A 72,089-nucleotide genomic window follows, 5' to 3' on the forward strand; every position below is an offset into this window, starting at 1 on the left:
TCCACAAAGTTCTCTCTCTCTCTCTCTCTCTCTCTCTCTCTCTCTCTCTCGCTCGCTCTCTCTCTCTCCTCTCTCTCTCTCTCTCTCTCTCTCTCTCTCTCTCTCTCTCTCTCTCTCTCTCTCTCTCTCTCTCTCTCTCTCTCTCTCTAATGGTGTCATGAATAGTGGTCAAACCATTGATGACAATTTGCAGTACAAATAAAGTAATAAAACAATTACTTCAAGCAAAAAGTTATTATCTCTAACTCCACTCTCTCTCGCTTCCTCTTCCCTTCTCTCTTTTTAAGCTCCAGGGAAACCCGATCATGAGACCTAGGATCAGACAAGGCAGTGTGGGGGGGGGGGGGGGGGGGGGGGGACTGAAGCATTTCCAGTATAGTGGCCTCTGTCCACAATGACCTACTTTTTCAAGTTAATTCATTGTAGGGCGAGACGGACATTTAGAAACAAGCCGAAGAATTGGTGATGTAACAGGGATGTAAAATCCAGCGCTTCTCCATAGACAATGAATGTGTCAGTCACGGCGAGAGCCTTCTTCACTCCACCTCCTCCCCCACATTCACGGCGGAAGCCTCACTCACCCCTTATCCTCTCACACCCTTATATGGGCAGCATCCGTTCCCCTGATTCACACGCTGCCAGCTCGTCAATCAACACAGCTGTCACTCATCCCCTCATCAGCGAGATGGTACTTCAACATGCTGCTCCTGTCCTACCCTCGTCGGAGTGTTAAACTAGCTTCCTAGGTACGACGACGAAACCTAAGCCTTGCAAACCTGTTCTTGTTGATATTCCTTGTCCTAACCCTTGTTCTCTATGTGCCCAGGACCTCCGCTCCAGTACACCTCCTACCTGGACATCCCGTGCTGCACAAGGAGTGCTCCTGCTCTCGCCCACGACACAGTCCTGTGTCTACTGCCCCGTGCTGCACAAGGAGTGCACCTGTCCTAACCCCAAGAACATTCTTGTACCTGTCTGTCGCCCCGTGCTGCACAAGGAGTGCACCTGTCCTAACCCCAAGAACATTCTTGTACCTGTCTGTCGCACATTCCATTTGTTAAACTGTCTGCTTGGGGAAACAACAATAAAACACCCTAAAACGCTCCATTCTCTCTCCTCCTGTGTTCTGCTATTGGGCTCCGCCAAACCCCATCCTCACAGAACACTCCGACCACGATGACGACTCCAGCATCACAGGAGACCAGAGAATGGGGCAACAACATCCAGGATGCCATCAATGGACACGCCGTTCTGGTAAACCAACACTCACAATTACTAGACGAAACCATTGCCCAACTCGGCGCTCTCTCGCTCCGCTTCGTGGAACGAGACAGACAATGTGAGCGTTTTGATGCATACATCACTGCCCAGCTAGACGCCCCACCTGTTGTTTCCCCGCACAGGGAGCCCCATGTCCCCGCACCAGAACGTTATGATGGAAACGTCAAGCCTTTATTTTCCAATGTTCATTAGTATTCGGGCAACAGCCACAGACCTTCCGAAGTGATAAATCTAAAGTCTCCTACCTGTCAGGTCTGCTCACGGGTCCCGCGCTAGAATGGGCAACCACCCTCCACTTCAGTCATTCCCCCCTCTGCGATTCGTACTCTGCATATATCGGCGACATGCGAAAGGTCTTCGACCATCCTCCTGGGGGCTCGGATAGTACTGCCGGCTTGTTCACAATCCGCCAAGGTAATCGCAGCGTGAGCGAATATGCAATTGAATTCCGTATCCTAGCAGCAGGTTCCGAGTGGAATGACACGCCATTACGAGGGGCTTTTCGCCAAGGCCTCAGCGACATCCTAAAGGATGAATTGGCGTCTAAGGAGAAGCCGTCTTCCCTTGACAAGCTAATTAATTTAGCCAGAGAACTGGACACGCGTCTTCGCGAGCGCCGTCGTGAAAAGGCTAGCGCTGCTCGTCCTCCATTGCCCAGCTCATCTCGCTCTCCTCCCTCGGGGCGCGCCGTCCGTGCCGAAAACAGCCCCTCTGAGCCTAAGGAGCTTGACCGCTCTCGCCTCCCTCTCAGCGAACGGCGTCACAGACTCAAGACGGGGGCATGTTTGTACTGCGGTCAACTCGGCCACTCCATCGCTTCATGCTCGATTCACCCAAACGACGGGGCTCGACAGTGACGCTGGGCGTATGTACAAGCCTTAATTATGCTCCAAGCTCCGGAACAAATATGCAATTCAGTGCCACACTTTGTCACAATGGTCAATCGCTCCCTCTGTCCGCGCTGGTCGATTCAGGCGCTGACGAAAATCTCATTGACGCTGGGGTAGTGTCCCGCTGACTTCGTCACTGATCTGCCTCCCTCACACGGTAACACAGTCATTCTCACCATTGTTGACCGGTTTTCGAAGGCAGCGCACTTTGTTGCTCTCCCCAAACTCCCCTCTGCTTCAGAGACCGCAGACCTGATGGTGCTCCACGTCTTCCGCCTCCACGGGATCCCGGTGGACATCGTCTCCGACAGGGGCCCTCAATTCATCTCCCAAGTCTGGAGGGCCTTCTGCCGGGCCCTGGGGGCCACGGTCAGCCTCTCCTCCGGATACCACCCGCAGACCAACGGCCAGTCGGAGTGGGCCAATCAGGACCTGGGGTCCGCCCTCTGCTGCGTGACAACCCGGGACCCCTCCAGCTGGAGTGCTTTCCTGCCGTGGATCGAGTACGCCCACAACTCCTTGTCCTCCGCAGCCACAGGTCAGTCCCCCTTCGAGTCATCTCTGGGCTACCAACCCCCACTGTTCCCTGCACAGGAGGAGGAGATCTCTGTTCCCTCGGTGCAGGAGCACCTTCGTCGCTGTAGGAGGGTATGGGAGGACACCAGGGCCACGCTGCTCCACTCCGCTGACCAGAACCGCCGCTTCGCCGACCGCCACCGGACCCCGGCTCCCGACTATCAACCAGGTCAGATGGTTTGGCTCTCATCCCGGGACCTGCCACTCAAGTCAGTTTCCCATAAACTCACCCCCCATTTTGTTGGTCCCTATAAAATACTATCCATCATTAACCCCTCAGTCATCAGACTCCAGCTTCCCTCCATCATGCGCATTCACCCCTCATTTCATGTTTCCCAGCTGAAGCCGGTGGTCTCCAGCCCCCTGTCTCCCCCAGCTCCGGAGCCTCCCCCTCCGCTGGTCATCGACGACCACCCGGCCTACATCGTCCGGCAGCTGATGGACGTGCGTCGCCGCGGCTTCCAATACCTGGTAGATTGGGAGGGCTACGGCCCGGAGGAGCGCAGCTGGATCTCCCGCGGGATGGTTCTGGACCCTGACCTCATCCGGGACTTCCATCAGGCCAACCCTGGCAAGCCTGGAGGGCCGCCAGGAGGCGCCCGTAGAGGGGGGGGGGGGGTGCTGTCATAGTCACGGCGAGAGCCTTCTTCACTCCTCCTCCTCCCCCACATTCACGGCGGAAGCCTCACTCACCCCTTATCCTCTCACACCCTTATATGGGCAGCATCCGTTCCCCTGATTCACACGCTGCCAGCTCGTCAATCAACATGGCTGTCACTCATCCCCTCATCAACAAGATGGTACTTCAACCTGCTGCTCCTGTCCTACCCTCGTCGGAGTGTTAAACTAGCTTCCTAGGTACGACGATGAAACCTAAGCCTTGCAAACCTGTTCTTGTTGATATTCCTTGTCCTAACCCTTGTTCTCTATGTGCCCAGGACCTCCGCTCCAGTACACTTCCTACCTGGACATCCCGTGCTGCACAAGGAGTGTTCCTGCTCTCGCCCACGACACAGTCCTGTCTACTGACCCGTGCTGCACAAGGAGTGCACCTGTCCTAACCCCAAGAACATTCTTGTACCTGTCTGTCGCCCCGTGCTGCACAAGGAGTGCACCTGTCCTAACCCCAAGAACATTCTTGTACCTGTCTGTCGCACATTCCATTTGTTAAACTGTCTGCTTGGGGAAACAACATTAAAACACCCTAAAACGCGCCATTCTCTCTCCTCCTGTGTTCTGCTATTGGGCTCCGCCAAACCCCATCCTCACAGAATGGGGCTTTGCCGAATGTAATACTGTATTTTAGGGATACTATTAATATATATTGTGGCAGATATCACCCCCTCTCATGGATATGTGAAGGATGGGAGATATTTCTGCCACGGAAGGACTAGAAACAATTAGGTAGCTGATTAGTACTGATAGAACACACCTGTGCATCATTAGTTCACCCACATCTCACGTGCACACAGGCCAGACACACACACTACAAATACACTAAGTTAGTGAGAGATGGGTTGAGTGGAGGTGAGGTTGGAGTTGTGACATAGAGAGAGAGATTGAGATATTAAGAGTTTTGTGAGGTGAGAGGTAGTGAGAGGAGGTGAAAGCGAGAAGGTGTTCATTGTGTACTGGACCCTAGACTGGCTGAGAAACCCCCTTGTGTACTGACCCTGGACCGGACGACTACTCTGAGTATTGAACAATCCCTTTTTTTTGTACGAGAGCCTGTTTTGTGTTTTGACCATCGGACTGTATTCCGACCATTCTTTGCCTATCGAACTGAATTCTGCCCATAATCAATAAATATTCATATTGATTGATATTGCACTTGTGTGGACATTCAAATTTGTTTGTTTTTTAACCGTAGTGAGTCTGAACACCACCAGGCTTGTCACAATATATATACAGTATGTAACTTGTTTTAATTAGTAATGGTCACTATGAAGTTCAATAATAAGGCGATGCTGTCCCTGGATGCAATGAAAGCTTTTGACAGGCTGGAATGGTCGTATCTATGGGCAGTATTAGAGAAGATGGGGTTAGGTAAAGGTTTCATTGATATGATTAAAGTAGTATACAAAGACCCATCGGCCATGATTACAACAGGTATAATCACCTCCGGAATCTTTCCGGTATCACGCTCAGCTAGACAGGGTTGCCCTCTTAGTCCCGGACTATTCGATCTATCATTAGAACCTTTAGCACAATATATAAGACAATCCCAATCCATAGAACCAATCGTAATCAAGGGCACACAACATAAAATTAGTTTATATGCGGACGACGTAATACTGTTCATGCAAAACCCCAACACCACACTGCCTCATCTGCTCAAGTTGATTGAGAACTTTGGAGATTTATCGGGATTCAAGATAAATTGGCCGAAGTCGGCTTTCCTTCCACTTAACGCCCCTGCAAAAAAAGATATAACCCTCCCAGGAGATACCTATGGTAAAACATTTTAGATGTTTGGGAGTGGAAATATTCCCCACCATAAGACAAACGGTGAAGCACAATTACACAAAAATCCAAAACAAAATCAAAGACGACCTTGATAGGTGGGCAAAACTTAAAAACTCAGTACAGGCACGGATATCAATAGTTAAGATGGACGTACTACCTAGAATCAACTTCTTCAGCTCAATGCTACCGTTACCCCCTCCAGAGGGTTACTGGAAAAGATTACTCCTCCACATACAAATTTATTTGGAATAACAAACCACCACGTATAAAAAGATCCACCGCACAGAGAAATAAAGCAGACGGTGGCATGGCATTTCCAGATTTTTTCCACTATTTTAAGGCATACACATTAAGACCATTGACAACATGGTTTGATCCCCAAGCATTAGTATCCTGGAGAAAATTAGAAGAAAACATAGTAGCCCCACATAGACTGAAGGACATAGCATACACTAAACTACCAATCAAGCATTGCGAACGGAAATTTGGCCCCATAATTACTCATGCGATCCGGATATGGCGTGAAACACACAAAAAATATCCTAACCCACATAAATGGCACAATCATACTCCCTTATTCAATAACAATGCACTTGATTGAAAAACGACCTATAAGATTCCCTATATGGGAAAAGCAAGGCATACACTCATTAGGGGATGTTTTTAACAAACAGGGTTTCTGTAGTTATGAAGAAATACAGAAGAAATTTAATCTCACCAAGTCCACACATCTTTTTTCCTTACAGTTATTGTTATGTTTGAAGACTCAAGGTGTTCCATTAACGAATCCAATTGAACACCACAGATACCACAAATTCTTCTATGAAAGAGAGACATCAAGAGGTTTTGTTTCAGATTTTTATCATCAATTACTAACGTCCTATGAAACCCTCCACCTAGACTCCGTCTGGAGGAGGGATATACCAGACCTGGAAAGTGATTTTGATTGGCAAGAAGACTGGGCAAATGTTCGACTCACATCAAGGAACCCGGACCATCAACAAATCAATCTTAACTATATTCACAGGACATACTTGACTCCTATAAGACTGAAAAAAATGGGTCTTATACAAGACTCCAAATGCTCTTTATGTACAAATGGGGACGAGGGGACATTTATGCACATGTACTGGGACTGCCCACCAGTTAAGATATTCTGGAAAGAGGTGACCCAGCAATTATCAAATCTCTTAACTTGGAATATACCTGTACACCCCTCTGTATTACTGCTGAATGATGTTTTTGAGTGTGCAGTACATCCACAGCTAAAGAGATTGGTTTTATCGGGTATCACAGTGGCTAAAAAGCTGATAGCATCATGATGGTTCCAACCGGAAAAAAATTGCCGAAAGGTCTGGATTATTACATATCTCGATGTGATCTATCAAGAAATATCGACAGCAAGAATTTTGGGTCTCAATGAATCCAAAATGACATTGTGGTTAGAAGTGGTGGAGAAAATAAAAGCTAGCATATAATGGTAATGTCTGGTTAGGAGCGAGGGAAAATGGATGGATTATCCAATGGGGGGTCTGGGAGGGGGGGGGTACGAGCTGGAGCATGTGTGTAGGTTTTTAGATAACAGGTATTAAGGGTATATCCTATATATGACAATTAACATGTGATTTCATTGGATGTACACTGTCAACTAATGCTTGTATATCTTATCGTGTGTTGTCATGTTTGTTTATGTGTTTGTTTAAAAAATAATAAAAAAATAAAATACAAAAAAAATAAGTTCAATATGAAATCTGGTCATCATCACTTATTAGATAAATAGGTTTATTGCTGGCCTTGATGGTCAGACATACTGAACCCACTACATCTCCACAACGGAACATGTACCTATTCTCTCTCTTTCCTTCAGTCTAAAAAAAATATCTGTCTTCATCCAATGTATTCATATGAACAAGACACTCAACGATGCACACACACATACACACACAGTAGCAATGTAGGTCATCATACCACAATGTTACATGTTTGGTTAATTTTAAGTGAGACGTGTGGGTGTGTCTCATGCACATGCTCAATCAGGTAAAGACAGACCACAATCTGTGTCACTCTTATTTTCTCACTTTGCTCTCCCTCAATCTTTTAATCTGTCTTGTACGTGCACTTTTATTTTAGTTTCTCCGTCAGTGTGTCTGTCTTAGTTTGTCTGTCAGTGTGTATGTCTGTCTCTCTTAATCTCTTTTGGTTTGTCTGTCTATTTGCTCTTCATTCTTGAAAAGTTTACCTCCCAACAGCAAAGATATACACAAACAAATACACACACATAACTATAATGTAGGTCAGAATACCCTACCCAGCAGCACCACAGCATATCATGCTCAGTTGAGTGTGTCATCTGGTGGAGGTGAGTAATATAATTGTGTATGTGTGCGTGTACATGCGTGTGTGTGCGGGGGGGGGGTTGTGGGTCAGTAGGAATGGGGTTGTGACGGAATGAGTTTCCTCAAGGTAAAAAAAAAATACCATTTCCTGTTTGCCACGGGTGATTGGGTGGACGTGTTGTGTGTGTCTATTTTGGGTGGTTAATGAAAGCCTCTTTCATGTCTGTTGGCAGTTGTGTGTGTGTGTACACATGTGTGTGTGTGTAGTTGGGGGAGTCCCCTCCCTCCCCTTTAGCCATCACCAGACTAGGATTTGAATTTGAGAGGAAATCCAGTCTGAGGCGGTTCACACACACACACACGAGTGCGAGCCAGAAACACACACACACACAAAACAGGAAATTGAATTGGTGGCGTGATGTGATGACTGGCTCGCATGTTGGAAAAAGGAGATAACTTTGTTTCAACAGTGTCGAAATGTTTTATTCAAAAAGTAACACATAACAAAAACAAACAGGACAAACACATATAAATATATAAATAACAGATGGCCGAAGTTTGTTTTTTTAAGACAATATTTTCATCATATTATAAAAGGCATCACAAACTATGACAACAGCCATGCCATAATTATCTTCAATTCAAATTCAAGTGAATTTCCATACGTGCTTGACGTAATTATCTTTATAAAACAGCAGGAGTCAGGTTGCATGAGAATCGAACAGACATCTCTCGTCCGTCTTCTGAAACAAGTGGACGGTTCTTTGTGTGTTTGATTCAAGGGTCAAAAGGTCAGTGCATCTCTGAACAGGTCAAGTCTGGTACTTTCACTACATTTTAAATCCCATTTTGTGTATGTGTGTGATAAATACAAATATTTATCCATCTATCTATCAAATCTGAGGCCACTGGACTGGTTAGGAAACAGGACCCACATAGACCCTATGCAATGGAGTTACAGTACAATCCAATCAGGGGGGGATACACCTTAGATTGGTGAATATTGTGCTAATTCACTTGATCTCAAATTGTTCTCTATCCAGATGTGGACCCTGCGGGACAGTGTCAGAATGACCCCCGGCCCACATCGGTCGATCAAAATCACATGCTCCTTATTTTCATCCCAAATATTTGAAATTAATGCTACTGTCTGTAACCAGGGGTATAGCCTACAAATGTATTTGACAGACCTGCACCAGACCTGCACTGGACTCCACACAGTTAGTGTCCTATTCAGCATCACACTTAAAAAGAGCTTAAAAAAAACATGTACACAAGACATTACAACCATCGAATAGATATTTGACAGGAAATATATTGCTTGAAAGGTATCAAAGGTAGGACCAGCCTGGTTTAAAATGAAAGGCTTAACTCTCCATACAAAATCACTTTCCCCTCTTTCTGTTTGTTTTGTTTAGGTTCAACTGTTACTTTTACCCCCCCCCCCCCAAATCCAGCCTTTCAGACATTACTGGTATATAAACACAAAACACAAGCAGTAGTGGACAAATACCTTACACTTTGGTATAATATGCAGAAACACAGGATTTGTTTGAGGCAATGTTTCATTGCAAAGCTAGAGAGAGGCAGTTATTGGGGCAGTTTTATATTCAGAGGTTCTAAAAGGTTTCTGTGCTGAGGACCCCCCAAATAAATGGGCAAAGCGGAGTTCTGTTGGGACACTAAGTTACATGTGTTACATGCCCTGTGGGGGATCGTTCGCAGTGCCCTACAATTAGAACCATAACCGCCAGGATTAACCATGTTGCCATTTATTCTGCTATCACAATAAACGGTTATGACAGAACTAGGCTTTTGGCCCAAAACTCCAATTTGAGAACCATTCTAGCGGAGAGCAACTCTGAAAATAGTACAAGGTGAAACTGCCCGTTTGTGACACCCGTCTCAAAACAAAAATAACCCTCCTTGTAGCCTGTAAACCCTGAAACAAAAGGATGCTGTCATTGTTCTTCAGAGCTAAAGTGCTTTCCCATGTTGTTCTTTTCTACCTTGCTGTGTCATCAACTTGTCCCCCGATAAACAATGAAATAAGATAGAAATAACAGGCAGAATATTGACAAATAGAAAAGAGAACAAGGACACAGTATAGATATACTGTATATAAAGAAAGAAATAAGATTCAATATTAAAGGGAGCAACTATAGATCACTTTTAAAGTATAGTGAAGAATGAATACGAATTCAATCAATAAAAGTAGGAGAAACCGATATAAAAGTCAAAAATCAGTATAAAAATAACCAGGTTCGATCAGAGATCATACAAACTGGTCTCTGGTCGCTTGTCAAGTCATAGTCTCAACTGTAAACGTTGACTTTAGGAGAACACAACAGCTCCCCGATCAGCGCTACGGAGGGTTTTTATCTCACTGCTCCTGTTCCGATTCAGAACGGTAACCTCTATTCAAGTTTAATGGGAACGGAAATACCCACTCAAACCAATATGAACCATAACTGCGTGTAGTTCCCGGTGAGGTTAGTCTTAGAAGTTAGGTATCTGATAGCTTAGCCCTCAAGACTGAGCTATCACCTTTTGTGTCTGTTTGTTCAAATGTAACTTGGAGGATAGCAGGAACTAAACAGTACAAAATAAAAATACATAAAAGAAATTATAATAATAAATCACTCTAAAAATCGATAGTTAACATGGGATTATAACTTCCACAGGACGACGTGGTCCTGCTGTTGAGCCTTCTAGAACGAGACAGCCATCAGCCGGGTCATAAACACCATCTGATCAGCAAGAGCCATGAATAAAGAGCCTATTCTTTTTCTTTTCTACAATGGGTGCCACATTGTACAGTGTTGTACAAGTGTTGGCTAGAAATAGTGATACCCTCTGTTCACCTTGACATTGAATCATGTGTTGCCTAGCAACAACCACAGAGCAGGACCGTAAAACGTCTTGAAACCACAGTGGCTGAACGCGGTCTATCAATTGGCTCTGTGGTCAACTTGGAGTCCATCTAAGAACTAATCTCTTTTTTACATGTTTGTGCGTTTGCGACTTGACATTTTTCTTTTACATTTTAGGGCTACGTGTGCTTTTTGCTTCAAAACAAAAGTAAAAGAAAAGATATATAATAATAATTATAATAAAACACCATGTGCTTTTGTTTTTGTTCAAAGATGGGGTTGGTTCTCTCAGCGAGTTCTCAGCCACTCGTGAAGTGAAATTCAACTTGTGTACAGCGTGATCCACAAGCAAAATATAGTTTCTCTTCATATATGGAGTGTCCACCCCCGTAAAACCCTGCCTCTTGTTCTCCTGTCCCTCTGTCCATGCCAGAACAAACCTCTGATACAGCAAGGATGAATTCCCAGTCTGATCTGATCAATACCCCATGTATAATCAATACCCATTTTCCAGATTCAGAAACAAATCAGAATCCAGAAGAACTGAATCCAGACTCAGAACCACATTTTAACATTCCATAATCCAGATCGAAAACCAGCTTCCACATGGAGATTTCAGAACCTCCCTCAGGCCACAGAAGCTACCATATCAAGCTGGTTGATGAATTCAGCAGGGTCTGGGGAGACTGGAGCCACGAGAAGGACTTCTTCAGAGCGTGCAGGGGTTTCGGTCTTGGTACGGTCCAGGCATGGCAGGGCCGCATGGAGGAGGATCATACAACCGAGCAGCACACACCCCCCACTGAGGTAGAACGCAAGGTCGTAAGACAAGGTCAGGTCATAGAACCAGCCTAGAGATAGAGAGAGAGACAGAGACAGAGAGAGAGAATGGAGGGGAGAGAACACAGAAATATATTAGACAATGTTTTGCCAATTTGATAATTGTGTATCAATCTACATCAATATAAAATTCAACGGAGGCCATTGATGGAAAATGTTGAATGCCCATTTATCCTGCATGTTGAAAGAAACAAAAGGTTGCTACAGGTATGTGCAAAACAACTGTTATGTGGGTTGATGTGTGAGAAATATATCAACAACAATGTAATAAACTAGATGTTTTATTGTAGGAACCTATAAACATGCCTCAGTGGAACAGTAAAATAATGCACAGAAATGAGGCATTTTCTTTAAAAAATGGTCCGCAATCTGTGCTAGTCCTCTATGTAGGCTATGCTAGTTGAAAAAAATAGGAAATTATCCAGAAGAAATAACAAAATAAATGCATAGTGTAGGTCAAATGTTATGTTTGTATCAAAGCATTGATGATGCGTTGACAAAGCCTTGATGACGTGTTGATGACGCCTTGATGAAGTGCTGATGATGCATTGATGAAGCCTTGATGAAGTGCTGATGATGCATTGATGAAGCCTTGATGAAGTGCTGATGAAGCCTTGATGAAGTGCTGATGATGCATTGATGAAGCCTTGATGAAGTGCTGATGATGCATTGATGAAGTGCTGATAAAGCCTTGATGAAGTGCTGATGATGCATTGATGAAGCCTTGATGAAGTGCTGATGATGCATTGATGAAGCCTTGATGAAGCATTGATGAAGCCTTGATGAAGCATTGATGAAGCCTTGATGAAGCCTTGATGAAGGCCACTTGGCAGAAACAGGTCTGTGTTTTTCTTTCTTTCTTTGTTTTTCCCACTGTCAAGTGTGCACTAGAACCGCTAAAGAGACCACATACCATCAAGTAATTGTGTCTAGGAAACTTCTGTAACAGGAAATGATTAGTTTGTTTTCTTCTTGTGGTCCACATGATCTGAACATGTGTTGTTCTGAACTGTGCCCTCGATTTGGTTCAAATAGACACACAGATAAACCAATCTCTCGATGATCAATAACTCAACATTTATATCAACACCTCGTATCTGTTTTTGTTTCTTTCTGGAATGATCTATTGTTTCCCCCACAACTTTATCAATCCAATCCTTTGGATTACTCAATATTTAGTAGGGGTGGGAATCGCCAGAGACCGCGCAATACGATACTATCGCGATACTTGAGCTGTGATACGATAGTATCGCGATACTCGATATATCGCGAATATTGTGATTTTTTTTAATCAAATTTCTTTTTTTTAACTGCAAAGTAAAACTGTCAACATGTTTTATCTAATAAAATAAAGTTCAGTCTTCATCTCGCTTCAATACTTTTTTATTGCAGAACATGGTATTTTCTCAAGCAGACAGATGTAAACACTGTAATCTGTGTTGCATGTACCTGAAAAACTGAACTGTTTGTATTAGTCATATTCCAACTTAACTGAATGCACATGTGTGTGTGTGGACTACTGTACTATTACAGGTATTGAAATGAACAATGCAACTTCCGTATACAAAAAAATTAAAATCGTATGAATAATTAAATATCGATACTTGGCGTCCCTGTATCGATACAGTATCGCCACGCAAAGTATCGCGATACAACTACGTATCAATTTTTCCCCCCACCCATAATATTTAGAGAGGCAGACGGGGCCTGCTCGACGCAGAAGGTAGTTTCAGCCGCAGTCACATATCATCCCAGCCACATACGCTACCCATCATGTGAAGCATAACGAAGCCCCCCCCCCTCTCTCTCTCTCACACTCTCTCTCTCTCTCTCTCTCTCTCTCTCTCACACACACTCTCTCTCTCTCTCACACTCACTATCTCTCTCTCTCACACTCACTCTCTCTCTCTCTCTCTCTCTCTCTCTCACTCACTCTCTCTCTCTCACACACTCTCTCTCACACACACTCTCTCTCTCTCACACACTATCTCTCTCTCTCTCACACTCACACTCTCACACACAATCTCTCTATCTCTCTCTCACACACTCTCTCTCTCTCTCTCTCTCTCTCTCTCTTACCTACAACCGGTGGGCCTAGCATTATGCCAAAGCCTCCAAAGAACATGAGAATCCCATGGGCCTCCGTCAGTCTCTCCATGCCGACCACCTTGGTGGTGACATATGAGGTTAGGGACCAGTTCCCAGACAGGAAGCCGAGGAATGCCGACAGGACCTGCAGGCCCACGTATGTCCTGTAGATTCAAACACACAAGACCGGTTATTATCCATCCATCCATACATCCATCCACACCACCATACATCCATCCATGACCCAACCCACTCACCCACCCAAAACAAATGGTAATTTTGCTCCCCTAGGGGTTGAGATCTTCATCCTGCTGCATACTGCTGTCATGTCAGAGTACCTCTATCTTTTCCTAGACAGACTCCAAAGAGATACTCTGACATCACCAGCTGGGCTGGGGCAGAGTGTGCAACAAGGTGAAGATATCAACCACTAGGGGTCAGCAATGACCCATTGTGTTAGTTAGTCTTTAACTTCTCTTTTAACACTTTGAGTGCCAACGACGCTATATGTCGTTAGTTCATGCGGACCGTTGAATGCCAGCAACGACATATAGCGTTTGTTTGTCTTTTTTTTATTTTTTATTAGCGATTTGAATTCATATTTCATCAATCTAGTCTCACGTTAGTGCAGCAACCTCTCTCTGAGCTCCATTGGGAAAATAACGCCCCCTATCATCTCTCCCTGTGTAACTGCACCCCATTGGATTAGACTGAAATCCAGTTTCCTCATTTTACTTATCCGGCAAGCCATCCAGAGAGATCCAAGTCTTCGCCGACCCTCAGAACAGCGTGGAATCAGTATTTCCAATACCCAGCGCTGAATCAATAAACGCAATCTATATTTGGAATGGTGATCAGGAATTGGAATCATCTTTTTGGAGAACATCTGATCTGAGGTAAGGAATCTATTTTACCAGTCTTAGGATAATCGGATCTGTTTTCACAGAGATATCAGCGTGTGCCATGTGTGTGTGTGCGCTGATCAGGAAATGAGAGAATAGATTTTTCAGCTCGCTTCTCTAGCGTGCATAAGTACACATATACTATCGATAATCTAGTGTTTATTTGAAAACGATTGATAAATAGACCGAAAAATCACAACGTTTTTGTGTATTCCAGAATATTCCAGTAAATGCCGTTTATCACGGAATCTTTATATTTTCCTGAAACTTTCAAGAAAACTAGGGTTTTTCAAAATGGTATAAAACGGAAATGAACCGATTAAAAAACAATCCGTTTCGACAATGTTGACTGCAAACAAGTCATTGGGTCTCATTCCCAAACATTTTTCAAAGATATATTCTGGAAGACTTATCTTGGAACCACTGAGACATAATCTATGACAAGTACACTCTGAGTCCTGAACGTGCTGGAGATATGTCTTAAGTGGCTGAAACGGTCGCAGGAATGATATGATCTGATATCTGCTTGGAGAATGGCATTCTGTCGTAAACTCCAAAGCGCGTTCCCGTTCAGCTCATTTGCATACAAAACACCGCCTCCATAGCTCCTTATAAGGCAACTGGTGACGCAGCTGTGTGAAATGGAATGGCGGAAGTGCTTTGCGAGCCGCGTGATTACGAAACCTAGCGTCAGTCAGTGCCAATCAGAGAGCGTCTCCGAGAAATGCGGCTAGGTTTCGTAATCACGCTTGCGCCCATCAAAACTAGATTAGATTAATGTATTGGCATCATATACAACTCGCGGTACACACCTGCCGCACACACGCGCGCGCACGCAGTACTGTATATGAATGAATGAATGACATATATAGCCTACGGCGGGGGTAATGAATGAACGCAGTATGGCTTATTATTCCATAATTAAGCCTATAGGCTACTGTTCATTCGTAGGCGCACACAAGACTTGTTATGGAATATTAATGCAGTCTATTTCCACCGATTAGCTTTAGTTCTTATTTATTTATCCACTGTCATTTCAGTGTTGGTGTATAGTTTAATTGATTAATGATATATTCGAAGGAATGCAGGTTTATAGCTATATCAACCCCCTACAATGTACAGTAAATGACCAAGTATGGTTTTGTCAATATTCCAATGTACAGTTTTGCTTGTACAGTGTAAGTCTATCCCCCACCCACCCCTACCCAACCTCCTCCAACAGTTTCTACGTCAAATGTACTCTCTTTTCTGGACTCTTTTTGTATCACAAACAGTACTGTATTTGCAAATCTGGTATGTCATAAATGTATAGATGTAGCAGTACTGTCTATCTGTGTCATGTGTGTATATATGTTATGATGAATTGAAAATGGGGGACCCTGATGTAAACAAGACGAAATTCTTTCTCTGGTCTGCATCCCCTTATGTAATTGAGCTGTACTGTACTGTACCCATTCTGCAATCTGTTAATGAAGTTTTCAATCAATCAATCAAACAAAGGTCTGTCCCATTGTATACCAATCAATGGGATACATTGCATGTTGACCTGCATTCTTTCAAATGTATATAATTAATCATTAAAACAGATGTGTAACAAATAAGAAATACAAATTCCACAGAAGGCATTAAATTATTATTATTTTCAATCATTTCACAATAATTGCATAATTGTGTTTGAATATCTGAGTAATTATTTGTCCAAAATAGCTGGTTCAGATATGGTTAATCCAGCTGCCCTGTGATCAGATGAATCCATATTATTTATTTTTCCGACATCAAATTCGTAATTTCTTATCGTACAAATATTGTCATATTTATTTTAATTATGATTAAGTAATTAATTCCAAGGAGGCCTGTAGCGTTGACGTGAAGGAATCACTATGAGAACACAGTCTGTCAAGTTATAATAACATTTTAAATTAGTCAATCAATCATGAGATTTGATCGTGGGCTGAGAGCATATTTAAGTGTGCTCCTCAGCACTCTTAGATCTGCTCTCAAATAAGATCTCAGGAAAATTTGAGGACTCCCACTCCCAGCCCTAATATGTCTTAGGCTACGTTTAGACGGAGAGAGTCTGAACAGAAACCGCAAAAGTCGTCTTGCGGTCTCACTTTTAATTTTGCGTTTAGACTAGTGTTTTGGGATGGAATTCTCCGTGCAGACGAGGCTGTAACAACTCAAGACAACGGAGTCCCGCTGTCACACGATTGGCGCATATGTCACATGACGTGCTGTGAAGACCCGCCCTACTCTGCCTCTGATTCGCAGACTGTGGGTGGGGAATGTGATTGGACCAAAGCAGTCACTCACAGACAGTGGGTCCAGTCATAATAGTTGTGATAGCGGGACAGATTCTTGTGTATTTAAAAGTACTGCCAATGTAGCCTTCAGGTGATCGCCATGGATAGAATCAGACATGCTTTGTTTACGCCTCTAGGCTACTGGCGCATGCCTGTGATGTAAGCAGTACGCGCGACGAGAGCCTTGACAACCCTTTCGTCATCGTTTTATGCGGTTTTGACAGTTTAGATGAGAGCGCAAAGGTTTATCGTTTCTAGGAATTCCACCCTGGAAGGTGGTCTCACTTTTTTACGGTTTCACCCCGTAAAAACGGCGTTTCCGTATAAACGAAAGGCACATCCGAAAAAATATTTTTGCGGATTCACCTGCTAGCGTTTCCGTCTAAACAGGGCCTTAAATAGGCCGAAATCTGGCTAAGACGAAATATTTTGTCGTAACTTCGTTCGAGAATGAGACCCATTGATAAGCGACAGCCAGATTAGACAGTTTTTTAGACATAATTTAAGACAGATTATGCGTTCACAACGCTATCATTGAAGTGGGTGCTGGCATTCAACCATTTTTGACCATGTTCACCAGTGGCATCCAAAGTGTTAAAGGCAGTGAGAACCTACTTGACGACCGGTATCAGGAGCAGTCCCAGCCCGCTCCCTCCGATGGTGAAGGCAAAGAGGAAGATGCTGTTCACCCAAGGTTGGTCCGCCATGAAGCCCAGTGCCAGCTTGCCAGCGCCGGCGGAGATGGCAGTGATGGAGACCAGCGGGAGGGCGGCCACGCCCTCGGACAGCCCCCCGCTCTGGGCCACGTCCTCCATGAAGAGCAAGGGAGGGAAGGCACCTGGAGAAGTGGAAACAGTAGGATTGCATGATCCGTCACTAACAACCGGAACCGGAAGCCCCTGTAGGAAATAGATGTAAAGATGTTTTATCAATCCAGCTCCGAAGACAATCCCTGTGGGTGAAACACTTTATTAATAACCCTTACAGGTGAGTATTTAGGATTTTTTTCCTCCCTGAGAATTCTACCACTCTATAGTTTTCAATTATCAGTAGCCATTATGACATCTTCATTAGAATGTAACGTTTTCAACATTCTAAGCACACCCTCAGTGTGATCGTACACCTGACAGGGTTTTACATTCAAATAAAACAGGTTTCATCAGCAGACATTTCTTATCGCTCCGTCTTTGACAACAGCAGGTACCTGGGAAGTGGGTTAGATTACAGTGGAATGTCACTCATATGTACATATTCTGTGTTGGCGAGGACGGTGTCAACCCCCTTTCATCGCCCCCACAAACATCCACCAGCTATGATAAAGCCCCTTTCCTGCTCGGAGAGAGGGTTTAGGGTGGGGTGGGAATTGCCGTGGGGTTTACATTTCCGATCAAGTGTCGCTAAATGCATTTGTGTGATGGCTTTGGTAAACCGGATACTTCAGACAAACTGCCATTTAATTTCAGGTGAACAATGTTTTCAAACCTAATTGACCTGTCGAAAGCCCTGCCCTCTTTTCTTGATCCTCAAATCACAACTGTCGCTTCCCTCGGACAAAGGTGTGATTTGAGGATCGCAAAAAGAAGGCAGGCTTGAGATAGGTAAATTATCTAAAGAAGGTAAGTTGGAGTGTTGTGTAGTGGATGACAGTAGAGCAGGGGTCAGCCACCTTTTTGACATGGAGTGCCTGTTTGAAATATAGTTGTAACTAGTGTGCCTCAACAATATCCATGCATCGTAAATATTTTTTCTCATAATCAGGTATTTTTTATGATAATTTTTACATTATTACATCATTATCGTTATTATTAACAATATTATTATGATGGTTGTATCAACCCTAAATCTGAGTTGGGGGGGGGGGGAATGCAATGCAGACAAACAGCTGCATACAGTGCGACCATTTCACTCACATTTGCCCATTCATTTTTGGACACATCACACACCATCAGTGTGTGTACTGTACGTGGGCTGTCATAGCTCCACCTACAGGCCTAATGGAGAACACCAGGAGAACACCAGGATGTGAATGGAGGGTGAATGTGAGGTATATCGTGTAAATAAGTTTTGATTGATCGCAAGACTACACTGTAAAAAATATATAATAATAAGTTACCAGAACTTAAAAATATTGAGTTCAGTTACTGTGCATTAAGGTTTTCAGTTTTCAATCCATAATAATCCAGAAAAATAAGTACACAACCACATTATTTCAACCTAATAAAACTATGTTTATTGTCATTGTTTTAAGAACACAAGTTGACTTGGTAATACTCACATTTTGAGTAAAGAATATGGCTTTTAACATGTGCAATGTTCAATGAAATAGAAAAATAAATAATAAAATTAGTTGATTAATCCCACTGGTCACAATGGTGACCGTAATAATGTTTTTGTTATAAGGCTCTGCAAATGTTACTGAATGATGTAGCAATGTATTTCCAGCTAAATTGAAATAATAAACAAATAAAGGGTCTCAATTAAATATGTGGTAGTAAAAAGAACCTGTGGGAGGATTTCAACAAGATAAATGCGACAACAGTGCAAAATATTTCACTATAATATTTCAAAGCAACATTTTTTTTTTTTTTTTTTTTTTTTTTTTTACTGCTGCCCCCTGTGCCTATGCAAATGCCCCTGTGTGCCTATGCAGGCACGCGTGCCTAAGGTTGCCTACCCCTGCAGTAGAGGATGAGTAAATTCAGGTCAATTATCACATTGTTGATTGATAGTTGATTTTGGTAATTTGGTCATTTTGGGTGGTTTTGATTTCACAACTGCAAATACATGGGCTGTCGAAAACATTCAGAAAGGGACTTAAATGGTTCTTGATCTGAAGGGTTAAATTAGAGAGTAATAGAACAATGGATCACAGCAAAAAAAAGAAGAGAGGAGGGAACTCACCAAGGCTGAAGAGGAAGAGGGAGACACAGAGAGCCATGAATACTCTGTTCTGGAGTAGAGACGCGGTAGAGGAGAAATACCTGGGGAGAGAGAGAGAGAATATGAGTAGGATTTTTATTTTTATTTTTTTAATCCTCTCTTTCTCAGATTTTTCTGTTTTTCTCCCCGTCCCAATTTATTCGTTGTGCCAATTCCCCCTCCCCTTACTGGTTGTTGTGCGCATGTTCTCCTACTGGTCGGTGCAAGGGAACCCTGAAGTCATCCACATGCTTCCTCCGACACACTCTTGGACTCTTTTTTCACCTGGCAGCGAGGACTCTCATTGGTGAAGTGTAACGCGTGGGAGGTCACGCTGCCTTCATCAATTCCTGCCTTTCGCTGAGCAAGCGCCCAGACCTGACCTGTAGGCGTCGCTGTCCACAACGCCAGTTTCCCACCCATGACTTGCCCTCCCCCTAACCCAGCCAAACTAGTTAGTATGACGATCAGCCCAAGCCTCAAGCAATGCTGACTCCGGGAGTCGAGACCGCAGCCTCTTGCATTGGTGACGAGCACAATCTCCGCTACGCCGCCTGACCGCCCCAGGAATTTTAAACATACATAAACAATGTATACAGTACATGTATTTTCAGTAGTTTACATTGTCAGTGGTCTGGTATCAATTATATTTTGTAATTTTTCTGCAAACTTGCTTGTGTGTGTGTGTGTGCATGCATGTGTATGTCGCCTGTGGGTCTGTGCACGTGTGGGTATTGCACCTACCTAGAGTAGTCTCTGAGCTTGTTCTTAATCAGCTTGACCAGGGCAGAACAGCTGAACAGACTCCTGCTCTCGTAGGCCAGAGTCTCCTTCGTTTCTATGGTAATCACTAGGTCCTTGACCAGCAGAGGCTTCTCATTGGCCAGCAGAGACTCCGCTTTGATTGGCTCTTCGGAGGAGGGGGCTTTCTGGTACAGCTGTCCCTCGCCCGCCCGTCCTAAGATGGCGGCACGCTGCTTGAGGTAGTATTTTGGAGGGGAGAGGGGACGCATGGGGCCAGCGCAGGCGATGATGTTGAGCGCCAAGGCGCCGATGATCAACAGGCAGCCGTCCAGACCAAACAAGACAACCAGCTCGTTCTGGGCGGTGGCATACAGAAACCCGCCCAGGCTAGTGCCTGGAGAAAAACAGATTGGTTAACAACTTGATTAACAAGTAACAACCAATAAAAAGACAGTAGGAGTAGAAAGCAAATGCCATGTGTTTGTGTGTGTGTGTATGTGTGTGTGTGTGTGTGTGTTTGTGCATGTGTGCGTGAAATAGGGTGTTATCCCATTAGCTTGCCCTAAATAAGCAAACAAGAGAAGACGGAGTGTCTTTGTCATCTACTATGTGGTGAGGGGAACACTTACCGGTGGTGACTATCCCCAGTGCCAAGCCTCTCCTCTTGTCAAAGTAGACACAAGTGATGGTGAGAGTGGCAGCGTACACCAGACCACACCCAATACCTGAAAAACACAAACATATAACCTTAACATACTTAACATACATAAGCATCCACAAATCATGTGCAACCCAGATTCGGCACAAAAAAGGGACTAAACACGTTTCGCAATTATGCCACAACAATGTGGAACGCCCTACCCACAGCCGTTAAAAAAATGTGAATCCCTACCCACATTCAAAATCGTTCTTAAAGAGCACCTACGGGAGGCTGCAATTCGAAACTGGCCGCATGGAATAAATGGTCCGATTACTGAATATGGCTCAAAGAAGGCGGTAGAGGCCGATTTTCCAATTTCTCAAGTGGCACATATTATTGGAATTAACTATTTAACATACTCCCATGTCATGTGACGCTATGAATGCCAGCTGTCTGTGCATGAGTGAGTGTGTGTGTGTGTGTGTGTGTGTGTGTGTGTGTGTGTGTGTGTGTGTGTGTGTGTGTGTTTGTGGGGGGGCAACTGACTACTGGGAACAGTAACAAGTTTCACAGTACGTCCAACGATTACGTACTTATTCCACATTATTTTGTATTTGTAACGTTGTAATTTAGAACATTCCTGCCCCCGGCCGAGCCCTGACAGGACAGCAGACCCAGAGATAGTGTGGTGGTTAAGAACCCTGTCTCTAGGATCACATGATGTACACCTGCTGGTCTGGGATCAAATCCCACCAGAGCCTTCTCTCCTCTACTTTCCTTCCTACTGTCTCAATAAAGAACCTTCTCTCCTGTGTCTCCTCTACTCCCATCTCCCTCTCAGCCTTCCTACTGTCTCAATAAAGAACCTTCTCTCCTGTGTCTCCTCTACTCCCATCTCCCTCTCAGCCTTCCTACTGTCTCAATAAAGAACCCTCTCTCCTCCTGTCTCCTCTACTCCCATCTCCCTCTCAGCCTTCCTACTGTCTCAATAAAGAACCTTCTCTCCTGTGTCTCCTCTACTATGTCTCCCTCTCAGCCTTCCTACTGTCTCAATATAGAACCTTCTCTCCTGTGTCTCCTCTACTCTGTCTCCCTCTCAGCCTTCCTACTGTCTCAATATAGAACCTTCTCTCCTGTGTCTCCTCTACTCTGTCTCCCTCTCAGCCTTCCTACTGTCTCAATAAAGAACCTTCTCTCCTGTGTCTCCTCTACTCCCATCTCCCTCTCAGCCTTCCTACTGTCTCAATAAAGAACCTTTTCTCCTGTGTCTCCTCTACTCTGTCTCCCTCTCAGCCTTCCTATCTCATTAAAGAACGTTCTCTCCTGTGTCTCCCTCTCAGCCTTCCTACTGTCTCATTAAATAACTTTCTCTCCTATGTCTCCTCTACTCCATCTCCCTCTCAGCCTTCCTGTCTCAATAAAGAACCTTCTTTCTTGTGTCTCCTCTACTCTGTCTCCCTCTCAGCCTTCTTACTGTCTCATTAAAGAACCTTCTCTCCTGTGTCTCCTCTATTCCGTTTCCCTCTCAGGCCCCGTTTAGACGGAAACGCTAGCAGGTGAATCCGCAAAAATATTTTTTCGGATGTGCCTTTCGTTTATACGGAAACAGCGTTTTTACGGGGTGAAACCGCAAAAAAGTGAGACTACCTTCCAGGGTGGAATTCCTAGAAACGCAAAACCTTTGCGCTCTCGTCTAAACTGTCAAACCGTATAAATCTGTTAAAACGATGACGAAAGGGTTGTCACGGCTCTGGTCGCGCGTACTGCTTACGTCACAGGTAGCAGGTATGCGCCAGTAGCCGAGACGTAAACAAAGCAAGTATGTCTGACGTTATATCAACGGAGATCACTTGAAGGCTACATTGGCAGTACTTTTAAAGAGACAAGAATCTGTCCCGCGGCTATCACAACTATTATGACTGGACCCACTGTCTGTGAGTGACTCTGCTTTGGTCCAATCACATTCCCCACCCACACTCTGCGAATCAGAGGCAGAGTAGGGCGGGTCTTCACAGCACGTCATGTGACATATGCGCCAATCGTGTGACAGCGGGGCTCCGTTGTCTCGAGTTGTTACAGCCTCGTCTAGACGGAGAATTCCACCCCAAAACGCTCGTCTAAACGCAAAATTAAAAGTGAAACCGCAAGACGACTTTTGCGGTTTCTGTTCAGACTTCCATCCCAAAACGCTCGTCTAAACGTAGCCTCAGCCTTCCTACTGTCTCATTAAAGAACCTTCTCTCCTGTGTCTCCTCTACTCTGTTTCCCTCTCAGCCTTCCTACTGTCTCAATATAGATTAAACTAAATAATACAGCAAGTGGAATATCTCCTTTTAGAGAAACAAAAGAGGGACTGTGAGTGAGAGAGAGTGTCAGACTTACCGACGACTATGCCGTAGGAGAAGATGAGGAAGGGGATATTGGGAGCGAAGGCACTCAACATCAGACCTCCGGCAACCATCACACCACTGAAGATGGTCACGGGACGCGCCCCGAAGTTCACCACGCAAGCACTGCAGATGGGGCCTGCACAGGAGGGGAAGAAGAGAGATGGGATGGAGGGGAGAGAGGGAGGAAAGGGTTAATAATAGGGATGCTCGATATTGGCTTTTTTACCAATACCGATATACCGATATTGTCCAACTCTTAATTTCCGATACCGATATCAACCGATATATGCAGGGTTTCCCCCCCCAAAAAATGGAATAATTTCAGGTAATTAACATTACATATATCTTGTTGTGGAATTAACACAACATTATGCATACTTTTGACAATAAATAAAATCTGAATTTTTTCTTACTTGCTTGCCTGGGTAAATAAAGGTTATAGAAATGTTAAAAAAAATATATAAAAAAGAATTTAAACCGATACCGATATTTTCAGATATCACATTTTAATGCCAATATCGGCCGATAATATCGGTAGGCCGATAATATCGGACATCCCTAGTTAACGGTTATTAAGTGCTATGGCTTCCTTGTTAACAAGTTTAAATAGCACTGCCCCAAACACACACACAGATTGTTGGTGGAAATGCTGGTATAAGCCTGAGGCATTAAGAGCTATGCCTATAGAAGCAAGTCATTATGGAGCTCTGTGTTTGTGTCTATGTGTGTGGGTGTGTGTTTGGGCACTGTTATGTTTAGAAGCACAATTAGATATTACAAGTGTGTGTGTGTGTGTGTGTGTGTGTGTGTGTGTGTGTGTGTGTGTGTGTGTGTGTGTGTGTGTGTGTGTGTGTGTGTGAAAAACTAGTGAAAACGTTTGTGGTGTTGCCAAATGTGATGAGTGACATGAGTCATGCTGCTGCTGCTGTTGTGTTTTTACTATGAAGAGAAGAGTGTCCATTAGGTCCATTATTTAGAGAGGAGTGTGGTGGTGATGACCCTGAGTCTGTTTAGACTTTGCGGGAGGGGGGTCACCTAGTGTCTGTTTAGACTTTGTGAGGCGGGGGTGATCACCTTGAGTCTGTTTAGACTTTGCGGGGGCGGGGGGGGGGGGGTGATCATGCAAATTGCAGGTTTCTTCAGGTTTACATGCTGTATGTAATAGGGGTGCACCGATATGAAAATGTGCCACCGATACTAGGGGTGGGACGATACATCGATCCAGATCGATATATCGATCTATTATCAATAATCAAATAGGATCGATGCCACGTAAAAAGATCGATTCATATTGCGATACTCTTATTTTGAAAATCCGGCGACGGCGACGTCATCGCCCCGCGCCCAGTGTTGTGAAACTCAAACTCTGTTTAACATCAACAGCAGTAGCGTCTAGAGTGTCACTAGAGCAAGACTAGTGTGCCTATTCTGTGACCCAAAACATGTCCCTGCTGTTTTATTCCACAACGGGTCCAATGCATCTAACCTGCTTTGCAATCCTCGTCACTCCATTATGCCCACGTCGCGTTAAAGATCGAAGATAACGTTACATTAGCGTGAGCTAACAAGCTAACCCAGAGCCATAGGCAGAGAGAAGTGGGGACTGGGAGGGTGCATTCTCGGGATAGCCCCACTAACAGGATCTGGCCGGTACTGCACCTTGGGACTCCCAATATGCTTTTCCAGCCAAAATACAGCTCTGTGACAGTGAATAGGATATTAATATCGAGATAAACGAACCAAAAACAGTGAACAGGAGGTCTATTTGTATTAAAAACAATAGATTGTTTTTCATTTAAATGTCTGAAAGAGCTCAAAAATAAAAATGTCATGATATTTCCATTGCCTTTTTTTTTTGTTGATTTAAATGTTACTGATTGTATTAAATGGGCACATAATATCGTCTCATATCGATCGCAGGCACCTGAATCGTATCGTATCGTGGCAGACTGTGTGATATCGGATAATATCGTATCGTTGTCCAAAGAATCGATATCGTATCGTATCGTGATTAAACTGGTGATTCCCACCCCTAACCGATACCGATTGTTCAACTAACACAATCGGCCGATATTTGTGGCAATTTATTTTTTTTAATATTTTTTTTTTTTGTAATTTTTTCTTTTTTTTTAATGAAACTACTGTATATTTGTGTTACAAATTGTGCTCACCGATATGAACATAGGCCTCTTTACTTACTTAAAAAAAGGAAACATCAAGAATCTCTCTCCCAGTATGGTCTGCCGGGCTGCAGCTAGATACTAGTTCTCCCAGTATGGTCTACCGGGCTGCAGCTGGATACTATTGTCTCAACCAGAGCTCTCAACCAATGAAATTTTGATTGACAGTCGATTCTGCCAATTACGTCACACACCGCTTGCACCCGCCTCTGCTGTTACCACCAATCGGCAAGCGCGTATACATTTTTACCTCCGCTTTTGTCCGCCATTGATTTTGACGAGAGGTTTTCTACAACAACGGCGGCGCGGCCGACGTTTAGCTTTTAGCTCAACGAGGCATAATGATTTTACTGCCAGGAATGTTATAATAAAACAAAGCCTTTCTATACATGTGTCTGATTGAAAACTTTATTAACAGATTGCAGAATGGGTAAAACTCAGGGCTCTATGAGCAACATGAACGCGTAATGCTTGCTACGTTAGGGTAAATAATATGCTGATGTTATTGAACGTGTAACACTAACTATATAACGTTAATGCCACAAAACGAATGCCTTGTTAATCATAAGTAGTAACTTTGATGCAGTAGCTTGTGTGTGTGTGGGGTCTGGGGACGGCGTTGTGCAGGTCGCGAGTGAACTTTTCTTTGTCTTTTGACGCTACACAAATTGATGGATATTTATCGGCTACTGCCATCGGCACATTCGAGCGTATCGGCCGATAGGCCGATTGCAGTCAACAAGGCAATTATCGGCCGATACCCGACCGATACATCGGTGCACCCCTAGTATGTAATTAGTGTTGTTATTCCCTGTCATTCATCATTCATCCTCAAATCGCCTTGCCTTTCTGGTGAAAATGGAGCACATCGTGAGACCTCATTTTATGTGATCTCTCTCGCTCTCACACAAACATACCCACACACACCCGTACAGTATTTCCGTCTGTCCGTCTTTCTTCTTCCCTCTCTCTCTCACTTTGATGAGAAATATTTTCATATATAATTTCCAGACAGACCCCCCCCACCCACACACACAAATAGCATCTCTCTGCGCACGCCTTTCTTTCTGTCTCACTTTCTCTCTTATCCGTCTCTCTCTTCTGTCTCACTCCCGCTCCATGGAAAGGAAGGGAAGAGATGGTGTATGGCTTTTTTTTCTTATATGAGCAATATCTTCACATCATTTACACACACAGCCTCTTTCTCTCTCTCTCTCTCTCTCTCTCTGAAGTATGCATTTCTAAATCTTAGGATATATGAGTAATATTTTCATTATTCATATTTTCAATTTTACAACCCCCCCAACCTCACACACATTCCACCCTGTTTCACTACTCACTGGCTATGAGTCCCACTCCAGAGACCAGGGAGCCCACCCAGGCTGTCATGCCCTTGCCCTCCTGGAAAGCATGCAGCCATTCCGGGTAGAGGACGCCCACAGACTGGGGGGATCCGTAAGCCAGGAGCTGGGCCATGAAGCAGGCCACCACAATCACCCAGCCCCACCCTCCATCCATGGCCTTGGATGTCCTGCTTTTACTGCTGCTACTGCTGCTGCCGGTGGTGGCTGTCTGAGTGGGAGGAGTCATAATGACTGGCCAGTCGGCTGGGGCAGGGAGACTCTGAGATGAAAAACAAGCGCTCCTCTTCCTGGTCTCCTGAAATGGGAGAAGGGCAAGGAGGTGGGGGGTGAAATGACAGGTGGGGGAGGAAAGAAGAGAGGAAGTGGGGGAGGGTTGAAAAGAGAAAAAGGGCGAGGGGAAAGAAGAGAGGGAGAAGTAAGGGAAAAGAGAAAGGAGAAATGGAAGGAAGATACAGAGAAAGAAAGGGAATAATGGGTAGAGGGAGAAAGCGAGAGGTAGATAACAAGATAGGGGGATGTCAGAGGAAGAGAGAGGAGAGAGAGAAGAGTTGATTCATGTATTATGAATGCCTGTTTATCCATGAACATTTATTGAGGGCAGGCCCTCATTTACAATGATGTCAGACATCACAAGCAAATTTGTTTTATATATAGCCTAGGCGGCTAGGCCTATTAACAACGAAGAGGGTGAAGAATTGTGTGAATTGTTTTACAGTTTATCAACACATCCTCACCCATACTCGATAACATCTTTGCCATGATGACTTGAGCAATGGATGATTGCTTCGTGTTTACATTCTTATCAAGCTGTGAATCTGACTACTAGTCTGTAGTAACAACCTTGAAGCGCGCAGCCGAGCGCACCTAACCACACGCGCGCGCGCAACAGGCGCATCTGTGCCCGCCGGCCATGATAATAACGCGCATCCTTCAAACTTTCGGGAGTCGACAAAAAATAAATATATATATATATAAGATCACGAAATACATTTAGACCTATAGGAGATTTATTTGGAATTGTTTTAAATCGAGGTAAAAATCTGTCTGAAAGCACAGCATCTATGTAAAACTCGAAATGGGCAGTTATTTGCTGACAACCTTTTGTAAAAATGTCCATCACGACCAAATCATCTTTAAAAACTAATTAAATTGTATACATTGCTAATAAACGAATGCAAACCTTACCTGGATAATAGTGGACACCTGCCGATGACGATGTGCTTGGTGACCCCCCAGCAGTGATGATGGTCGGTCAACTGGCCGCGAGAGCACAAGCTGCGCCCCGAAGGTGAACTATCATAGCGCAACGCACATGTCCACTACAATAAATCTACTGTAGCGTTTTCTATAATAACCCTGAAGCGGATAGCTGCTGTGTTGATGTGGCATCGTCTGTGTGTGAATAATGAGGGATCCGCAAGGCTGAGCTTTTGTGTTACTATGGGCTGAGGGAGAGAGAGAACCGGTTTGAAGCTGTTCTCGCTGGTCTGTCTCTGTACAGCCCCGTGCTTCAGCGCTGAGGAGCCGAGCCGCACTTCCTCCTCCTCCTCTTCTCTCTTATCGTCCGGCTGTACACTGTAAGAACAAAAGCTGCAAGAAAACGGTAAATGTTTGCCATCAATGGTTTCCAAATACGTACCGTCAAATGACAGTAAAATCAAATACATTACAACCTTTTAATTAATGGTTAATATTTTGATAAAAGGTAATTTACTGTATTTTTTATGGCATTTACACTTAAAGTAGAAAAACAAAGGTAATGTGTAAAATAATACAGTGAATTTCCCTTGGAAAAAAAACATTTATTTTTTACAGTGTGTGTGGGGGGGGGGGCTACAGCTGTTCCAGACATCATCAAACGCAGCTTCCTTTCTTTCCGCCCAGGCTTGTTGTGTGAGTTAACGTCTCCATCCCAGTCTTGTAAAGACACCGCCTCGAACATGAATAAATAATTCTTCACACATTAGGCCTAAAGATTATAGGTTCCTATAATATGGACGTTGTAAAAACGAGACAACACGCAAAAGGGTGACTACTAGGCCATGGAAAATAATATGCACCCCAATTCAGCAGTAAAGGGGTATATCAGATGTTGGTAGCCAGCAATTGCATTCCTCGAACATACTTTAACCAAACTGCATTAATATGCTTGCTTATTTATGAAACCCAATAATAAGCTATTTGAATGATTAATAAAGTAAACATAACATCGCGATCTATATAGCCAAGTAATAACAAATCTAGTGCCACACGTTATCAATGTAGCCTATAACAGTAATATGCCGTTATAAATGTAATAGGGAAAGACATTTTTAACAGACACGAGATAAGCACTGCGAGGCCGTACAGGGCCGGTCTGAACCGGTTCTCAACAATACTGTCTGCCACACTTGCACCGCGAGATGCTCTCTGCGCGCGGCGCACCCACCGGCCGGCGTCCTCAATCAGAGGCAGCCACATCACTGCCGGAGTTGGAAAAAACGGACTTTGTTTTATTAAAAAAATAATTAATACGTGATCGTATAAGCGATGAAAGAAAATAAACATTTACTTTAAAATAGGCTATGAACGTTCTGTTTCTGATTCACGGAGAGCAGCAGATACACAAAGAGAGATTATGCCAACTATCCATGGCAACGTGAGCGCGCTCGAGGAAAACATGACATCATCCGGGATTCCGGGAACAACCTTGTAATAAAGTTGATCTGGCCTTTTATTAATTTAAACCACAAATGGGAGCGACTTCGACAATGCTAACCGATTTGAGGTCGTTTATACATACACGGCTCTTTTCCATAGGTGCACAACATGCTTCGAGGTTGACACAGATCCAGTACAAATTATAGGCGAAATCAGCACAGATGATTGCATCATTCACACGGTTGGTTCCGTGCTTGAGAACTCAGTGAGTCAAACACTTGGATGTGAAATGACGAGGCAGAGCTGGGATTGTTATTATCAAAACAATGAGTTACATAGTCAGTTACTGACAGCAATAACTTAACTCAAGTAGTGTCAATGTTACTACATTAAAATTATCACGGCTTGCATTGCCAGGTCTGAGTATATGCTGACATTGCCTTGGTCCAAAAATCCACAAGTGGCTTTCGTTTGAACCGCAGCAGCAGCAGCGATTCATCAGATGGTCGATCAGCTGTTGCTGCTGTTGTAGTGACAGGAGGGGAAACTTCAAATGGGTTGAATCATCCACGTCTGAGATGCATCCAGTGGTGCGTTATTGAAATCATCTGGGGTGACACGCACCACGTGCACGAGCGCTCCCGGCGCGTGCGCGCGCTCCCGCGAATGCGCATTTAATGTCCCCTCGCTTGGGCACAGACTAAAGACAGTGCCTAATTGCCTCTACGAATGGAATGTAACACATGTCTTCACAACAAGTTAGGTGTGAATGCATCTGAGAACGTATTTAACACACCTGACGACCGGCGCTATTGATATGCAAATAGCGAGTACTTATCATGGGGTGGCACGGAGTGCAACCCCGTCCCATGAAGAACGCATGTCTGGATGCATCCGTGGGAAATGTGTCAGTAGCTGCTCAGCGAGTTGGTTGAGGTGTTCTGTTATTAGGCATTTTACAGGTTCACCCATGACAACTAGTTTCCCTCCAAGAACACATGAAGTGTAGCTACTGGTGTTGGTACAATTAGTTTTAGAACAGTTCATGATAAACATTTTGTAATTAATTTAATGTAATACCACTATATGTAATACTCCCATGGAAATTACATATACCGTCTGTTATCATGACACTTTGAAAATGAAAATCTATAGGGTCAATTCACTTCAATTTGAATTAAATTCAGTCTAAAATGCAATAGGCCTACTTGAATTAGGATTACGGCTGTCCTTGACTAAATTATTGTCGAATAAAAGCCCTATAGGACTTTGTCAACTAATCAATTAGTTGATCTAATCAACAAATCTGTTTCCTGTATGCAGTCATGTCGAAGGACCTATTTAAATTGCATGCTTACCAGAGGAGAGGTTATCCTTTTGACCTTTTCCAGGACAGCATAAAACACTGACTAAGGCCCCGTTTAGACGGAAACGCTAGCAGGTGAATCCGCAAATTTTTTTTCCGGATGTGCCTTTCGTTTAGGCGTTTTTACGGGGTGAAACCGCAAAAAAGTGAGACTACCTTCCAGGGTGGAATTCCTAGAAACGCAAAAGCTTTGCGCTCTCGTCTAAACTGTTAAAACGTATAAATCTGATAAAACGATGACGAAAGGGTTGTCACGGCTCTGGTCGCGCGTACTGCTTACGTCACAGGTAGCAGGTATGCGCCAGTAGCCGAGACGTAAACAAAGCAAGTATGTCTGACTTATATCAACGGAGATCACCTGAAGGCTACATTGGCAGTACTTTTAACCCTTTCACTGCCACACGACAGAAGGTTAACCCTTTACTATCACACAACCGGCTGTCGTGTGGCAGTGAAAGGGTTAAATACACAAGAATCTGTCCCGCGGCGCTGCTTTTGTCCAATCACATTCCCCATCCACAGTCTGCGAATCAGAGGCAGAGTAGGGCGGGTCTTCACAGCACGTCATGTGACATATGCGCCAATCGTGTGACAGCGGGGCGCCGTCGTTACAGCGTCGTCTGCACGGAGAATTCCACCCCAAAACGCTCGTCTAAACGTAAAATTAAAAGTGAAACCGCAAGATGACTTTTGCGGTTTCTGTTCACAAAACGCTCGTCTAAACGGGGCCTAAGTGACTAACAAAGTCTTAACCTCTTAAGCCTGACGAGACCAGTACCGGTTCCAAAATGACATCACGTCATAAATCAATCTCTCCAGACTGTTTGAAAAAAGTATCGTTATATTTTTCAAACGTATTCAAGTATAAACATCATAACCATGCCACAACACCAGTTATAATGTATATTATCATCAATACGTTAGTTTACCAATAGGTTAAAGTGTTATTAGATAGTTTTGTTTTCGTTTTGCTGTTGTTTAGTTCGCAAAAGTTGACCATTTTGGAAAAATTGAACGTTGGGAATTGTAGTTTTTTTATGCCATTTTGAAGAGGACACCGAGAGCTTTCGATGAGCATTATAATATTTCCGAACAACACTTCCCAAAGGCCTCTATGGCGGTTCAAGCAAATTACTTCTGTATGAATTTTTTTAATATCTCTTATTACTCTGGATAATAAACCACAACACTTAACGCTATTGACATATATTGAAGCGCAGTTAGTTTCTCTTCTCTATTTTTAGCATGTAGCAACAATTAGATTTGAAATTAGTTTCAAAACGGTTGCACCCTGATAAAAAAAAAAAAAAGCGACCATACATTAGATTTCATTATCCGTTCTTATGCACGCCTGGTGATACTACATCCAAATTGAACTTGGGCATTTGAAATATAAGATCTGGCACAACCCATAAATGTGCGAATTGGCTATAATAAGGTAATTTATAAGCCTGCTATTCTATATTCTTTTTTGATCCACTTTTTTCTCCTCCTGTTTTTCTGTGTTTTTCTCCCATCCCAATTTAGTCGTCATGCCAATTCCCCCCCTTCCTGGTCGTTGCTCGCATGTGCCCGCCACTGGTCGGTCTAGGGAGGGTTGATAGATACTATCACATGTCCCCTCAGATACATGCAGAGTCAGCCAGCCACTTCTTTTCACCTGCCAGCGTGGACTCTCATTGGTGAGGTGTAACGTGTGGGAGGCTCACACTACCCTCACCATCTACCTTCCTCGCTGTGCAGGCGCCCTGACCGACCTGTAGGAGTCACTGTTTACAACGACCAGATTACCACCCACCGGCTTCCCTCCCGCTGACTCTGCCAATTGAGCCAGTATGACGGCCGGCCAAGCCGGAGGCAACGCTGACAGTCGGATTCGATACCAGTGTCTCTCACGTTGGTGACGAGCGCTTAGTCTGCTGCGCCACCCAGCCACGCTATTCTATATTCTATAATAATATTTCAAATTGCATTGGTCCGGCTGGGAGAATTCAGTACTGTATCTACAAAACCTTCTGTTTAATCATCTTCCCTTTATTCATTTCCTTAGATTCTTTGTACACATGATCTCAAGAAGGTACTGAAGGTGTCTGGTCATTTTTAGCATGGTGTTATTCACTGTCAAAGATGCAAAGAAAAATCATAATTCATATTCTCCTTTGTTTCATCACAATTTAAGCAAGCCTAGTAATACACAATATTTCTGACACTGGGAATACATTCACGGAGGTCCATAGATGTCCCTAGATACCAGGAATATATGCAAATGGACCTTGTAGAAGTGGAGCAATATTCCATTTACTTAGGTATGTATTTTAGGCGGATTTTCAGAAAATAGGGCTCCGGGCTTAACACTTTCAGTGCCCACGACGTGATATGACGTTTTATCAGCCCACCCCCTGAATGCCCACGACGCTAATTATCGTTTTATTTTTTTATTAGCGATCTGAATTCATATTTCATCAACCGAGTCTCCCGTTGGTACAGCAGCTCTTCCAGCAGCTCAGAATGGAAAAAAGCGCCCCCTATCGTCTATCCCTGAAAACTGCACGTCAGTCGCTTAGACTGACCTGGGATCAGTGATATGTAGAGGCGGGGCCAGCTGGCTCCCTGAGCTGGCAAGCCATCTGCTCAACATGGAAGTGAATGCGGGACAAGAATCAGCCTGGAATATATATTCACAGTAGCCAATCGATAGTAGACAGTAGTGATAGATTTTTGGAATGGCGATCAGGAATTGGAATGATCTTTTTGGAGAACATCTGATCTGAGGTAAGGAATCTATTTTACCAGTCTTGGGATAATCAGAGTTGTATTCGCTGAGATCTCAGCGTTTGCCCTATGTGTGTGTGTGCGCGATCGCTTTGAGGAAATCAGAGAATCGATTTTCAGCTTGCGGCCCCAGCGTGCACATACTATCGATAATCTAGTGTTTATTTGAAAACGATTCATAAATAGGCCGATAAATGACAACGTTTTTGTGTATTCTAGAATATTCCAGTAAACGTCTTTTATCATGGAACATTTATATTTTCCTTGAAAACGAGGGCTTTTCAAAATGCTATAAAACGAAAATGAACCGATAAAAAAACAATCCGCTTCGACAATGTTGACTGGAAAACGAGTCATTGATAAGCGACGGGCAGATTAGACACATAGCCATAATTTAAAACATAGATTAGGCGTTATTAACACTAACATTGAAGTGGATGGTGGGCATTCAACCGGTAAATCAAGATTAAGCTTGGGCTCTGAAAGTGTTAAGAGGTTAATCAACTAAGATCAAACTGACCGCCGTTCCTTATCTGGAGAAAGTCTGGGAGTGTTGCATATTTGGATTTTATGGTGGTTTTTGTTTGCGTTTCCAGGGTTAGTTTTTGGGACCATTTTAGTTAACGTTAGCAGCTAATGTTGTAACTTAATAGGTCAGGTTACATGATTAATATTGAGTTATATTTCATATATGTTAATATCGATTATTGTTTACATTTGAAAGCAAGGTTGGAAGAGTGTTTGTTTATTATAGTCAGAGATACTATTATTTACATTAGTCGCCACATTAGCTGGTAGAAATACAAGTCCCAGAATGCCTTGCGCCTAGTAACCTAGTAACCAGCTGTGTCCATTTATAGTGATTAAGTTGCCGACTGGAGCAAGCATTTTTGTGAATGAACTGATGACAAGAACTGTAAAGTAACGTGCACCGAAAACGCTTCTATAAAGGACATCGTATTGTAACCCGACGTTTGGACAATCTATTATTTTGGAAAGTAGTTATTCTACATTTTGGTGCCGAAACCAGGGAGCTTTGGATCATTTAGATCGTTTGGATAGCTCTAGAATGGATGAAAACGAACATCGGAGTGAAATAGAAAGAAAGAGACAGAAGTGGGGTGCCATCAGAGGTGGTACTCAGGGGTGTAGCTCCAGATTCTGGGCCCCCTGAAAGAATGTATTTGTAGGCCCCCAGTGAATGCGAGCGCGTGCAAGCGGAATTTTTTTGTGCCATTTTTTTATTGATGAAAACACATAATATGGTTTTTACCTATACATTCGGATCAGCAGTTCAGCACCTGCACTGTTGGTGGGTGAGCCTAGTAAAGGATGTCGCATTGCGTTCATCTTCAATGAATGGACCAATGCAATAGTCTACCAAAGCCCCCCCCTCTCTCTCTATATATCTCACACACACACACACACACACACACACACACACACACACACACACACACACACACACACACACACACACACACACACACACACACACACACACTTCAGAAACAAACATAGTATCAATGAGAGCATCAATAATACACCTGAGTGATGTCTAGTAAACATTTTTCTTTGGGGGCCCCCCCAGTGCTGGGCCCTTGGAATCATCCTAAGCTACCCCCCCCCCCCCCAGCTACGCCCCTGGTGGTACTACACATCTTTTAAATCAGATGGACACTGAGATTGAAAAGGAGGCCGTGTTGAACACTTGACCACTTTGTTGGATGTACTGGGATCAAAGGAGGACAGTTTGCTTGAAATTAACCGTGAAATAGAGCAGCTAACTTTGACGGAGGATTTGGACGCGGAGATTGAATCGGCGGAGACATACAAGGAACGCGTCATCATGTTACAGAGCCGTGCACAAGAAATAAGGAACCAAAAATAACTGATGGCAGCAGCACAGAGGGTGAGGGATACTGAATCGAGATCACAGAGACAGTCAGTGAAGCTACCAAGATTGGTCATTGAGAAATACAATGGAGATGTCAGTAAATGGCAGTAATTCTGGAGCCAGTATGAGACTGCTATTCACCATAATGATGCACTGTGCAAAAGAGAGAAGTTTACTTACCCCGAAAACCTATCTCACTGGACCAGCTGCAAAGGCAATAGCAGGACTGACATTAACAGATGAGAACTATGACAATGCGGTCACTTTATTGCAAAATAGATTTGGAAGGAAAGATCTACTGATCAGTGCTCACATGTCAAAACTACTGAATCTAACTCCTGTGAAGAAAGCCTCTGACGTGAATGCATTGAGGCAGCTATATGATGAATGTGAAATTCAAATGAGGAGCTTGGAGTCACTGGTATCGCTTTTAAACCGGCCGGGCCCCGGTTCAAGCTCCAGCTCCGTTCTCAACCCTCTGAACTCTGGTGCCCTCTGGCGAACCGGCCCGCGTTTACACCCATTTAAGCAGAAGCAACATTCCACCATCTCCGTCATCAACGGGGGCGTTACTCAGGTAAAAATAATGTGTGGAGCGAGCCTCAGCGCGAGAGCGCACACACACGCTGTATACGTTTGAAATTAATCGTTCCAGCAAAGTATGCTTCTATTATTCGAATTACTTGTTTTAATGGGTATCATGTAGTAAGTCCTACTGTAGAACATGACATAATAGCATGATATCTGATTTATTAATGCCAAATAATGGACGACGACCACAATTGGCACTTGATGGATTAGTCAGTAGTAATCTATGATGGCCCGTTTAGCTCAGCTGGTTAGTTTGCTGCCTGTGGAGCGAAAGGTCCAGAGTTTGAATCTCTTGCTTACTTTTCTTTTTTTTGTAACGTTAAATAATTTATCCACTCTGGTCCACTCTGGTGTCCCAAAAACACCACCTTATGCATACTGCACCTTATGTGAATACTGTGATACTGTGAATACTGTATATATCAGTTGGTTAGATAGTCAATTATTTGTTATTGTTATTGTTTTTACTACCTGTACCCCCCCCCCCATGCTGCTATGATGCCTGAATTTCCCCAAGGGGATCAATAAAGGAATATCTTATCTTATCAACCAGAGTGGATAAATTAATTAACGTTACAGGGGGGGAAAAAAGTAAGCAAGAGATTCGAACTCGGGACCTTTCGCTCCACAGGCAGCAAACTAACGAGCTGAGCTAAACGGGCCGTTACTTAATGAATTACTACTGACTAATCCATCATTTACACTTTTCAAGTGCCAATTGTGGTCGTCGTCCATTATTTATAGGGATGCTCGATATTGGCTTTTTTACCGATACCGATATACCCATATTGTCCAACTCTTAATTTCCGATACCGATATCAACCGATACCGATATATGCAGGATTTCCCCCCCCAAAAAATTGAATAATTTCAGGTAATTAACATTACATATCTCTTGTTGTGGAATTAACACAACATTATGCATACTTTTGACAATAAATTAAATCTGAATTTGTTCTTACTTGCTGGGTAAATAAAGGTTATAGAAATGAAAAAAATAAATAAAAATTGAAAACCGATACCGATATTTTCCGATATCACATTTTAATGCAGATATCGGCCGATAATATCGGTAGGCCGATAATATCGGACATCCCTAATTATTTGGCATTGATAAATCAGATATCATGGTGTGTGCGCTCTCGCGCTGACTCGTTAAGCCTTTCCCTACGCATATTCATTTCTGGAGCATTTCTTTATCCACTCTGGTTGGATGGTGTATTGTACTCGCAAATCGCTTCCTGTTGAATGAATCGGTTGAGTGCAATGCCGACTCTCGACTTTCCCCGTCTTCACAGCCTAGAATATGACACGCCCACTGATGATGTCACGGTTCGCGAGGAAAAACCAACTATTTTCCGGTGCCAGCTGAGCACCGATTTGTCACTTTCTGAACCAATTAATCCCGGTCTGAACGCGCCGGCCGGTGCGAGATTACATTCGGGAACCGGCTCCAGCACGGAGCCTGGCTGGTGTAAAAGGGCTATGGGTGTAGTGTCGGAAACCTACGGAAGCCTGCTATGCCCAATTTTACTGCAGATGATTCCAGATAGCATAGCTATTGAATATAGTCATCAGAGGGGAGTAGATGATGAATGGAAAGTTTCTGAGATAGTCACATTCCTACAGAAGGAGGTTCAGAGCAGGGAAAGAGCACTGCAAATGACAACATCATCCAACCATCAGAAAGAAGAGAGCAAGCCATGGAAACAGGCATACTCATCCAGAGAAGTGAGATCAAAAAGGCCCAGCATGCAATCTGCTGCTGCACTGCATACAGCCAGCCAGGTGTACAACTGTTTGTTCTATGACAGTGCTGATCACAAAGCAGAACATTGCCCAGACAACGTTATTGAACGCAAAGACAGACTAATGAGAATGAAAAGATGTTTTGTGTGTTTAGGACAGAAACACATAGCCAAATTATGTAGAAAGCAGGTCTCCTGCGCAACCTGTGGAAGAAGACATCACATTGCTGTGTGCACTGGCAAGAAAAGTGAGGAGCAGAAACCCCGTTTCGGAAGAGGCTGTCGTTTCCTCAGTCATTCCTCATTAAGTGAAGATGAAACCAGATGGACAGAACACTGTGCTGTTACAAACTGCCAAGGCATGGGTGAAAGGCCCAGGAGGCAGGGCAATAGCTTGTTGCTTACTAGATGGAGGGAGTCAGAGCTTCATCGATGAAAACCTTGTGAAGAGCCTGAAGTTACCAGTAATGCGACAAAAGAAACTCACTCTTCACACGTTTGGATCCTCTGTCCCTACAATGTCACAGTACAAGACAGTAAAGGTCATCTTGAAGAATGTCTGGGACACCCAGCAAAAAATCGAAATAGAGGCTATTAGGGCTGTACCGAATGTCATTTTTTAACATTCAAAGCTTCTATTGAAGTATTCGAACGAAGCTTCGAATGTCTATAAAGAAAATGTACTTACATTTATTTTTATTTTTTAAATCTATTCCCCCTTCCCTCATACTAAATACTCAATTTGAATAGTGATTAATCTGATTAAATGAGTATTTTTCTTTGATTAAATCAACTTTCTTTAATGAATATAACTCATCAGTTTCGTCAACATAAATAATCCAATAAGGGCACGGTTGGTATGAAAGTGATGGTGACGTCTTATAGTATAATATTATAATATTAGTGTAGCCTAATCTTTATCTGCAACTGTGAAGAAAACCCCCATTGGTTTAAACAGATTGAATAGACACAAAAAAGAAAGAAAAAAAATATATATATTTATTCTTTATTTTTTTTATAAAAAATTTAAAATTCGAATGTTGATTTAGAATTCGAATGTCAACATTATGATCGAAGCATTCGGTACAGCCCTAACCTGAACCAAGCTAACCTGAACCAAGCTAAACTTACCTGAAATAGGTTCTGCAACCACACAGGATGTTCTTGTGGGCATTAAACTCAGTGCTGTTGACTTTAATAACCACATCACAGAACCTTCCCTCCAGACGCAGGTCATTAAGGATTGTACAGGACATTGTTTCCTTTTCCATGTGGGGATTTTAAAATTGTATCTACAGTATATATTCAAGCTTACAGACAAGTAGCCGGAAACAACAAGTGAGATCTTCACTTGTCTTCTGAGATCTGAGAGCTTCTGAGTGAATGAATGAATGAATGAAAACTTTATTTAACAGATTGCAGAATGGGTACAATACAGTACGGCTCAATACATACAATTGTTAAGGGGATGCAGACCTGAGAAAGACGTTTGTCTTGTTTCCATCAGGGTCCCCCTATGAGGGAGAATTGTTGAATAGATACACAAATGTTCTAGAATGTTTGATTATGACATCATACTGTGACATCACAACAGATCATACTGTGACATCATACTGTGACATCACAATGGAACATATTTGAGTTCCATTTGAATAATATAAATATTTATGATAATGTAATGTTATATATTAATAGAATGTAATATAATAATAAAGTATAATATATTTAACTCCCATTTGAATAATATAGATATTATGTCTAAAAACATTACATTCTTTAGACGTCTTAAAATATATATTTTTAATTTAAGTTAAAATAAATGTAGAATAATAACGTTATTTATATAGCACCATTCATACAGATTGCAGCTCAAAGTGCTTTACACAAAAAACAAAACAAAGGGATACAAAAAAAAATAAGAAAATAATTACAATCACTCCATAATTAAAGATGGAAATTATAAGACATGAAAATGATAAACTGTAATAAAACAACTAGATAAGATAGTAAAAATAGCTAAATAAGACAAACAGTAAGACAATAACATAAGACAATAAAATAATTACAAATTAAATAATAATAAAGACCGAAAAATTAAAAAACGTAAATAATAAAATAGCTAAATTTGATAGTAAACAATAAGAAAAAATGTAATAACACTAAAATAAGACATACATAAAACAATGATAACAATGATAATAGAATATTTAAGTAAAAATAATAGAAATAAAGAAAAATAAGACAATAAAATAAAGATAATAATTCATTTAAAAGCTATTTTAAAAAGGTACGTTTTGAGCAGTGCCAATCGAGTGTGCTGAAATACAGTATAGTATCTTTTTACAGTAGACGTACAGTATAGTATCTTTTTACAGTAGACGTACAGTATAGTATATTTTTACTAAGTACTGAATGTCATTTTTTAACATTCAAAGCTTCTATTAAAGTATTCGAAGCTTCGAATGTCTATAAATCTTTTTTTACTTAATTTTTTTTTAAATGTTCCCCCTCATACTAAATCCTCAATTTGAATAAAGTGATTAATCTGATTAAATTAGTATTTTTCTTTTATTAAATCAACTTTCTTTAATGAATATAACTCATCAGTTTCGTCAACATAAATAATCCAATAAGGGCACGGTTGGTATGAAAGTGATGGTGACGTCTTATAGTATAATATTATAATATTAGTGTAGCCTAATCTTTATCTGCAACTGTGAAGAAAGCCCCCATTGGTTTAAACAGATTGAATAGACACAGAAAAAAAGAGTACAAAAAAAAAATCAATTCGGTACAGCCCTAGAGGCTATAGAGACCACACAGGTGTGCTCAGCAGTGATGAAGGTGCCTGGTGACCAGGTTCAACATGAGCTCAAGAGAAAGGGGCTGAAACTGGCACTTCCCACGAAATTAAAGTGATCCAGAGCTCTCCATCCTGATAGGAGCAGACTTTTATTGGCAAATAGTATCAGGCAAAGTGGAGAGGCTGAGAGACTTTGGTGGCCCTGTGCATGGGGCTGGTGTCCATGTCAAGTGTAGCTGAGACAGCATGCATGTTGATCCCCATTGATGAAGACACACTTGTCTCCAAGCAACTAAAGGAATTCTGGGAAATTGAGACTCTGGGTATCACAGGCGAGAAAACACAGAACCCAGCGGAAGAAGAAGCTCAACAGATGTTCGAGAGAACAACCTTCAAAGATGGGCGATACCAAGTGGAGTTGCCATGGAAGGCAGAAAGAACAGAACTCCAAGACAACTACAGAATTGCAAAGAAAAGGTTTGATGGTCTGAAGAAAAGACTAAAGAAAGATGTTACCTTTTACACCAGGTATCATGAAGTAGTGGAGGACTATTTAGAGCAGAACATAGCAGAGGACGTGCCGAAGGATGATGCAAGGACAGACAGTGTGAAATACTATTTACCTCACCACGCAGTATTCAGAGAGGACACTGTGACGACGAAACTGTGAGTAGTGTTTGATGCTTCATCTTGTTAAAATGGCCATCCATCCCTCAATGACTGCTTATTCACAGGACCCAACCTGAACCCAGACCTCCATAACGTCCTGATTAAGTTCAGACAACATGCGATCGCCTTTATGGCAGACATCAAGAAGGCCTTCCTGCAGATATCCCTAGCAGAAAGGGACAGATATGCCATGAGATTCTTGTGGCTCACTGGCCCACCAAAGGGAGAAGAGGATGAAGAGCAACGAGTGTTGAGGATGACCAGAGTGGTTTTTGGTGCTTCCCCAAGTCCCTTCTTACTAGTTGCTACAATCAGGAAACACCTGAAACAGTATGAGACAGAACATCCATCCATTGTAGAGACATTGAGATAATCACTTTATTTATTGCAAGTTCACACAATGTTGAAGAAGCTTACATGGTGACAACAACTGCTAAGCAAATGCTGTTGACAAGCAGGCATGAACCTCTGCAAGTGGATGACGAACTCTCTTGAGCTGATGGAAAAATGGGAGAAGATCAAAACTGACCTCACGGTGGCACACAAAGCAGTAATGAAAGTGCTCGGCTTGGAATGGAGGCCAGAAACTGATGACTTCACATTTGACTTAAGGCCACTGGTGAACATTCTAAAACAGAAGGAGAACACAAAGAGAAGTGTTCTGCAATCGTCTGCACGCATTTATGACCCCCTTGGGTTCCTGACTCCTTTCACAGTCCGAGTCAAGTGCATTTTTCAAGAAATGTGGGAGAGAGGACTCAAACAGATCACAATGTGGACAGACTCTATGATTACGCTGCACTGGATTTGCAGCTCCGCTCAGAAGTGGAAACAGTTTGTCGCAAACAGAGTGACAGAGATCCAGTCCTTGACCAACCCAGCCATGGTCACACATAGAAGGGAAGGTAAATCCAGCTGACCTCCCTACCAGAGGACAGACTGTGGAAAACCTGATACAGAACAAGCTATGGTGGTACGGACCTGAACACCTGACCAGTCACCTGATCAGTCAGAGGAGACTGATCAGGGCCAGGTTCCAGAAGAAGTTCACACAGAACTCAAGTGCCATCACCAGGTCACAGTACAGCTTACTGCAAACGACACAGATCTCTCTGAACCAGTATTGGAGCTAGCAAGATATAGCAAACTTAGAAGGGTCTTAACAGTGACTGCCTGGATGCATCTATGCTTTAAGCAAGTGGCTTGTCCTTCCGCGTTCCCATTTTGCCACGCACGTTTCTGGTCATGTGACATGTGCGCCAATCGTGGGACGGCAAGTTCTGCGCCTATTTCCGGCTCTAACAGCCTGCAAACACTGGTTAAGCTTATGCGACTCTTTCGCAGTTGGTTAAGGTTAGAGTTTGGAATTAGGGCAGGCGTTTTATCGCCATGCTCTAAGACAAACTCTAACCTTAACCAACTTCGAAAGAGCGCCTAAGCTTAACCGTCCAAAAACTTGCCGTCCCACGATTGGCGCACATGTCACATGACCAGAAACGTGCGTGGCCAATCAGAGCGCAAAACGGGAACGCGGAAGGACAAGCCACTTGCTTAAAGTATAGAAGCTGCCTGGATCAAGAGATTCATAACGAATGCTCAAAGGAAGACAAAGACACAAGGAGAGCTGACTGCTGACGAGCTCTTTGAAGCAGAAAGGTACTGGATCAAGACAATACAACAACAGAGTTTCAGTCAGGAGATCAAATAACTGAAGACAGGAAATACTCTGACCAATGACTGTAAAATAAAGGAACTCCAACCATTCCTGGATGAATATGAACTGCTCAGCGTGGGAGGAAGATTGCAACAGTCCAACTTCACCTTCCGAGAGCAGTACCCATGGATTATTCCCGGAAAACAAAGATACTCAGAAATGCTGATACAGTCCTGTCATGAGAAGATAATGCATTCAGGAGTGAGGGACACCTTTTTGATTGATTGATTGAAAATTGTATTAACAGATTGCAGAATGGGTACAATACAGTACAGCTCAATACACACAATTGTTAACACATTCGGGGCCATTGGGATGAGTCTAATTAATGTCAAGAGGACCGGGGAATGTAAACAAACGTGGGGCTGTTTGTACAGCTAAATCTATACTTTATAGTATTGCTATCTGTCTATTCTCATTATCAATTGAGTCCATAAACCGTCCCTTCAAAATGGCTTAAAGAAAAAAAAATCATCAATAGGTTCTCATTTTATAGCGCCGTGAATATAAGCGATTTGGGACTAGTATATTTTCTGGAAGGCTAGATATAGGGCTAATAGCTGCGAACGTTATATCCAATGGCATTTCCGTTTTACAGATGCTACAGAAATAACTCAAACTGCATATGATCGGCACGATCCCAAAGCATGTATGCATGAAAGGGGGGGGGGCGGGGGACGTCGTTTATTATTATTGATTACCAATAACGTGTTCGTCTAACTAGCCACATAGGGCGATCGCCTGGATGGCTATCAAAACAATGCCCGATCAGGCTGTAATTTACGTGAAAAAGATCTTACCATGAGCCGGTTGGATCCCCCCGAGCATTTCCCCGTTATCGATCGCCATCTGGTAGATCGATATGTCCATTGGCTGATGATAAATCCCCTTATTGCATAGTGAAATTCAAATTCATGTTCAATCAATTCAAAACGTATCCCGTGCAACAGACAATAGCTATCGCTTCAGATGAGTAGAAAACTACATTAGAGATCCATTTTCAATTAATCATAACATGACATACATGCAGTGCCGTCTGGGAGAAATGCGAGGCCCTGTGCGAGATTTAAAAGCCAGGTTTAACCCTAAAGGTTCAAAAAAATATATATATATTTAATATAATATTTTTTTATTTTTTTTTGTATACAGTCAACGTATTCTTAAATAATAGCGCTGCCCGAGGCTGGGCATACAGTCAACGTATTCTTAAATAATAGCGCTGCCCGAGGCTTAGTGGCAATGCACCTGTACACCTGGCAGTAACAAGGAAAATGCATAAAACACCCCTGGAACCTGATAAACAAGCTTAAAGCCAGGTAAATTTTTCAAGCACGACATGCAGATTTGCAGTTTTGCCTTATTTGAATCGAACTCTATAAGCTTAGTACACACGTCACAAACTGCACGATGCAACACATCGAGTGAGAGAGACAGAGAGAGACAGAGAGAGCGCGAGAGAGAGCGCGAGAGAGAGCGAGAGAGAGAGAGCGAGAGAGAGAGCGCGAGAGAGAGCGCGCGAGAGAGAGAGAGATCCACGGCGGGAACAGAACAGATTGCATTAAAAACTCACCCTAACGCAGAATAAGGTCCAAGAGGAAGGAGACGACCGTGGAGATGACAAAGTTCACCAGTCCCATGATATTGCCCCCCCCCCCCCCGCCCCGGGTTGGGATGACATTTTAAAAAAAAATTACAAAATGGCTGCAATTCCCCTGCGTGACGACAGGTGGCAGCAGTGTAGATTAGAACGTTAGCACAGGAAGACAGTTGCGACCCGAAGAAGAAGAACAGCGACCAGATAAAGGAGTGGTTTAGCGCGAAATGTATTACATTCTACAATTACCTACCTACAAAAGGCAGAGAAGCTTCTTCTTCTTCTTCTTATTGAGGTTTAACGGCGGCTGGCCACTTTTAGGGCATTACCGCGATCTTCTGGAATCCTTTACCTCCTACAATGTCCATTTTTCTTCCCCATCATGAAGTGCAGCTAATGCTGCTCCTCCCTGACTGAGCCCCCCTCTGTGAGACACTCCTTGCCGCTGACTCTGGACTCTAACCACTTCCTCCCATGTCAGACCATCCATGCCCAGGTGTTGAACTGCCACTCTAACTATCATCTTAATCCTCTCCGCTCTGCCCTGAACCGAAGCCGTAGCATTAACTACTCGTGCCACAAGGGCCACAATATTCGGTTTCTCCTCCCACACCCTCTCTTTGTCCTCCCGTACTGCCCTTTCTGCCAAATGCCCTTCTCTAAGAGAAAGGCAGAGAAGCTTCTTCTTCTTCTTCTTCTTCTTCTTCTTCTGATTTGTATTGGAAGTTGGCACTAACGTAACTAAAGGCAGAGAAGTGATACCGGCAATGTGGGGTTGTTCCCGGAGAGCTCACTCTCGGCCGTGGTTTCTCAGTGTATAATGTATGGTGCTCTCCCTCAACATGCGAGTAGGGTGAGACAACATCATTCTTTAGTCCAAATAATACCCTACTTTATACTATATTATTGTCATTTGTTTAATGTAAAGTCAGTCTTACATTGGCACTGCTTTAACGTTGCATTTACCCATAATCCATTGCTGTATTAGACCCATGTGCCAGTATAAAATTCAATTACGTGCCCCCCTTCCCATGGTGTACATAGAAAGAGACAATAAACACAAAAGTAACATAGGACACGATATACAACGAAATATCCAGTTTTTTCAAATCCCAATGTTGACAGCTATGGACTGGAGGAGCTGGGTTGTGGACTGTAACCAATTAATTTAATTATTTTACATCATGATTGGACTTGTTTCTTTTTCTTTTCACCACTTTTAGCTCTATTTTAGTCCTATTTTAGCTATTTTTATCCCTGTGTACTTGTCCATCTTGTTTTTAACACATACTAATACGTGTATGTTATGTATTAACTGTTTTTAAATGGCTGTTTTTAAATTGCTGTTATGCTGTTATGCTGTAAAGGACATCTGAATCTCCCCTCTGGGATAAATAAAGGTTTTCAATTCAATTCAATTATGACATACCAGATTAACAAATACAGTACTGTTTTTGATACAAGAAGAGTCTAAAAAAGAGAGTATATACATTTGACGAACAAACTGTACATTGGAGGAGGTTGGTAGGTAGGAGGTTGGTAGGAGGGGTGGGGGGACGACTACATTGTAGGTGGTGGGGTGGGGGGGGGGTTGGGTAGGCGGGGTGGAGGGGGGGTAACTGTACATTGGTTTATCGACTAAACCTTACTTGGTCCCAAGAAGAGGGTGTATTATTGGGTTTAATAGGACATTTATTGTACATTGGAGGGGGTTGCGTTAGGACATTTACAGGGGCCAGTTTCGAATTGCAGTCTCCTGTAGGTGCTCTTTGAGAGTGGTTTTGAAAGTGGGTAGTGATTTACATTCCTTTACAGCTGTGGGTAGGGCGTTCCACATTGATAATAATTGTGAAACGTGTTTAGTCCCTTGTTTGAGCCGAATCTGAGTTTAACATGATTTGTGGAGCTCCCTCTGAGGTTGTGATCGTGGTATTCACTGACCTTTGGGAAGTATTTTGACATGTACTTAGTCGTGTAGTGTATCTTGTAGACCAGGCCCATTGAAAGTTGCTGTACTCTGTCGTCTACTCTAAGCCATCCTAGGTTGTCAAAGCTGGCAGGGGTGAGGTGGGTTCTAGGAGTACTGTCAAGCAGTAGTCTGACCAGTTTGTTTTGAGATGTTTTTTTATTTTGTTTTTAGCGCCTTTGAGGTGCTTTGGTACCATGAGGTGCAAGCATAGTCGTAGTACCCTTGAATGAGTGCTCCTGCCTTCAGGGTATTCTTGTTTACCAGAGAGGAGATCCGGTACAAGAATCGAGTTCGTTGGTTGACTTTTTTTTCTTCCTTTTTACTTAAATTTGTATTTAACATTTATAGACATACAACACTTAGACAATACTTACAATGACATCCATAACAACAATATACAAACATGGGTCCCTTGAATATGGCGTTGTTCAGCCGCCCAGACCCCCATAAGAGGGACCCCCCCTCCCACCATCCACCCCTAGAAACCGGGCTCCACCACATCCCAGGTCCGTCCCACGCGGGCCGAGCACTCAGCGACACGGGTCCCTTGAATTTAATTGGGCCAGGCTCAGTAGAGGGGCGAGGGCTGGTACTCCCCCCCACCGAGCCAAGCCCGCTACCTCCCATGTCACCAAGCACCCCACCCCACGCACAACGAACCCACAACCTACAAGACCCCACTCTCCCGGGCCAAACCGCGGAAACGATGCCCCCCCCCCCTGACATTTCCCCCCCTGAGTTAAGCCTGTAGAACTCCCCCATATCTCAGGCCGATGCACGCGAAGCCGGGCCCCCAGCGACACGGGTCCCTTGAATTTAATTGGGCCAGGCTCAGTAGAGGGGCGAGGGGTGGTACTCCCCCCCCCACCGAGCCAAGCCCGCTACCTCCCATGTCACCAAGCACCCCACCCCACGCACAACGAACCCACAACCTACAAGACCCCACTCTTCCGGGCCAAACCGCGGAAACGATGGCCCCCCCCTGACATTTCCCCCCTGAGTTAAGCCTGTAGAACTCCCTCATATATCAGGCCGTGTCGCCCCCAGCGACATGGGTCCCTTGAATTAATTGGGCCAGGTCCAGTAGAGGAGAGGGACCGAGTCTCCCACCCACCGAGCCAAGCCCGCTACCTCCCATGTCACCGAGAGCCCCATCCCACGCCCACCAACCCTGCAACACACAGGACCCCACTGGGCAAAGCTCAGCCGCTCTGACCCCCATTAGTGAAACCCCGCCCTCCTCCCAGAGAAATAGAACACCCCCATATCCTGGTCCACCATGCACGGAGCCGAGCACCCAGAGCCCCCTCCGCCCCGCCTGACCACCAGGCCCACGAGACCCCCAAGCCCAGGCCCGCAGAAGGCCTAAGCACCACGCCTCAATGGCCCCCCGACCCTCCGCGACCCCAAGCCCGGTGCCCCCCCGGCCCGGTGACCATACCGCCCAGGCCACAGCGGCAGAGGGCCCCAGGAAACCCCACCCCCCCATACCGATCCCACAACACGCAAGGCCCCCCCTCCCCCGGGTCGAACCGCCGGAACGATGACCCCTCCCCCCGGCATCCCCCCCCACTGAACTCAGCCTGCCCACTTCTGTACCTCCCATCTCACCGATATCACTATATACATTTATGAAAAAATAAAACTGACAACACAATAAGAAAAAATGAAATGAAAATAAAATAAGCTATATGGTTAGCACTCTTTCCCCCGTTGGCCTTTTGGAGGGGAATCAGCTCTCCTATTGGAGAAGCCCCCCCCTAGTGACGGAGATACCCCCCAATGGAGATTCTCCAAGCCTGTCTTCATGTCCAACATTTTGAATTCTTGTCCTTCACAATTGTCCATGTGCACATTTAAAGCAACTGCTATTCTAACATAAAAAAAAGACTAAAGACAATTGGCACTTCCCAGGTGTTTTACCCCCGTTGGTGGGCTGGAGGGGTAAGGCTCTCCTGGAGAGGGCCCCTCCTATAACGACGGAGATATCCCCAATGGGGATTCTCCAATGCCCCTATTATTGTCCAACATTTTATTTGAATTTTTTTCTTTCAATAGTACAGTTCCAGAGCTCCCGGTCAGGTCTCCGAATGTGTTCCCCCATGTTCCCCGTCGTCTTAGTCGTGCGCCATGTGTGTTAGTGTCTTCAGTTTAGTCTAGTACGTGTTATTTATATTATATGTCCCGAATCAAGACCCAATTTTCCCAACTAATGTGTTTACCTTGTCTGTATTCCCAGTGGTCTGTGTGTTATCTGCACTGTGTCTCGAGTCATTACATCCATTCACTATCAAATAATATGCATATGTGGTATTGAATCTTAGTCGGTGTGTGTGACCTCAGTGCTCGAGTCCTGTTTGGTGTGTGAGTTCTCGTTATTTGAATCCTTGCTGGTCTGGTTGTCCTCGGTGCTCGAATCCCGGTTGGTGTTTGTGGCCTCAATGCTCGCATCTTGGCCGGTCTGGGCGATCTCCGTGCTTGCATCTCGGATGGTCCGGTTGACCTTGTGCCCGAGTCCTGTTTGGTCCGGGTGTATCCAGCGTCTCTTTGTCCTTCTTTTGGGGGTCATTTGTTTTATTTCTTTTGAATTAGCCTCCATGCTCCTCTGAATATTCTGTATTGCATCGAGTCCAGTCTGTGTGTTGGTTTGCATGTTAGCATTGTTAGCGTTCTGTATTGCTTCTAGCCTGATCTGAATGCTAGCTTGCATATTCATCGTGTTAGCTTCCATGTTAGCTTGTAGCTTCGTCTCCAGCCTCGCTGTTGTCTAATGTTTTTATTTCTTTTGAATTAGCCTCCATGCTCCTCTGAATATTCTGTATTGCATCGAGTCCAGTCTGCGTGTTGGTTTGCATGTTAGCATCGTTAGCGTTCTGCATTGCTTCTAGCCTGATCCAAATGCTTGCTTGCATATTCATCGTGTTAGCTTCCATGTTAGCTTGTAGCTCCATCTCCAGCCAGGCCTCGCTGTGGTCTAACGTTATGTTAGCTTGTTTTAATTGCTGCGTCATCCCCTCGTGTTGTACCTTTCCCTTCGTTGTATTTTCTTTGTCGGGGTCATTCTTCTCTCACTTCTCCTCGAGTTTTGTGCACTGGGTCTTGTCATCGTTCTTTTATCTTCGAGTTGTTACTTTTTATCGTGTTTTATAACTTTTTATTACCTTTCTTGAATTTTGGACTGGGAGCTCTGTTCTGCAGCTGCTCACCTGCTCCTCGCCAAACCGGAAGTCGGTTGACTTTTTTTTTATTACATTGGATGCCATTTTGTCACAGGAAAGATTTGCCTCTAGGATGGAACCTAGGTATGTAATTTCATCTTTCCTTGTGACAATATTGTCACCCACTGTAACTGAGAAGCCATCGGTCTTGCTGAGTTTGTTATTTGAACCAAGCCAAGATCAGCAAGCCATATGCAGATTTTGCCTAGTTCTGAGCTGAGGGTTTTTTCAACCTGTAACTTGTTCTTGTCAGAGACCAGCAGGGCTGAGTCATCCGCGAACAGGAACAATGACATGTCATTTGCATAAATTAGGAACAGTAGCGGTCCTAGTATGCTTCCTTGTGGAACACCACAGCTCACTTGGAGGGGGGGGGGATAGGGTACCGTTTACCTCCACCATCTGTTCTCTCCCCTCCAGGTAGGATTGCATCCAGCTCACTGATAGACTATCAAAACCAATTGCTTTTAGCTTGTCAATCAGAATGGTGTGATTGACAGTGTCGAAGGCCGTTTGTAGGTCCAGCATGACCATGCCGCAGTATTTGCCCGCGTCCACCTCTTGTTTGATGTGGTCGTTTAAATAGAGAAGGCATGTGTCAGTGGAGTGGGATGTTCTGAAGCCAGATTGGAATTCGTAGATTAGATTTATTTTTTTCACGAGGTACTTTTCGACCTGTTCGTATACTATTTTTTCCATGACTTTCAAGATGGAGGTAAGGATAGAAACAGGGCGGTAGTTGCCTGGGTTTAATTTGCTGCCCTTTTTGTGCAGGGGTGTTACTCTTGCAATTTTGAAGTCTTTGGGTACGTGTCCCTGTTTTATGGAGAGGTTTATTATGTGTGTGATGACTGGGGTGATGGCGGCTGCTGAGTCTCTGATGAATTTGGAGGGGATATTGTCATGGCCAGTGGCCTTGTTAGGTTGGAGGGCGCTCAGTTTTTTGAGTACCTCAGCTGTTGTTAGCAGTTCTAGTTTGAAATCGTCTTTGCGGACCCCTAGGTTTTTGTAGTAGGCTATGATGTGTTCTACCCCAAAATGCCCTGAGTGGGAGGGTAGTTTGTTTACCAGTGTTGTGGCTATGTTTGTGAAGAAAATGTTTAAGTGATTGGCTACATCCAGCTTGTCTGTGATGAGCCAGTTGTCCGTCTTTATGTTTATGTTTGAAAATCTGGTTGAGTTTTTTACTGCAGCCTAGTTGATTATTGAGTAATTTCCAAAGTTCACGTGGTTTGTTTTTGTTTTCCTCAGTTTTGTCATTGATGAAATTCTTTTTTTGCAGTTTTGATCATGGAATTTTCTTAGTCTGTTTCTTTCCAGTTTGAGTTCAGTCAAGTGGCCTTGGAGTTCACTGCTCGTGCTTTTGGTAAGCTTTGACTAACTTTTACGAAACTCAGAGCATTTTTTGTCTCTGGTTTTCATAGCGGCCAATATTTCGGAGTGCATCCACGGTTCAGCGCGGTTTTTTACCCTGGTGGTTCTTAGGGGGGCCATGTCATTTAGTATTGTTGAAAATTTGGTTTTGAAACCAAGCCATGTTTCTTCAACTAGTGTACCATTGAGCTCATCTGACCAGTCCAGGCTCTCCAGTTCAAGGTTAAAGGTTTCGCTAGAGTAGGTTTTCAGGTCTCTAGATGTGACTGTTTTGTGGCAGCCGGCCTTTTGTTTTAGCTTTTTGCGGGTACAGAATATCATATAATCAGTGTTCGAATTATGTGGGGGCCAATGGGGGCTCAGCCCCCATAGTCAACAAGACCTGTGGGTGTCTCTCAAAAAATTTATATTACATTTCTTTTTTATATATATTTTTTTTTTCAATGTACAAATTACTATTATTTATGTTACCTAAATAAATTGTTAATAGATAATATTTGTCTTTTCAGTTTCTAAAAGAACAGAGTAATTAATGTTGTGGAATAGGCTGCGTTTCACCTCCAAGCCGCTATGTGTCGCCCATGAGTGTGTCTAACGCTACTCCAACCCATTTGGTGAAGAAGAAGCAGCAAGCTTAATGTAAACAGGAGGCTGCAATGTGTCCTGCAACTGCGACTCAAGTAAAAAGTAAACAGTACACCACATGCCGCCAAAAAAAAATGCTTAACCCGCCACAAGGCTGTACAAGGCTGGACAGCTTCGTCTTTATAAAAAGGCCAAAGACTAGTCAAAGACTAATGCTGTTAGCGCAGCAGCTAGCAGCGCTACTGGTTGACACTGCTAGTAGTGTTTGTTAGCCCTGCTCCTGTGCTAGTAGTGTTACCGCGGCTGCCACTGCCAAACCCGAGTCTCCACCTGGACTGTGCTGCTGCTCAACCACCACACTGCTGGGGACAGAGTCAGTGGACCTTTTGGAAAACTAAATACAGCTGGTTATTTGCCAAGGAGGTAAATGGAGGTAAATGCTGCTGTTAAGTGCCATACAACTATTTATTTTCCATTCGATTTTTTTTGTTAGTTTTTGATCTGATTGAAATAAATGTTCATTCAAGTTCATAAATTTTGTCTCATTTTTCAAATTAAATTGTTGTATTATTTGATCAGATGCAAAATGCAAATAAGTACATATCATATGGCATTATATATCAGAGGTGAGTAATAAAATTAACAAATATTGATGGTTAAGAATGAGACTGAATAATGACATCACACAATAGTCTAATGATTAGACTGTGATGTGATTGATTGATTGAAAACTGTAACAGATTGCAGAATGGGCACAATACAGTACGGCTCAATACACACAATTGTTAAGGGAATGCAGACCAGAGAAAGACTTTCGTCTTGTTTACATCAGGGTCCCCCATTTTCAATTCATAATGACATTTATGACATACACAACATACAGATATAGGTGGTGGCAGAGGGGAGGACGAGGAGGAAGCTGCATGCTATCCTTGAGAACCCCTGCCACCCCCTCTATGATGAGCTGAGCGCAATGCGGTCCACGTTTAGCCACAGACTCATCCCCCCCGACATACCACAAAGCGCTTTGGGCAGTCCTTTGTGCTGGTGGCAATCAGGCTCCACAACCAGGCAGGGCCAGGACGGGCCAACTGCCGTGGACTGGAGGAGCTGGGTTGTAGACTTTAACAAATTAATTTAATTATTTAACTACACATTCATGATTGGACTTGTTTTTTCTTTCTTTTTCACCACTTTTTAGCTCTATTTTAGTCCTATTTTAGCTATTTATATCCCTGTGTACTTGTCCATCTTGTTTTTAACACATACTAATAAGTGTATGTTATGTATGTTATGTATTAACTGTTTTTTAAATTGCTGTTTTTAAATTGCTGTTATGCTGTTTATTCTGTAAAGGACATCTGAATCTCCCCTTGGGGATAAATAAAGGTTTTCAATTCAAAAATATATCATGACATTAATGACATACAGTACTGTTACATTTGTGACATACAATATATATACAAATATACAGTACTGTTAAACAGAGATCCTAACAGAAAATATATACATACGAGGGGGAGGAAACTGTACATTAGAAGGGGGTGGGAGGGGGGGTTTGGACATTTACGGGGGCCAGTTTCATTAGTTTTCATTAGTATTAGACTCTAATCCTAATGAGATATTCCTCAAAATATTACTTCGAAAACAGCCAAAATGTCAGGAAAAAAAAATTCAGGGCGTCCCCATAGCTCTCAGGTGATAACTCGAACCTTATAATGATCACTTAACCTGCATGCTATAACCCCTTTATTGGAGATCTTGGACTTGTCAGAGGTCAGGATGAGGTCAATGGTAGTCTGAGTTGATTCACATACACATGTGGATTGGGTGATCAGCTGGCTGAGGCCGTGCAGATCACAAAACCTATTGAAGGATTTGAAGACGGGTGCATCTTTTTGTTGCATATCCGTGTTCCAATCCCCAATAAGAATAGTTTCTGCATACTCAGCTCCAGCTAAGCACACATCCAGCATATCATAAAAGCCATTTTGATCTGCCGGTCTGTAAATTGTGCCGACTAGAACAGATGTAGCCCTTTCAAATAGAATTTCCACCCATACAGTTTCAATAGCCTCATGGTCAGTACGGTTAATGAATTTGGTGTCCTTATGAATGTACAAGCAGACACCACCTCCATACTTGTTCCTATCATTTCGGACTATTGAATAATTCTCCAACTCTATTTCAGGGTCTGTTATTGATGTCCAGTTTAGTTTCAGAAAAACAGAATGTTTACCTTACCGCTAATAAACAGTTGTCTTATTTCTGCCAGCTCATGTCTTAGGCTGTTTACGTTTAGATGGAAAATATGTAGTCTGTTTTTGTTTGATGTGCTGTCGATGTCGTCGGGTTCAAGGTAGCATTCTTCTGTCTTTTGGTCTGTGGGGAGGGGGGGGGGGGCTCTGTGTTGTCCGGGGGGGAGTGGGGGATCCTTTGATAAGGGTTGCTGTCCCGCGACGGGGGGGGGGGGGGGGGGGGGGGGGCTGTGTTGTTATTATTTGGTCCGTGTGTGGGAGGGGGGGTGGGGGTGATTCTTTATCCTGTCCTGGTTCATCTGCTAGCGGCTGTGTTGATTCCATCACGCCGGCTACCTGTGGTGATTCTGTCTCGCTGACCGGGTGGCTTTCTGTGGGGGAGGGGCAGGGTCCTTTGGCTCCAGTTGATTGCTATGTTAGCCTACCGGCTACCTGTGTCAACGTCGAGTTGATTAGCCCCGGTTCCTTATCTCTCGTCTCATCCTCCCGTGTGTTCCTCTGCGGCGGCGGATGTGTTGAATGCTCCGGCGTCGGGTGGGATGTATGCACCAGTAGCCATCGTTGTATCCTGTAGTGCCAGACCCAGTCGTCGCGTCTGAGTTTGCGTCCTGATGGGGGTCCTGACGTGGCTGGGCCCGGGGTTTAGCTGCACGTCTCCCGAAAGTAGCAGGATAAGGGACAAAAAGGTCCTTCCGTCTATGCTGCCTGTCGGGGGCCTGTTCTTTCTTTCTGGATTAGCCGTTAATGTTGCGTGAATAGTCGCTGTCCCAACGGCCAGGTGATTATGCTCCGTGCCATTTTGGAAATAGAAGTCGCTGTGGATCTCCTTTTCCGTGTTTATTCTTCTCTCCTCTTCTGTCTGGTTGAGCTTCATCGTAGAGTAGAGGTACTGTAACTGAGGGGTTACAAAACCCTGACTGTATTAAAGATTGTGATAGATTAAACCACTGCTAGTTATGTACTTTAATTACTGGCCAGACAGTACATCAAATATAGATGGTGAACACCCACAAGAACACGGCATTGACAAGGAAATAGTATTTGAGGGTAATTTATTATTATTAGGCAACGTTAGGTTACAGAATGAGAATTAGGGTCGCGCTTGTATGGCGAAGAATATACGTAAAGTCAGTCAAGAGCATGAGTCACTAAGAATAGCAGGAATCCTACGATGGGTCTAAGTTGACACCACCTGTCGTATAGTAGCAACTATATAGGGCAACACTGGTACCGACTGGAGACAATGGGTTCCCTCCGGGGGTGTAAGGCCTGGAGGGTAGAGGAATGTTCGGGTACTCCGTCTGATTCAATGAAGAATAAAGAGACTCCAGGTACAGGAGTCGGTCCTTGTGAACTCCCTTGATCAGCAGCAAAGTAATAATTGTAATCCAAATGCTCGACAGCATTGATGACAGCTAGCCAGCCTCCGTCCACGAGGCCAGCCCGAGTTGTAATCCTCACGAGGTTGAATCCCAAACGATAGTGGAAATCAATGATGCTCTTCTCCGGGTAACACGTTCCAAATCAATATAATCCAACCAGTAATGGTTCTGCAATCGCTGACGCCGGTTCTCCTGTGCACATGTCCAATGCTACACACGAACGAACTGTGGTTGCACGATATACAATAAATGAACTACTATTTACTTCACATTAAACTAGGTCGAACTTGACGTTACTGCATTAAACTATTCGCACGTGGTTCTCAATGCTCTGTTAGACGCACTGCTTCTCACTCCATTAGAATCACACTGAACTTGTCACACTGCTTGCTTAGACGAACTTGTCACGTTGGCTTGTTTAGACGAACTGATGAACTACTGCTGGGCACACCTGCGCCAGCATATATACTTAAGTGGCAATCTAGTTCCAAACCTCAGTCCTTGTCTGGTATCAATACGCTGTCTCCAGGCATGTTCTGACATGCCCCAAACTCGCCCCTTGCACCTGTCTGAGTGCGAGACTGCCTGGAGCCTAGGACGCTATCCAATAAGGAGAGCGAATATTACTCTGGTTTGAACGCAGGTAAAGGGATATTCCGTGTATATATAAATAATATACAAAGTATATAAAACAATAAATGTAGATTCTCAACTTTAATCTGGCCCTTCACAACAGGTACGAATCCATTATCCAAAACATAACGAGGAGAAAATGTCCGCAAAATCTCTTTTGTTTGCTGTATTGACGAGGGCTCCGAGAGCTCAGAAATTTGCGACCGTTCATGGCTGAGTACTCTTAGTACAACTAAGAGAGAGATACTGGATCCTGCACGCTAGACAGCTAGTCAAGGGTGTTGTAGCAAGATGCTCTGTTTGCAAGAGATTCAAGGCAAAGGCTGGAGGTCAGATCACTGCACCTCTACCAAGAGACAGAATAACTGAATCCCCACCGTTTGAAGTCACAGGTGTGGATTTTGCAGGACTGCTTTATGTGAAGGCAGACGGATCGGTGACGAAATCATACATTGCACTGTTCACCTGTGCTGTGACCAGGGCGGTACACCTGCAACTGGTCTCGGATCAGTCAACAGAGAAATTCCTGTTAGCTCTGAAAAGATTCATTGCCAGAAGAGGAATATGTAAGGTTATCTACTCAGACAACGCAAGAACATTCAAGAGAGCTGAGCAGGACTTGAAGGAGCTGTGGAAGGCCATCAAGCTGTTGGAGTTCTTCTCAGAAAAGGGCAACACCTGGAGGTTCATAGCCGAGCAAGCTGCATGGTGGGGCGGATTCTGGGAGAGGCTCGTCAGATCCGTAAAAACATGCCTGAGGAAGGTTTTTTAAGGCTGTGGGTAGGGCGTTCCACATTGTTGTGGCATAATTGCGAAATGTGTTTAGTCCCTTGTTTGAGCCGAATCTGGGTTGAACATGATTTGTGGAAGTCCCTCTGGTGTACTTACCTTTGGGGATGTACATGGGTATCTTAGTGGTGTAGTGTATCTTGTAGACCAGGCCCATTGCAAGTTGCTGTACAATATTAGTTGGTGTAATAATTAGGGCTGTCAGTTTATCACATTAATTAGATTAATAAATTACACATCAAATTATCGTGTTATGAAAATTAACTCAAAATGTATTCAAAAAAATATATATATTTTTTTCTTTTTTTCTTTTATATATTTTGTATCTCATTCATTCCATAAGAACGTAGAATACACATTTACAGACTTTTTTTTAATATGTCCATTTGCATGTTCTTGGTACAGTATCTGATTCTAGGGACATCTATGGATCTCAGGGAATGTATTCCCAGTATCAGAAATACTGTGTCTGTTACTAGGCTTGAGTAAATTGTAATGAACCAAATGAGAATATCAATTAAATTATTTTTATCTTTGACTGTGAATAACACCATGCTAAAATTGACCAGACCTGAAAAATCTAAGCAAATTAATAAATGGAAGATGATTAAACAGAAGGTTTTGTAGATACAGTACTGAATTCTGCCATCCGGACACATGCAATTTGAAATATGATTATAGAATATAGAATATCAGGCATAAAATGGTTATGCGATTAAAATGCGATTAATTAGATTAATTAATTACATATCCTGTAATTAATTAGATACATTTTTTTAATCGCTTGACAGCACTAGTAATAATAGTTAGGGATGCACCGAAAATTCGGCTACCGAAAATTATCGGCCGAAAATGGTTAAAAAGGCTCTTTCGGCTTTCGGCCGAAAGGGTTTTAGCACCGAAAATATATGACCGAAAGTCAAATAACGTGTTGTTGTGATGACGTCATCAAAACGCGACTACATACATACCGGTAGCATGCGCAACATGTAACGTGAGCAGCTTGGCAGCTCTTCCTGCATTCTACAGCCTGTGATAACTAACTCCTCTTGGGAGTAGGGATGCCCCCCGAAACCCGGTTCTAAACTAAATTAGAAAAAACCGGAGTATTGATCAGCTCCGACGTTAACGGTACTGCTATCAGTAGTCTAGGAGCGGATTAGCTACGGAGCTAACAGTGTACCATCCATCTGCGACGCAACGGTGGCAGCAACAGTGGACACTGAGTAATGTTAACGTTATGACAAGTTCATACTACACTACACGTATGAACTCGACATAACGTTAACGTTACTCCGTTTAAATGAAGTGTTTAATAAGCAGCAATCTGTTGTTGAAAATGTAACGTTAACCGGAAAACCGGAAATGGAATGCGAGGACAGGAAGTCGTCATCAATCGTTGTAGTCTTTTAGTCTTAACAGTCTGGAATTAATGTATGCATTCAAAAGTGCTGAATAAATGTTTTATGGGCCCATAATAGTGATTATTAATATTATTTAAGTTAAGTTTAGCCATAATCATGTCTTTTGCCATAATCAGGTAGCTAAAAAAAACATATATATATATATTTATATTAATCATTTTCGGCCTTTCGGCATTCGGTTTCCTATTTTCGGTATCGGTTTCGGCCAAGAATTTCCCATTCGGTGCATCCCTAATAATAGTTTCAAATAACGTTAGCTAATGTTAGCTAGCTGATGCTATTCGCTAGTTAGCTATCAACCTAACGTAAGTTCAGCTAATATTAGCCAGCTAGCCCAGCTAATCTGCTTGCAACGAAGCCTTATGGCTGTCACGCAAAATTAAAGAAATATGTCATAGCCTCAAAATAGTATTTTGTTACCTCAAAATGTATTTAGTTCCTCAAAATAATATTTTGTTCCCTCAAATATTAATTCGAACGATTATTTTGATACTATTTTTTTTGCTTATACATTTAGATGTGGCTAATGTCTTTTTTTTTTTTTTTTTTTAAGCGTTATTAAAGCCTAATTAAACTTCAGTCCTTGGATCCTATGCTTATTCACACCGGATGTTAGTGTTAAATTTACAGGCCTTCGTTGAAGGGGTGCATTATATTCTAGAAGGTTGTAGAATACTAGTAAATATGTAAACACTGCTGTTATGTTCCAGAATGATCTTCCTACCCAGGGGTCATGACCTTCTAGTATTTTCCGGGATATTCCTTTGTGTCCCTGAGCAGTCGAGAGCGGAGCCCGGAATGTTCCAGAATGTTCATAATGTCAATGTCGGATTATTGTCTCCACAGAGACCAGAAGACTGTAAATATAATGCCTTACGAGCCATATTAATCATCTTGTGCCTTATTGTTGCCAGCGTGCATATCATCTGTTACTTTTGTTGAGCCGTGGTAAAGTCATTCTAATAAAATTACTAAAATACAAAGAGAAAGAGAGAGATGAATAGGCTTATCTGTTCTGAGCCAGTGTTGCGTCCTGCCCGGGGGGACCAGATCCATGTTGCTTCATGTAATCTTCGGCGGCTTTAGGCGTGCGTATTCCCTGCCTAATACCGTCTTTTCCCAAGATCGATAATAGTGCCGGGTAGTTAAGGATTGGCCTGAGACCACTCTTAAACATTCTCTGCATCACATCCTTGTAGGGGAAACGCTGAGCAATGGCCTCCTTACATAGTGGGGCGGTGTGGCTCAGGGGTAGAGCGGGGCGTCCAATGATCGAAGGGTTGGTGGTTCGAATCTCGCTCAAGCCCATGTCCATCCCATTGCCGTTGTGTCCTTGGGCAAGACACTTAACCTACTTGCCTCGTATGAATGTGTATGCATGTGAAGGAATGTTGGTGGTGGTCGGAGGGGCCGTAGGCGTTGATTATTCGCCACGCTTCCGTGAGTCTGCCTCAGGGCAGCTCTGGCTGCAATTGTAGCTTACCACCACCGGTATGACTGTGTATGAACGAATAATGGACTCTGTGAAGCGCTCTGAGTCAGAGCAACAGTCAGTCAGAGAAGAGCGCTATATAAATCCAATCCATTATTATTATTATAGATCTTCGTAGATAGATATTGAATTTTCACCATATTTCAGTTTCCCCCTTTGATTGCGCGCTCCTCTAATGATGGCGTCTCTTATTACCGTCTTGCGCAGGGTAACAATGATAACTCTCGGACCGTTACCTCTTTGGCCTCGTGTACCGACTCTGTAACATTGGTCCACTGTCGGCGCTGTGGGAAGGGTGTTATTACCTAAAATATCTACTAACACTGTGCAATTGACTGATTCATCCAGTCCCACAATGCGGATATTATTTCGCCTGTAGTAACGTTGGGTCTCGAGCTGCCTCTCCATTGCTTTCTCTTCGACTTCTTGTATTTTCTTCCGACACTCTTCTTCCACCTGTTTTTATCTCCTTCGATAACTCTGTTAATCCATCGTTGACGTTCTTCTCGTTCACTTGGACCATCTGTGTAATTTCTATCACCGTATTCTCCACTGCCGTGATTCGCCCGGCCTGTGCAGCGGCTGCTTCCATAACCTCTTCGAATTTAGCATCGACGTGTGCTTTGAATTCATCTTTGAGTTCCTCGATGTGTAATTTGAAAGCGACCATCTGTTCCTTCATCAGGATAGTCAGAGAGTTGAAGTCGGGTTGTGAAATTGCACTGCTTGTGTCAGTTGATGTTGTGGGTGCAATGATGGTCCCGATGGGTTTGTTGGAGATTATCTTCTCAAATTCCCCTTCTTTATCTCTTACGGTATTTTTACACGTCGTTACCGTTGTGTTGTCAACTGCTGTCTCCCTCTCTGGGCCAGTCGTCGTTGGTCCCGGTATATTCTCCACTATAGTCCCCCCATCGGGGCTAGTCAACAACGGTACTGCCGTTGCCTCGCCTATTGTAGGCGCCGTTGGAGTATCTGTGCCGAATCTCTTTCCAACCTTTTTCTTATCCTTAATATCCATGTTGAGTCTTTATGTCTTTTGATATAGTTAGTAGAAGGTCTTATCAATACATACGATGTGGTTTAATCTCTTTTGGTATTTTGGTATACAAATAAGGTTTTTAAACGAAATTAACGTTGACGGGAGAGGAGCTGTAACCAAACGCGTATCGCTTCACATTGCGTTCAAACCGGAAGTTTTGATACTATTTTGAGGCCACAAAATATTTTTATTTTATTTTGAGTGGCAGCAATAAGGCTTCGTAGCTTGCTAACTGATGAGATTGAATATTTTTGTGAAATTAACGTCAGTGTTCCTTACCCTGAGATAGAATTGGGCTTTATGTAATATTAACAGTAATGTTACATGCATTGGACAGTGAATTGAAGCATGATTTGAACGAACACTCACTGTAAATGTTTTTTTCCATAGATGGATATACGAAAATGTTTCAGGTGAGAGAGTAAGGTCAAAATGATGGTACCTGCTGACTGCACTGCCCACAGCAACCCAATATACAATTAAAATAATGTTATACTATACATCTCTACCTCTTATTAGATTATAAATACTATCTTTGGTTGTTATGTTGGCCTTTTGGTTGACGGCAAAAGAGGGGAAAGGATAGAGAGGGAGAGAAGGAAAGAGCAGGATGGAGTCAGCAGAGAGAGAGAGAGAGAGAGAGCAAGAACCAGGTGAGAAAGTGGACATAGTCAAGAAACATGGTAGCGCTGTATAAATGCATTGCATTTTATTATTATTATATTATGCAGAGGCAGCCCATGTTTTGCCCACATTCATAGTGGACTCCAGAATGGTGTATACTGTAATTAAATGTGGATGTACAAATACTCTGTTAGTTTGCTTTATTATAATAGTATATGTAATTTTTATGTAATTTATCATTGAATACAAATATGAGTATGTGTGATTGTCAGTGCAAAGAGGGAGAGAGGAAGATAGAGAGAGAGAGAGAGAGAGAGAGAGAGAGAGAGAGAGAGGATGGGGAGAGAGCAAGAGCAGGAAGAACCAGGTGAGAAAATAACCTAGATATTGGGGAGAGGGGTGTGTGTGTGAGTTTAAAATAACATTGTAAACAACAAAGGCTCTTTAACCTAACCTACCAATAGTTAGCTTTGTCTGAGGTATGAAAATATACCTGAACACCACCACCACCACAGAGAAAAGTAATCCTCTTGGCATATGTGGCCTATATCTATTTGTTTATTACATCAGAAGGAATGCATGTATACTTTCCTCTTGGCTCCATTTCTCCTTTCACCAACTGTTCACAGAATAGCTTTAGCTAATTGGTTCTTGTCACGACCCTGGCTCAGAGGGAAGCAACATAAAGGGGACACAGACACCAACGGTCAAGTTTAAACCAAAAGGATATATTTATTACTATAACTAATGAGCTGTGTTGCTCATTCCACGAATGCACAATCCTTACAAGTTGTACCTTGTGAGGGCGGTTAGGTGGTCGAGCGGAGATTGCGTTCGTCACCAGCCCCGGAGCTGTGAGCTTGGTTCGCCTGTTCGAATCCAGCTCACAGCTCCGGGGTTGTCACCAGCTTGGCTGGCCGTCTGCACTGATACAATTGGCTGTATCAGAGGGTGGGAGAAGCTGGCTGGGTGGGTCCGGGTCGTTGTAAACAGCGACTCCTACAGTTCGGTCGGGGCGCCTGCTAAGCGCGGATTGGACGTGAGGGGGATAGTGTGGTCCTCCCACACGCTACGCCCTCTCAATGAGAATCCGCGCTGCCAGGTGAAAAGAAGCGGTGATTGGCTGGACGTGTGTCGGAGGAAGCACGTGGTAGCCTCCACTCTCCCAAAATGATCTGACTGTGGGGGGTAAAGCGCAGCGACCAGGAAGGGACTGGGAATTGGCATACGACTAACATTGGGATGGGAGAAAATCGGAGGAAAATGGAGGGGGAAAAAGACAAAAAAAAAAAAAAAAAAAACAAGTTGTACCTTGTTGTAAAGGTGACTAATCAGCCTTTCCAAAGATATAAAATACAATACCAATTGGTATTATTAAAGGGGAGGAATAATCGACCAAAATAACGTTTCAGAACTTTTTTTGAGGAGTTTATTTAAGCATTACATCACGCGCAGGAGTGGTTTGTGAACAATAAACCATGCCTAGGGGTGGTCGTTAGACCCCCCTAGGCATGGTTTATTGTTCACAAATCACGACTGCAAGTGGTGTAATGCTTTTATACAACTGCCACATTCATCCAACCTTATTGCTATACAATAAACACACATTAATCGAAGATTTATTGAAAAAACCATCCGCCAGAAAAAGTAGTTCCCACAACTACAAAAAAGACAAGTTGCCTCCATGTGGAAGCAGCTCGGAAGTGCATCCAACCAACTAACACATCCAAAGTTGCCTCCATGTGGAAGCAGCTTGGAAGTGCATCCAACCAACTAACACATCCAACTGTGTGTTATTGGAATGATTGAGAGAAGTTGCCTCCATGTGGAAGCAGCTCGGAAGTGCATCCAACGGATCCAACAAACTAACACATCCAACTGCCTTTCAACTAAGGCATCCAACCAACTAACACATCCAACTTTTCTTTAGTTTTTAATTATGAAGTTAGTGGTTATTGGAATGATTGATTGAAAATTGTATTACCAGATGCAGAATGGGTACAATACAGTACGGCTCAATACACACAATTGTTAAGGGGATGCAGACCTACTTTACCCACAAAGAACCACTGAAGCACAGCTGAAGCACCCCTGAAGCACAGCTGAAGCACCGCTGAAGCACAGCTGAAGCACCGCTGAAGCACATTCATTCTTAGATGCTTCTATTGAAAGTAGGTAAAAAAAAAAAAAAAAAAATTGCAATTAATCAAAGACATTGTATGTGTGTGTGTGTGTGTGTGTGTGTGTGTGTGTGTGTGTGTGTGTGTGTGTGTGTGTGTGTGTATGCGACCGAGTGAGTGTGTCTGGAAGCCAGACAGTGTGAGAGAGAGGGGAAGAAGAAGAAAAAAATTGCAAATTAATCAATCAATCAATCCGCGATTTTTCTTTTGTTCCACAATGATTCATGACCCATAGATTACACAATCCAACATTGTGTAAGAGACTAAGACATTCGCCGTGACAGAATCGCTTCATATTTAGTCGTTATGACGCTATCAACATATCCATTTGTTAAAGATTATTGTCCGCCATTTTGTTTTCTCCGACGGAGTGATCCGGCAGAGTGATGTGATTCGGTTGTGGGCGGGTCCTGGGACCAGGAGCGTGGAATGGTCCCTATACATACGTGTAAATGGACTGTTTCAGCCAATCAGAATCGAGAAATTTGCATGCCGTTGTATAATTTCGCCTACATCAAACGTTGAACATGTCTCTGATTGCACATAACCTGCCTGCAAGGCTGCATGTTTAAGTTCTAGCTCTTTCAGCCAACGTTCATGTTCTAGCAACAATTTCCTTTTCTGCAGCTCACAAGCATGTTGTTTTTGTAACAGCTGAAGCTCAAACTGTTCTTCCTTAAATGCCAACTCTTTAAGTTTCAATTCAACTTCAGCATTTGAGAGTCGTGGAGACACTGAAGACAAACAAGGTTTCTCTACCTTAGTCACAAGCACCCCGTCCTCAATTAGTACGGCCCTCAAAATATCTATGACCCATTTTCTTAAACGCTTCTCACTGCTAGTAAGCTCAATATTATAGTGTACAGCAAGCAAAGAACCACTAAACCACTAAATAACCACTGAAGAACCACTGAAGAACCATGAAGAACCACTGAAGAACCACAAAGAACCACTGAAGAACCATGAAGAACCACTGAAGAACCACTGAAGAACCACAAAGAACCACTGAAGCACCCCTGAAGCACAGCTGAAGCACCGCTGAAGCACAGCAAATGGTCTATAGTGCATACAGTTAACACTCGATCTCTAACCACACTATAGCACTAAGACAATTTCCATTCAAGACACAAAAGGGTAGCAATAGACATTACTACTCCACAAGTAGCATACAATAGGATTACTTTCACAGAATACAAGCACAAAATGGCTTGTTAAGAATATTTTACCCACTATGGCCTACACACCTCCAAAGTGTCAAATTCTATCACTGGGTAACAAACTATGCTCAAGCCTCTAAATGTCAGAAAACAGTATTTCTAATGCAACCAAAATGCATGAGCACAACCGTTAAACTCAGCTGTTGGGAACAAGGACACATGAAACTGAAAAAGCGTACAGAAACACTGTCCAAAATAAATGCAGCATACACTTACGCTTCTCAACACATCCCAACAACCTCACATGCTCTCCTTGAAATACAACCAGCAAACATGGTGAGCAAAGACTCATTGAGTGCCAATCCCTAACCATATACAATGATGTTTGTATTTGAGCAACCCTGGTTCCCTACCTATTATTGTAACTACCTACAACCTAACAGTCTTCTTTGAGGCGTGCCGGGCTCAAGGCCACTTTAAACGCTGAACTCCATAACCATAAGCCCAGAGACTAAGGCAGAAGGTCTGGAAGCGTACACTCGACAGAGACCAAAGTCTCCACACAGGATTACCTCAAAACAAAAAAGGCAAAATAACAAAGTAATGGACTGTTGGAAGTATTGATGATTCAATACAGCTGGCCCACTCGGCGCCTAACTTAACCCTTTATTCGCCAATGACGTGTTACCACGTCATTCTCCGCCATGCGTAATCTGCCAATGACGCCGTAAGGCGTCTTTGAGATCAATATTTCAAAAATCTGTCATATCAATCATATTTTAACCACGGAGACTTGAGACTTGCTGTTGATCTCCTCTCAACTCTCCAACGGTTCAAGACCGCCATCTGGTGGCCGATCGGCGAATCTCCCAAACTGGAAGTGACGCGGCAGGAAGTGGTGCTCAACCATATTTCGTCTGGCCACTCGCTATTGCTCCCGGGACTCGAGCTTGATACACTGGATAGCGATCCGTTGCCAATAACTCGATAAACAACATGATTTGGACGTATATACTATTATACAACCTGGAAATGGATCGCATATATCAACATCCCATAATCGCGAACTTTCTGCTCCACGCTGACCACCCAACGGTCAGAGGAAGCTGCGGTAAGTTTCAGCGTGTTTGATTATTATGATCCATATAAACTGCTGTGATCTATGTATCGCCCATACTACATGAATGATTTAACGTCGGCCACAGACTTATAAATCCCCCCCCCCCCCCCCCCTCCGGTCACCAGCAGATGATGAGGCATAACGTTTAGGACCTTGTACAATTGAAATTTTTAATCTGACGTCAATCGTATCAAACTACATTTGATGATGTAATATATGTATTTTTTAGCTATAACTCGCATTCTGCAGAATGCTGCAGAAAACGATAAAAACATATTTATACTTTAGACCGTATTTTAGTATGAATATGTGAATGAAAAAGTAGAACGTTGCTACATGCTAAACGATAGATACTTGACGTTGAATGGGCCATAGTAATGTCAATTTAGCAATACAATTTAAAAAGTTATAGCCCTGCAAAGAAGGGGAACATCTCCATAGACTTACAGTACTGGCAGACAGTGGATTAAGATCAGAATAATCCCTGGCAGATAAAGGGTTAATCAGGGTTCTCACTAACACTTGACCAACACAAATTAATAGCACTCAAAAAAGCCATACTCACCATGTGCTGTATGTCCACAGAGGAGAGGAATCACCATGCTACCCAGCCACCACAAAACTAAGGCCAAACTAACTAAAGGCAATAGCCTAATCAAACAAAGTCTAGGGGTATCTTACTGATTATCCAATTTAATTATTAAATGTTTTCCAAATTCAATCTTGGACGAGCGCCCAATATGTTACGACCCTGGCTCAGAGGGAAGCAACATAAAGGGGACACAGACACCAATGGTCAAGTTTAAACCAAAAGGATATATTTATTACTATAACTAACCAGTGGCGAATTCTCCTGGAAGCCAAGGGAAGCCTGGCTTCCCTAGAATTACAAATAAAAAATAAAAAATTATTAAAAATTAAAAATTATTAAAAATTATTAAAAATATATATATATTTTTTTAATAGTTTACAATAATAAAAAAAATCATTATTTTTCATCTCTGTGTTATAATAATTTTCTCCCTCCTGGAGAAATTAACCGAACGAGCGAAACTGTGCCTACTCTCTCTAACACTTTGTCACTGACTGAGGCAGCCAGCCTGCCCTGGAGGCGTCTATGCCTTCTACAACGCTGTTTGGTTTCCGGGTTCCTCTGATTGGCCACTAAGTCCACGTGACCCTACGCTAGAACGCCCCCCTTATCGCCGCCAGTTATCGCTTACGCCCGCGCATGAGCCGCGACAAGCCCCTTCAATGACAGAGTTCTCATATTTGCTGTTGCATTCTCAAATATGAGAGCTCTGTCAATTGATAAGCGACGGCCATATTAGACACATAGACATAATTTAAGATATAGTTTATGCATTCGCAAATATGAGAGCTCTGTCATTGAAGTGGGTGGTGGCACGCAACAGCGTTCACCCTGATGTAAACAAAACAAGTCATTGATAAGCGACGGCCATATTAGACACATAGCCATAATTTAAGATATAGTTTATGCATTCGCAAATATGAGAGCCCTGTCATTGAAGTGGGTGGTGGCAGCGTAACAGCGTTCACCCTGATGTAAAGTAGCGATTTTTTATTGGTTTGTCATGACAAACCAATTACATAATCCAACATATGTGTAAAGAAACAACATATTCCAGTTAACGGTATATTTTTTTAATTATTCATTACGGTATAAATTAGGTTAACTGGAGCTGCGTATTGCTGGCTCTCATATTTGCGAATGCAACAGCGTTCACCCTGATGTAAACAAAACAAGTCATTGATAAGCGACGGCCATATTAGACACATAGCCATAATTTAAGATATAGTTTATGCATTCGCAAATATGAGAGCTCTGTCATTGAAGGGGCTTGTCGCGGCTCATGCGCATGCGCGGGCGTAAGGGATAACTGGCGGCGATAAGGGGGGCATGCTAGCGTAGGGTCACGTGGGCTTAGTGGCCAATCAGAGGAACCCGGAAACCGAACAGCGTTGTAGAAGGCATAGAGCCCTGGAGGCTCACGAGATAAAGCTGTGAACGAGGTTAGGAGTAGGATGCCAGGTCGCTTTTTTTGTGGTCTATTCATCCTATTACCTCATTATTAGCCAATAAGATTCGAGCTGGGTTGGGCTTAGCTCCTTAACACGCCCCCAGCTTGGTTCTCTAGGTAGGGGAATATGCGTAGGGGAATATATGCTAATCTCGCGTCTGGCCATAGTGGCCAATCAAATCACATTAAAAGCAAACGTGACCAAACTTCTTGGCCTCGCGAGATGAAGCACCACTTTGGCATAATTATGCAATGAAGCATATAGCAATTTATTAGCACTTATTTTTCGACCTTTACTGAGGACCAGCAGCCAGCACAGCACACCACTGTGGATCTTATGATAGAAGGACCAGATTATTGACCAGGTAAGCACTAACTAACTAACTAACTAACTAACTAACTAACTAACTAACTAACTAACTAACTAACTAACTAACTAACTAACTATTGACTAACTAACTTTCTAACTAACATTGGTTATCAGGCAAGCTTGTAGACCCTTTCATGACTGCAATGCAAGCCAGGGGCTGGAATACGCAGTCACTTATTCCTCCGTAGTAGCCAGGTTAATGTGCACCATCAAGCACTGCTTAAAAGCTAGCGGTGGGTCCAAAATATATCAGATATAAATATCAAAGGTACCCAGCGTTCCATTAGGGTTTCACACACAAATGTGACCCGACGTGACCAAACCCGATTTGATCCGCTGAGAAACAAGTGCCAGAAAAGGAACAATTGTCTTGCTCTTCAGAAAATCGAAAAAAATCGAAATCTGTTTTTTTTTACATCTTTGAAATGTCAATAATGTGTTCTATTATTTGCTCTTATTTGCAAACTTAAATACAACTTGTAAATGAGGTAATTATTGTTATATAGTTCGACAGTATTGTCTCTCAATACTGTGGGAAAACTACAGGTGAGGGGATTTACGTGTGGGTCTGTCAGCTTAACAGGTACTTAAGAGGTGTTGAAACACACACAGCCAAACGCTCTCCTTTCTTAGCAGGGAGAAGAACAATGTTTATACACTTTATCTTAATGTTATAAGTTATAGCAACGCAACAAACGCAGTGTCCTGTCCATATAAAAAAGATTAAAAAAAAACGCGAGTCCGCGCGGGTGTATTGTCATTAAATTAAACAACATTAAAACACATTTAGAATGTCACGAATTTGATGAGCGAACGAATTTAATTCGAGTGAATTTATTGCAACCTAATGGTATAAGAAGTAAATTCATTCAATAGGGAAACTCAAAGAAAATAACAAACAAGTTATTATTATTATTATAGGACGCGTTGGTTGTTGTTGTAGACGAACGCGCGCTGGCAATTCATTTGATGACAAGACAAACGTCTTTCTGGGTCTGCATCCCCTTAACAATTGTGTGTATTGAGCTGTACTGTATTATTGCAACTTGGCTTGAATCCACAGCAATAAGCCAGATAAACAAAATTGTATTAACGCGATCCTCCGCCGTTTCCTCTCTCTCAGTGCTCCACTGTCCGGCTGGCTGCTCTGCCTGTCTGTCTGGCTACTCTGATCCAATCACATTCAGCGTTTCTCCCCCCCACCCACAGTCTGCGAATCAGAGCAGAGTAGGGCGGGTTTTCACGGAATGGAAAGTCTCTTTGCTTGTGAAGAGTGGCAGAAACCTTTCACTACCACACTACAGAAGGTTAACCCTTTCACTGCCACACTACAGAAGGTTCACTTGATTGATTGATTGAAAACTTTATTAACAGATTGCAGAATGGGTACAATACAGTACAGCTCAATACACACAATTGTTAAGGGGATGCAGACCAGAGAAAGACTTTCATCTTGTTTACATCAGGATCCCCCATTTTCAATTCATCATAGAAAATAATGTTATGAATGCCCGAAAACATTTGTGATGTCACAGTATAATGTCATAATCAAACATTCTAGAACATTTGTGTATCTATTCAACAATTCTCTCACAGCTACAGAAGGTTAACCCTTTCACTGCCACACTACAGAAGGTTAACCTTTAAATCTAAACATTTAAATGCTTATTGATGTAGCCTTTCCTTCAGCCAATACCTTGACCCCCAACATTACATGGCTTATGTGAGGCTTCCAACAAACCTTTCACTACCACACTACAGACGGTTAACCCTTTCACTACCACACTACAGAAGGTTAACCTTTCCTTATAATACATTTACATTTAGTAATTTAGCTTTTAGACTTACAAGGCAAATACTTCAACTGCCACAACAACTTGCCACAAGACAGAGTCATTGCCATAACAAAAGAGCCTGATGCAAGGTGTTAATGTCCCCAGAGAGAGGGGGGCCATGGAATACAATGCATTCTGGGTAAGGTTGTAGTTGATTAAATCACAGGTGTGAACCTCTCCACAAGTTCGAAGACCATTCATCTCTGAATGCGTTTACTGATATCTCCATGATTCATAGGATGTAGCTTGAAAAATATCCCACCAAAATGTTCAAGTGATGGCTTATTTTTAAGGTATGAATCTGTACTTTCACAATATGTAAAAAAAAAAAAATGAAGATCCCTCAACATGACCCTGAAGTCCATACCTGGTCACAAATGCGGTGTGGTTTGAAAGCTTGGCTTGCTAATAAACATTTTAAATCATTTTTAGAAAGACGTTTGTCTTGTCTTGTTCGTCTAGACGTTTGTCTAATAGACAGTCTCCTCCCCACCGCATGTATTCTCTCCCGGCCGTATGTATATTTATCTCCCACCCACCCACCCCCTCCTAATCTACAGTCCCCTTCCCATCATATGTATATACTCTGTCAGGATCTATGGGTAACAGTACTGTATATTTGATTATACAACGGCATGCAAATTTCTCGATTCTGATTGGCTGAAACAGTCCATTTACACGTCTTTATTGGGAACAATCCACGGTCCTGGGCTCAGGACCCGCCCACAACCGAATCACATATCACTCCGCCGGCTGCCCGGCTCACTCCGGGAGAAAGCAAGATGACAAAATGGATATGTTGATACCGCCATAACGACTAAATATGAAGCGATTCTGTCACGGCGAATGTGTTAGTCCTTTAAACAATGTTGGATGATGTAATTGTTGGTTCATGAGTCAATACAGAACAAAAGAAAAATCACGGATTGATTGATTGATTAATTTGCGATCTTTTTTTCAATTTCTTTTTCCTTGCCTCTGACTTCAGCGATGGCTCTAGTCTCCACCCACCGCCACACACCCCCCCACACACACACACACACACACACATTCACACACACACACACACACACACACACACACACACACACACACACACACACACACACACACACACACACACACACACACACACACTCCTGTCTGCAACAGCGGGGGAAAGTCAGACTGAGACGAGCAGCTGAGTGCTGCACTGTTTTAAGTGAGCATGGTCTATTGAATTGATTGATTGGTTGATTGCTAATTTTATTACTGTACGCCTGGTTTCCAACTGGTTAAGTTTAGGCTAAAAAAATAAATAAAAAAATAGGGCGAAGAAAACTTTTTTTTCCTATAGGGCAAAGAAAACTTTTTAATTTGTTTTACCTACTTTCTATAGAAGCATCTAAGAATGAAGTTCTATAGAAAGTAGGTCTGCATCCCCTTAACAATTGTGTGTATTGAGCCGTACTGTATTGTACCCATTCTGCATCTGGTAATAAAATGTTCAATCAATCATTCCAATAATACACAGTTGGATGTGTTAGTTGGATGGATGCCTTAGTTGAAAGGCAGTTGGATGTGTTAGTTTGCCAATAACACACAGTTGGATGTGTTAGTTGGTTGGATGCACTTCAAGCTGCTTCCACATGGAGGCAACTTCTCTCAATCATTCCAATAATACACAGTTGGATGTGTTAGTTGGTTGGATGCACTTCAAGCTGCTTCCACATGGAGGCAAATTGTCTTTTTTGTAGTTGTGGGAACTACTTTTTCTGGCGGATGGTTTTTTCAATAAATCTTCGATTAATGTGTGTTTATTGTATAGCAATAAGGTTGGATGAATCTGGCAGTTGTATAAAAGCTTTACACCACTTGCAGTCGTGATTTGTGAACAATAAACCATGCCTAGGGGGGTCTAACGACCACCCCTAGGCATGGTTTATTGTTCACAAACCACTCCTGCGCGTGATGTAATGCTTAAATATCGTATATGTCACAAATGTAACAGTACTAAATACCTGTATGTC

The 72,089-nt window shown here is 43.1% G+C and overlaps 1 protein-coding gene across 1 annotated transcript; it reads right to left on the reverse strand.

Annotated features, from left to right (window-relative positions):
* Positions 1–8,017: 8,017 nt before the first annotated feature.
* Positions 8,018–28,237, reverse strand: slc16a9b (solute carrier family 16 member 9b). The gene is made up of 9 exons (XM_084322853.1): positions 27,978–28,237; positions 26,769–27,087; positions 23,241–23,384; positions 20,848–20,943; positions 20,219–20,612; positions 19,457–19,536; positions 17,171–17,393; positions 13,342–13,514; positions 8,018–11,273 (listed from the first exon to the last, which is right to left on the reverse strand). Exons 2-9 carry the CDS (start codon positions 27,016–27,018, stop codon positions 11,050–11,052), a joined length of 1,584 nt encoding a protein of 527 aa, XP_084178979.1. The 5' UTR covers positions 27,019–27,087; positions 27,978–28,237; the 3' UTR covers positions 8,018–11,049.
* Positions 28,238–72,089: the final 43,852 nt, after the last annotated feature.

This window comes from Notolepis coatsorum (genome assembly GCF_963971535.1).
Source record: "Notolepis coatsorum genome assembly, chromosome: 10".
Classification (NCBI taxonomy): Eukaryota; Metazoa; Chordata; class Actinopteri; order Aulopiformes; family Paralepididae; genus Notolepis; species Notolepis coatsorum.

Bases quoted from the DNA above. Each gene is read 5' to 3' on its own strand.
- slc16a9b (XM_084322853.1), bottom strand. From the start codon at position 27,018: ATGACTCCTCCCACTCAGACAGCCACCACCGGCAGCAGCAGTAGCAGC. The intron at 17,394-19,456 runs GTGAGTTCCCTC...CCACTTCTCCAG, and splicing joins CCTCTTCCTCTTCAGCCTTG to GTGCCTTCCCTCCCTTGCTC. The intron at 11,274-13,341 runs GTAAGAGAGAGA...CTCTATCTCTAG, and splicing joins GCTAGGCCCACCGGTTGTAG to GCTGGTTCTATGACCTGACC.